General features: G+C 37.1%; 2 long non-coding RNA genes and 4 pseudogenes across 4 annotated transcripts; all 6 read left to right on the top strand.

Annotated features, from left to right (window-relative positions):
* The first annotated feature begins 22,489 nt into the window (after positions 1-22,489).
* On the top strand, positions 22,490-29,553 carry LOC110769315 (rust resistance kinase Lr10 pseudogene; annotated as a pseudogene). The gene is made up of 3 exons (XR_015833710.1): positions 22,490-22,697; positions 28,203-28,232; positions 28,392-29,553. The product of XR_015833710.1 is annotated as a rust resistance kinase Lr10 pseudogene (transcript).
* An 8,439-nt stretch (positions 29,554-37,992) lies between these two features.
* Positions 37,993-41,286, top strand: LOC148296721 (small ribosomal subunit protein uS14m pseudogene; annotated as a pseudogene). The gene is made up of 2 exons (XR_015833530.1): positions 37,993-38,559; positions 40,612-41,286. The product of XR_015833530.1 is annotated as a small ribosomal subunit protein uS14m pseudogene (transcript).
* Positions 41,287-44,258: 2,972 nt separating this feature from the next.
* Positions 44,259-45,944, top strand: LOC148296720 (uncharacterized). The gene is made up of 3 exons (XR_015833609.1): positions 44,259-44,506; positions 44,642-44,772; positions 45,593-45,944. It is a non-coding gene; the product is annotated as an uncharacterized LOC148296720 (long non-coding RNA).
* A 703-nt stretch (positions 45,945-46,647) lies between these two features.
* LOC110769314 (uncharacterized) lies at positions 46,648-47,462 on the top strand. The gene is made up of 2 exons (XR_002528552.2): positions 46,648-47,097; positions 47,222-47,462. It is a non-coding gene; the product is annotated as an uncharacterized LOC110769314 (long non-coding RNA).
* A 384-nt stretch (positions 47,463-47,846) lies between these two features.
* LOC110769316 (acyl-CoA--sterol O-acyltransferase 1-like) lies at positions 47,847-48,838 on the top strand (annotated as a pseudogene).
* A 15,178-nt stretch (positions 48,839-64,016) lies between these two features.
* LOC148296719 (uncharacterized) lies at positions 64,017-65,655 on the top strand (annotated as a pseudogene).
* The last annotated feature ends 6,434 nt before the right edge of the window (positions 65,656-72,089 follow it).

Raw genomic sequence — 72,089 nt, 5'->3', positions numbered from 1 at the left:
AAGTAACTCAAGCAAATAAGTTCCCAAGTTCAATTAGATTAATGGATTGATTCTAGCTAAAGTATGGTTAAGCCATGGTGTGTGGTCATAACCTTGTGTTCCTAATTCCCTAATTTGATCATTTGTTGTCTAACCTAAAATTAAGCATTAGGAACCCATTAAGCATAGAAGAACAATTTAAACAACCAAGCATGTATCTAATCCCTGTTGTCGAATGTCCATACATACTCTTCCTATTCATAGTTCAATTCGAATTAAAGCATGGTGTATACTCTTAATTCAAACCAAGATAGCTAACATGCAAGCCTTAATGGTGATCAATCATTCAAACTAGCATATTAACTTATAAGCATAATGAATAAGAACATGAACCATAATTGAAACTTGGAAACTAATTAAACTTGAAAACTTAAGAAAAGAATTTACATTACAAAGAAAAATAAATTACAACTAAGAAGCAAAAGGAAAGCTAGAATTGAGAACTAGAAAGCAAAATTAAGAGAATTTGAGGGAGATAAGGGAAGGGAGCTCTAGAGAAGTGTTTGAGAGCTCCCCCCCTTGGGGTGTGTTTACAAGCTTAGGAAACCTCACTATTTATAGGCCTAAGGAAGTTGAAAATATGAATTATACAATTGAATTATCTAAACACACTAACTTCACCTAACACACTACACTTAATTCACCAACTTAACCTAACACACAATTGCATTTGAAAATAATTCCTCTTGTCTTTAGGCTTAGTGTTGCACCCCCAATTCAACTTCAATTAATTCATTTGGCTGCTGCAAAATTCCACTCAAAAATAGGTATTGAATATGCTTCACCAAACATTCCCACAATCAACAACACTTCATCATGCATATGTCATGCATGACAATGCATTGCAGCCAGCTTGTGGGCTCGTTTTGGGCTTGTGGCTCCAATCTGAAAAATCTGGAAAAATATGGATCTTGAAGCTCTTTGTCTTATCTTTCCAAGCATATGCAGCCCAGCTCAAGGAAAAATCGGAAAGCCCTTCAAATGTGATTTTTGGCCCAGTAACGCAGATGCTGCCGAATTTGACCTTAAGTTGCCTAAACATGTATAACTTTCTCTAGAAGACTCGGAATCATGAACCGTAAAATTATACAGAAACTAGACTTCCGTATCTTTCCAATAATGTATGGCTCATCATCTGGTTCTTCTTGAGGAAGTACAGTCCAATCCGTGAAGTTGACTGATCTGCAGACACCGTTTTGAACTAACTTGTCTCCAAAATGCAATTAGTGATTCTCAAGCTTATCACACTGAAATAAACACAAAACTTATTAAAAGCACGAGTTTAACTCAAAAACATAACCAAATCATAAATTAGAAGGGTACAAAATGATATGTAAATATGCACCGATCAGGGAGCACCAAAGTCCAAGCCCATTACTCAGAGTTCTCCAATGTGGGTAAGCAAATGAGATATTTTCCAAGTATTTCCTTTTATCCATAGGAAATATTCATTTTCCAAATACCTAGTTTTACCCATTGGAAACAAGCCTTTTCCAGCATTCCCTATTACGCGTTGGAAACAAGCCTTTTCCAGCACTCCCTATTACCAGCTGGAAACAAGCCTTTTTTAACGCTTCCTTTTACCCGTAGGAAATAATCAGTTTATGGTACCTAGCTTCGCATGCTGGAAAATAGCATGCCCCAGCGCTCCCTTTTACCCATTGGAAATAGGCTAGTTCCAGCGCCTCTCTTTGCCTATTGGAAATAAAGGAAAACCCCCACCTTCTATAAATTAAGAGGCATTTGCTGGGCAAAATCAGTTTTCTCTTGGTGGCTGCAAGCTTCTCAGCAACCATGAGAACTTATCTTCCTTCCTCATTTCAGTTGCTGCAAGCATTCCAGCGGCAATCCCAGCCATCAACCTTCATCCTTTGGCTGCTGCAAGTATCCCAGCAGCCATCGACCAACACCTCTTGGTTGCTCAAGCACCCCAGCAACCATCAAACCATGTTCCTTCCTTCCAAGCTATAAACACCATAGCCTTCAAACTTCAAGCTTTTCCTCCCATTATCCTTCTCTTGAAACTCTTAAATCCATAAAGCCTCACCAAGCATAACTCCAAGCTTTCCCTTCCTTCCAAGCTATAAACACCATAGCCACAAACAACAAATTATCAACGCCCAAACTCAAGCATATCCAACACCAAGCCAAGCACATGCATTCTCATTTGCTAAACTCGTGGATCTTTAGCTCCCACACTCCAAGCTCTCATGCCAAGCTCACATAATCTCAGTTCAACATGTTCAACTCTTCGTCAAGCTGCCGGAAACGTCAGCACAAAACACACAGCCACTGGAAGAAAAACAAAGTACTCCCCTGGGACTTGCTTCTCCCTCGGGATACTTTGAGCCTAGTCCTCGCTAACTCAGAAAAAGGGGCAACGAAGGCTTGATCCACCATGACGGTTCGAGAATCAACAAGCTTATACGAGCCTTTCGATGAAAAAGACCCCAACATAAATGGCGACTCTGCTGGGGACTAGGCCATTAGTGTTGTAGTGGCTCCTGAAAAATCACAAGCTGTAAAGTCAGTATTTATGCAACTGCACTACAAGAAAATTTGAAGATAAGAGCATTCTCTTTGATTTTGCTTTGTTAAGTTGTTCTGGAAAAATAAAAAAGGATGCAAAAGCATTTCTAATGTTTTCTCTTATGTTGTAGACATACCTTTTCAGACAAAGCATCTTGCGAAAGGCCTATGAGGGCTTAGGCAAATCCATCATAGCAAACTACACATGCAAACTCCAAATGACTTGGGGGCTTCATGCCAAGCAAAAGAGCGAGACAAGAATCCAGAAGTTGCTGTAAATTTCAATTTTCCTCTTGGAGGAAAGCAAACTATTTGTTACTTATCTGGAGGAAAACAGGCTGTGTGTATCTCTTCCAGCAACTCGCTTCGCCTAATCCTTCTTATCTTTAGTTTGCTTCTTCCAAAGATCTTCTTTGAAGCAAGTTGCAGGAGGAAAAAAAAAATACAAGCAGGCCTCTACTCTGTTTCTCGACCCTGAGTAAGCCAAAGAGAACATAACCCAACTCTGCAACCAATTGCTGACCCCAACAAGCTGACTTGGGGGCTTTATGCCAAGCAAATTCAAAGAAGGACACCATGCCATCCAAACAAGCAAACCCATCCACCCTTTTGCCATACAATATAAATCATCTCTTTGATTACAACAAGCCTAGACAATCATGCATTATGATGACAAACAGTTTTCTATTTCCCCTTTTTGAAATAAGCCAAGTACTGCCAACTCAACAAGCCATCTACCTCTGAGTTTCCACTAGAAATCAGCACACCTAGCCTTTGTCAAAAATCAATTTTGCAATTCACTGCCAAACACTATGCCTTTTTGAGACCACAACCTCTTGGGGGGCTTACCCATGTTAAAACATGGTGCCATTCAGACTCATGCAACATGCCGAGAAGGAAATTACAACATGCGAAGCAAATCAATCAAGCCAAATTTACATGAAGAGAATCAAAAACTTGAATAGAAGAAGGTTGAGCTCAACATTCACATACTGGGGGCTTCAGCCAACATGCAAGCCGCTGACCACCGTTGTCACCTCCCCACCATGAAACATCATCAGCAAATCTGGCCATCGCCGTAAATCACCTTCGTGGCAGGTCTCACCTCTCTAGAGCTGTGCAAGCACGATGAGAAAGGGAGGAGGAACACTTGCTCAATACTCTAAGCCTCATCTCTGCGAATTGCTTTAGCAAGATAAGATTTTTTATCTTGCCTCATTGATCTCAATATAGCATATATATTGGTTTACTGTTATAATATATTCATAAAATTTATGTTTCATTGAGTTGTCTTAAGCATAGACAAAAGCACATCCGTTTGGTCTGCCGAAGTAAAAAAGGATTGATTGATTAATTACTATTATTGTACTGTGATGCAGTATGTGGTGCACAGCTTGCATCATTTTTGTATTATATATTGATTCACTTACCACTTGTATTATTATATTGTATCATTTTAGTGCTTGAGTCAAATAGTCACATCACCTTTTGACTAACACATGCTATTCTATCAGCCTACTTATGGCTATGCAGTATATTATTTATATGGAGCATGCTATTATCTGCTCCATAAAGTTACTTTTGTGGATCATGCCGTGTAGAAGTTACACACTGCTAAAAACACATTATCGCTTGTTTTGGTTATTATTTTAATCAAGTCTTAATTATATATATCTTTTTCAGAAAAAAACTTCACCTTTGCAATCCAAGCTTAATTCATTTGCACTGTTAATCTGAATTAATATATCATTCAAGCATATTGATCTATCCTTCAAGTGGAGTGATCCATATTTAATATGTATTTCAGTTTTACATCTCCAGCAAACTTTCTCAGGGCCTTATTCCATGCACTATTCACTTATCTTATACTCCTTATCATTTTGTATTGATCCACCTTTGTGTTGATCATGGGTGCCAACTATGCATGCTCAGTACTAAAACAATACCTGCTTGGCATGCTTATGTCAATTATGTTAGTCATTTGCAAGCTACAATGCTTATATTATTTTTGTAATCATCGTATGCTTTGGTCATGCAGCATTATATCAGTCAAGTGCAAAGGACCCAAGCCTCCAAACAGCAAACAACTTGTGCTCTTTACAAGGCTAGGTCTCACATCCACATGAAACAAGACTCGTGCCTCAGTTCTATATCTACACAAGCAAGCTGCGACCGATAGAAACAGAAAAAAAAAAAAAAAATTAAATTCTCCAAGGAGGCAATGCACCCAGCTCCTAATATCTCCTAGAGCAGCTTTTCCATGTTCCCGCAAGATTCCTTCAATACACTCTATATCAATATAATTGTCTGTGGGTCAACCCACATATGCAAGCACAACATGCCATGCAAAATTGTCAAACCAACATGCCGTTACAATAGCAAGGGGCCTCCTGTTTCAGTTGTCTCCTACTTGGATAACATATCTATGTGTGAAGACATAGAGGCTATTTCTTTTATGCTCTCATGTATCGGATGTAGAGGAGGTGGTCTCAGGATAAATCGTGCCAAGAAGAAACAATCAATCTCTAAGACCATGCAACTCAAGCATTTCACTTGATACAATCATTTTAGGCAAACCAAACCAGATATCACAATATCAAGCTTTCCAAGAAATACAACCATCATATAAAAAAAAATGGCAATGTCAGAACTTGGCAGTTCTAGCAGCTGGAGGCACAGAGAAGAAGCCATGCTATTACCATATCATGCCAAATTGTCACCATTGCAACAAAGGGATATCCTAAGTTCATCACGCCATGCAATGACCCAAACAAATACTAAGAACACCACGCTACAAGAGTTTTTGCAGCTCATGCCAATCAAATCTTCTTCTTATGATTATGATGCACTTTAGGAGCTGGGAAGGGAATGCATTGCAATCACCACAAGCAACAATTCCAAAACCCCAAATGAGCTTAAAAATCAGTTATTACGAAAGCCACTGTTCCAAGACCAAAATCTGCCCTCTATAAATTAAGAGGCATTTGTTGGGCAAAATCAGTTTTCTCTTGGTGGCTGCAAGCTTCTCAGCAACCATGAGAACTCATCTTCCTTCCTCATTTCAGCCGCTGCAAGCATTCCAGCGGCAATCCCAGCCATCAACCTTCATCCTTTGGCTGCTGCAAGCATCCCAGCAGCCATCAACCAACACCTCTTGGTTGCTCAAGCACCCCAGCAACCATCAAACCATGTTCCTTCCTTCCAAGCTATAAACACCACAGCCTTCAAACCTCAAGCTTTTCCTCCCATTATCCTTCTCTTGAAACTCTTAAATCCATAAAGCCTCACCAAGCATAACTCCAAGCTTTCCCTTCCTTCCAAGCTATAAACACCATAGCCACAAACAACAAATTATCAACGCCCAAACTCAAGCATATCCAACACCAAGCCAAGCACATACATTCTCATTTGCTAAACTCGTGGATCTTTAGCTCCCACACTCCAAGCTCTCATGCCAAGCTCACATAATCTCAGTTCAACATCATGTTCAACTCTTCGTCAAGCTGCCGGAAACGTCAGCGCAAAACACACAGCCACTGGAAGAAAAACAAAGTACTCCCCTGGGACTTGCTTCTCCATCGGGATACTTTTAGCCTAGTCCTTGCTAACTCAGAAAAAAGGGCAACGAAGGCTTGATCCACCACTCTATGACGGTCCGAGAATCAACAAGCTTATACGAGCCTTCCGACGAAAAAGACCCCAACACATGTTTAGTTCGGTTGGTCTTGTTTGCTCTTTTTAGAAAATGCAAAAGTAGATGTTTTGGGATTTTTTTCAATGAGCTGTTAATTTTCTTTCATAAATAAGTTTTCCACTTTTGATTTTTTATTCTAATAACGCAAGATTTTTTTCACTTTTGGTTTTTTTGCAAATTTGAGATGATGCGAATCTTGTAGCTGACATTCATGCAGATGCTAATCTAGGTATCACTCAGGGTAATGCTTTAATATTTTATATGCCTTAAGACAGGAAAATCTTGAAGAGTGAGTATATGAGATGGAGAAATTGAATAATCCCTTTCTTTTCACTTCAGCAGTATCTAATTGCTTCCAAATCACCAACAAGCTCAAGTGTAAAAACTCTGTTAAGTTTCAATGACTATTGTGTTGTTGAGGCTTGAGAGTTTATTGTTTCTAAGTAGATTAAATGATATTATGTGTTGGTTTTATGATTTCTCAATAGGGTCATTTCTTGTAACTTGGCATTCTCTTCTACTAAGAAACATTCATGCGCATTTGCATAAATGAATGCTTTAATGTAGAGGTTATTGTTGTTATAATACTCTATGTGCCAATATTTAAATTGGCTTTTAATTTTCCAGTCCTTGCTGGTACTCAACTTTTGCATGAAGAAGAAAGCTCAGGGAATTGGATTTATGCTTTTTTTGCTAATTGTGTTGATAATTTTTCTCGCTGGTAAGAATTTTGAGTTTCCTCTCATTATAGAATTCCAAATAACTTTCTAAACAACACAAATCCTCTTAAGTTCTTCTCTGCATTTGAATCACGCATTTATATTTGGTAATGAATATGTGCATGATATGAGACTCTATTGGTGTTGGATAGGGTTGATGTGTTCATTGGTTGTATCTCTTAATTCTTTAAATTTATGTCTTGACTATACTGGCAGATTGATGTGTACATGGAGGCTTAAACTACAAAGACAAGTGCTATAGAAAGTCAAGCTTCTAAGTTAGAAGTTCTACGTTTTACCATACTAGATAGTTTGGTTTATTTCAGCATGTATTGTTTTCAATGTAATTTTTTTTTTATGTTTTTTAAATATCATTTCTCAAAATAGTTAACATGTTATTACGAGTTTTTGAATCTTTGTATCTAAATATTCTATTTTAGTGGATATTAAATTTCAGCTTGTAATTTTTTTAATATATTCATTTACCTACTAAATTCTTTGAAACTTTAGTCGTCTAGGAAGCTTTTTTTTTTAATTTTAAAATTTTAGTTATACAGCTCTTGACGGCTAAGAACCGTCAAGAAAGATTTATTAAATGTCAGGAAATATATTTGTTGATACTTATTAAGCGACAAGAAAAGCTTTCGTTGACGGTTTTTCACTAATTTGTGACAGTTTTTACCCGTCAGGAAACACTATTTCTTGACGGGTAATAAGCGTCAAGTATGGTGGTACCCTTTCCTGATAGTGGCGTCCCTGACGCTTTTGGAACTGTCATCTAATGGCTATATTGACGCTTTTTAGCCATCAATAAAGGTTGTTTTTCTTGTAGTGATTACACTGAAACAAACATAAAAGAAATTAAAAGCCCAAGTTTAACTCAAAAACATAACCAAATCATAAGTTAGAAGGGTACAAAATGATATTTAATTATGAACCGATCAAGCAGGTAAAGCTAAGCATTGGATAATGACTATTTCCTATGGGTAAAAGGAAGTGCTTAAAAAATTTCTCATTTGCTCACCCACATTGGAGAACTCCAAGTCATGGGCTTGGACTTTGGTGCTCCCAAGTAGCTACTCCAAAGTCTCCATTATCCAAGAGCTTCCTTGGACCTTGTGGACCTTGATGAGCACAAAATTAATACAAGTTTTATCCTTAAATTTATATTTGTTAGTACTTTCTTTTGTATTATGTAAATCTATTAGAGTATTTGTATTGGTTATTTCCAATCTTTGTTTTTGTATTTAATGAGTGGTTGTTTGTAGATATTAAGTGTCTTCCACCAATGGCATGAGGAGGAGGAGGAATAAGCAATGTGTTGCAAAAAGAGAGGAAGAACTCAAGTTGGATTTGATGACTTTGCCTTTTACAGCTCATGCTGTACAGTCCATTTGCAGGCCTGAAAAACGAATTCTCCCATGCTCAAATGAATAAATATCCTTCATGACACTTGTTCAATAAGATGTCGACTACTACATATCCAAAAATTGGAGCAATTGGATAAAAACTCAATCCACAGGCTGTCACACACCAAGACAGGTTCTAGAAGACAGCTTGCATATGCAGCTGGAATGAAAGGGACTTCATGCTTCTATAAATAGGCAGCAACTCAAGAGAGAGATTAGAAATTCAGGAGAAACACACAGCAAGAGAAAGAGAGAAAGAGTGAGGAAGAAAGAGAACAATGATGGAAAGGAAAGAACCAAGAGCTAATAACTCTTTTAAACTTGTTCTTCCTTTCCTAGTTCTCATGTAAATTATGTATTTTAGTTTCTTTGTTTTGTTTTAAATATTAATTATGTCTATTTAAATTACTTAACTAAGGTTGGATGAAACACCATTATTAAATAGAATTCTAGTTTTTATTTTCAATTCTCAAATATTGTGGTGTTCAATGATTATAATTTTCACTTCACATGATTAATAGATTAATCTTCTTTTCACCACTTCTATCATGTATTGTGACATATAACATGTATTTGTGGTAGTTAAGAGTTTGGATTAATCTATTAATTCATCCTTGGTTTATATTTTTAGTTTACAAATTTCTTTGATATTTTGTTATTCAAATAAACTTTTTCACATAGGATGCTTAGGAAACTTTGATCCTTTGTAGTTAAATAATTTTGTTTACATTTTATGCTTAGAATTTGTACTTATGAAGGGAATGAAAATTTACTTATGATATAAATTACAAGCTTAATTGATAAATCTTGAGAAAGCAGTAGATTGATTTCTAGATTGCTACTCCATGGGAATTGAAAGATAAATAATTAGAATCTTATGGAATAATGTTGTGGATTCCAATACCTTAGTTATTTTTCTTATAAATTTAAATCTTAATTTCAGTTTATTGTCATTTCTATATTTGTTTTATGCTTTATTTAATTTTCTTTATCAACAAACAAATCACCATTTGAATCAACTAGGTTGGCAATGAAATTAACTTGGGTATAATTGGTTTTCTATCTTTACACGCAATCCCTTGGGTACGATCTCGCTCTTACACGCTTATGCTATATTCGATTCATGCGCTTGCGAGTTTATAACTTTTTAAAAGAAACCTCTTTTGAGGCACAACAGACCTCCATAACCTTCCACACCACAATCCCTCGTGCAAGCCCCGTAAACCACATGAGTTGGGTTCATGTGAGCTTGGTAGGTGATTGGCATAGGAAAAATGTATTATTGGTTTGGCGTGGCATGTACACTATTTCTATATTTTTTTAAATTAATTAATCCCAAAATACAGCTTGGATTAACGCCTGACTAACAATATATGTTTTATTGGGCTTTCCGTGACTTTTTTGGGCCTCAACATTAGCCCCCTTGATTATTGGGGCCATGAAGTGGCAGCAAGATGGGCCAAATGATCAATTTCAGTCCAAAAATTGGCAGTGGCATGGCATGGCTGGTACTTCAATATGCATGAAATATCCATACTTGCTTGCTTGGTTGTAGTCGTATTATTGGTTTGGCATGACATGCACACTATTTCTATATTTATTTAATAAATTAATTCCCAAAATACAGCTTGGATTAATGCATGACTAACATTATATGTTTTATTGAGCTTTAAATGTCTTTGGGCTTTCCGTGACTTTTTTGGGCCTCAACAACTGGTCATGGGCCCAATTCTGAGTTCGGAGCCCAAATCTGCGACTTACCCAATTTGCCTTTGCGCTCGCGTCGCTCCAGCTCTTCTTCAATTGCTTCCGCCATCTGTTCTACATCAGTCCCTTCCACTTCCGAAGAACTTGACCCTGAGTTATCGTTAGGATAAATTGACTCTTCGTCATGGAACTCATGTAGATCCGCAAAATTGAAAGTTCTCGATATGCCCATAGAAGAAGGAAGGTCCACAACATAGGCATTGTCCTTTATTTTTTTTAGAACTTTGTAGGGGGCATACTTCCGAGGTTTTAGTTTGCTGTAGGTACCAAATGGGAAATGTTCTCTCCTCAAGTAAACCATCACAGAGTCATTCCTGGAACAACTTCACATAGTGGTGACCTTTAATTTAGCATTGGTACTTTCTAGCTTGTCCTTCACTTCTTCCCTCGTTCAGGCATATTTTCAGTAGCTACACTAGTTGTCTAGGCTCTTGGAAGCTTGACCAGGTCAACCACATGCCTAGGATTGAAGTGTAAAAAATGGAAAAGGGTGATTTTCCTGTGGAAGAATGAACAACATTGTTGTAAGCAAACTCCACCTGAGGCAATCCAACATCCCATTACTTCAGCCTGTCTCCGCAAATGCTCCTAACCATGTTTCCAAGGGTTCTGTTGGTAACCTTAGTCTGACCATCTGTCTGCGGATAAGCTGTGCTACTATGATTCAAGTCCATACCAAACATCATCTGCAAGGTTATCCAAAAGTGGCTAAGGAATTTGGTGTCACGAGTTGATGTAATAAATTTAGGAACACCATGCGATCACACAACCTCCCTGAAAAACTATTTGACTATGTTGGAAGCGTATGCAATCTTCTTGCAAGCAATAAATGCGCCATCTTGGAAGAATTGTCAACCACAACAAAAATAGAATTGACTCCTCGTGTATGAGGGAGTCCCATAACACTCACAATGGTGCTGACATCTCACTTCAAGTGTGGCAAAAAATAACGCTCCTCCATACTGGCAATGGTTTTATCACAACCCAGATGGCTACTCAGTTTCTCCCTTAAAGAAGAAATAGGAATGCACAATCGGCTGCCCTTAAATGAATACCCATCGTTAACATGATAATCTATCATCAGCTAATTGCGCACAAGCTTAACTATTTGACTATGTTGGAAGCGTATGGAATCTTCTTGCAAGCAATAAATGCGCCATCTTGGAAGAATTGTCAACCACAACAAAAATAGAATTGACTCCTCGTGTATGAGGGAGTCCCATAACACTCACAATGGTGCTGACATCTCACTTCAAGTGTGGCAAAAAATAACGCTCCTCCATACTGGCAATGGTTTTATCACAACCCAGATGGCTACTCAGTTTCTCCCTTAAAGAAGAAATAGGAATGCACAATCGGCTGCCCTTAAATGAATACCCATCGTTAACATGATAATCTATCATCAGCTAATTGCGCACAAGCTTAGCTTAAATTTCCTGAAAATCCTTATCAGTCTTATACAAGTTGCTCGATGACTTAGTGCATCTGCTACACAGTTAAGAACACCAAATTTATGTTTAATAACAAATGGAAATTTCTATAGAAAAGTAGCCTACATGACATACATCTTGTTCATACTCTTCTGGCTGTTGATAAATTTTAGGGCTTGGTGGTCAGTGTAAAGCACAAACTCCCTCTGCACCAAATAATGTTCCCGCTGTTTCAAGGCTCGAACCACTGCATAAAGCTCCTAGTCATAAGTGCTCCATTTTGACATGCTTCACTGAGTTTTTCAAAGAAAAATGCAACCGGTCTCTTCTCTTGAGGCAAAATAGCTCCTACACCCACTCTACTCACATCACATTCGACTTCGAATATCTTCTCAAAGTTAGGAAGGGCTAGAACTGATGCTGTGCTCAACTTGTCTTTAATAAGAGCAAAGCTTTGGTCTTACTGCTCACCACAATTAAATTTTCCACGCTTCAGACACTCAGTAATTGCTGCGATCAGGGTATTGAAGTGGTAAACAAAGTGCCTGTAAAAGGTTGCAAGGCCATGGAAACTTCTCACATCACTAGCTGTTTTCAGGGTAGGACACTTCTCGAATGGCTCACACCTTATCTTCATCCACGCGGATACCATATGCATTAATAGCATAACCTAGAAAAAGTAACTTGTTGGTGACAAAATAATACTTTTTCAGGTTAATAAACAACTTGTTCTCTTGCAAAACCTTCAAATTAGATGCTTATCCTTGGTTTTGCTGTAAATCAGAATGTCATCAAAATAAACTATAACAAATGAACCAATAAAGAGATGCAAAACCTGATTCATAGGTCTCATAAATGTGCTTGGTGCATTTGAAAACCCAAATGACATCACCAACCATTCATACAATCCATCCTTGCTCTTCAAAGTTGTCTTCCACTCATCTCCAGGTTTAATCCGAATCCGGTGATACCCACTCCTCAAATCAATATTGGAATACACTTTAGAGCCCCCTAAAACATCCAACATGTCCTCCATGCGTGGAATTGGAAATCTGTACTTGATGGTGATTTTGTTGATTGCACGGCTATCAACACAAATGCATCATGTACTGTCCTTCTTCGGTACCAACAATACTAGAACTGCACACGGACTCATACTCTCTCAAATAAACCCATTTTGCAGCAAATCTTCTATCTTTTCTTTGAGAATTTCATTCTCCTTAGGGCTCATACGATAGTGGAGTAGATTGGGAAGGCTAGCTCCAGGCAACAAATCAATTTGATGCTGTATATCTCTCATGGGTGGTAGCTCATTTGGTAAATCATTTGAAATCAACTCCTAAAAATCAATTAAAATTTTCTTTACCTCTCTAGGGAAAGACAAACCCTCTAGCAAGGCAGCCAATAACCCCTTCATATACACAAGGTACACGACATCAACTTCTTTAATATCTTCCTCAAACTCTTGCTCACTGTTCAACATCACTAGAAAACTCTAGTTCTTTGGCTTCTCTAATTTTTCAGATTCACTGACAGGAGCCATAGCAATTTTGTGGGAACCCCACTTGAACAAATACACATTATCACATCCTTTATGTGTAACATCTGTATCATACTACCAAGGACGCGTAATACATGACTAGCATCCATATTGATCAAGCCATATGAAACTTTCTGTTTATAATGCTTGCCAATGGAGATGGGAACTTTGCATACTTTTGTCACTTGAACCACATGTCCTTTCTTTACCCACCTCAATGCGTGCGGAGGATCATGCTTCTATGTTGGGAGCTGTAAACAATCGACCAATTTTCTCCGACACAAGATTCTCACAATTGCCACTATCCAAAATTACACCGCACACTCTATTGTCAATAGTGCAAAGTGAATAGAAAATCCTGTTGCGTTGCCCCGCCTCATGTTTTGGGGATAGAAGGACTCTCTACAACACTAATTTCACCATCTCATCACCATCTTCATCTTCAAATTCTGCTCCTTCATAATCTGCATCAAAATTACCTTCCTCGCCTTCATCTTTAGTGGCCTAAGCTAGATTGACCTGTTTGTTACGGGTTGGGCACTCATTGGAGTGATGCCTTGTTTGGAACACCTGTAACAAATATCATTCGTTGGCCTAGCATACAGATTGCTCCTCTAGTTGTGATCTCTTCCCCAATTGCTGTTACTACTTTCATCAAATGGGGTAAAATTCTTTTGTTTATCATTCTTCTCACTCTTCCCAGGAACCTACTGGACGCCCTTAGTTTTCTCCATGGATGGAGCAGAGGATTCATAACTGCTTTTCTTGATACCACTAGTACTCGACCTAATACGCTTATCTTTCTCTAGTAATTTAGCCTTCAATGCCATATTATGTGCCTCATGAACTGTCCACAAAGTCTGAAGCTCAATTTTCTCCTACAAATAAGAACTTTTCAACCCAGTCATAAAACCTAGCGACCATTTCACCATCTCTTTCCTCCAAATTATTGCACTCTGCCAAACACAAAAATTCATCCGTATACTCAGAAATGGTCCGATTTCCTTGGTGGGAATTATGGTAGAGCTGATACAGGTATTACTCATAATCAGCAGGTAGGAATCTTCCCATCATCAGTTGCTTCATACGGCGCCAAGTCTTCATGGATTGCTTACCCTGCCGCTGCCATGATTTTTGAAGCTGGTCCCACCATACAGCCGCACTACCATTTAGATGAAAGGCATCTTCACCCTCTTCGTCTCCAGAACCTCTATAATTTCGAAGAAACGCTCCATCTCTACCAACTAGTCAAGAAAGTCTTTAATCTGTAGGTGGCCATTAAAGTATGGAATATTAGCCTAAATTCGAAAATTGTCTATGTATTGGTTATGATTATTCTGATTAGGTGCGATCAGGGGCTGTTCCTATAGTCCTTTTTTAGACTCATCATCACTCTCAACAATAGGGCATTGTACGTGGGCACCTCCATTAGGGTCAGCGGAGGGTTTGGTTTTCCCATGCCCAACAATAAACTCCCGAACCTCCTCCAGAGAGGGTCTCAAAACTTCCCTTGTGCCACGGGTCCTATCACCCCCATCTTGGTTGTTCACTAGGCCGGCCATATATGCTCTAATGCCAATTGACGCAGTGTGACAATTGATCAGCTAAAACCTTAGCCTAAAACGTGTAACTTTGTAATCCACCAGGAAATATGAGAGAACCTCAGGTTTATTTGATAAACTTGAAATAAAAACATAACCCTAACCAAAGGGTAAAGTATGTTTAAATACTCCTACAAATCCTAGGGATAATAAAGGAATTAAAATAGGAAAATAACAAAGTTTCCAAAAACTATAAAATCTTTAAAACTGAATTTCGGGATAATAAACCATCTCGGATGCTCGAAAAATCCCATACACAATGGTGAAGCAAGGTTTTTTAACTCGTGACGTCGTTCTCTTCGAATCAACAGGTCATGGGCCCAATTCTGAGCTTGGAGCCCAAATTTGCAGCGTACTTTATTTGCCTTTGCGGGCGCATCACACTAGCTTCTCTTCAAGTGCTTCCGCCAGTTGTTCTACATCAGCTAACATTTCTTCTATTTTGTTAAGGGGATTTTTTTATTTTAGGAAACTATATGTGGTAATAATATAAGGGCCCGTTTGGTTCAAGGGTAAGCTTTCTACATAAGTATCCCTAGCAAATTAAAAAGTGACACCTGTCACCCCTTTAAGACTTTGAAAATAAAAATAAAAATTTCACCTCTACCCCCTCCTCCGTGTCCTCCTCCCTTGCAACTCAAATCCTTCCCATTCTCTCTCTTCTCACCTGCTCTCTCTCTCCCCTTGCTACTCAAATAATCTTTCTTTCTCTCTCATCGCTCCCTATTTTCCTTTGTTATCTCACCGACTCTCTACCTTTCGTAACTCCTTCCTTTTTTCTCTCTCTTGTTACCGGTAACAATGGAGGCAAGGATGTGTGAATACGAAAAAATACATTAAAAGAGGTGATTTGAGTAGCAAGGGGAGAGAAAGAGCGAGTGAGAAGAGAGAGAATGTGAGGGGTTTGAGTTGCAAGGGAGGAGGACATGGAGGAGGGGCGGCAGAGGTGAAATATATATTTTTATTCAAAAGTATTAAAGGAGTAACAGGTATCACTTTTTAATTTTCTAGGGATACCGATGTGGAAAGCTTACCTTGACATCACCGTGCGAGAGAAGTTTTTCTCGAGTGGGAGGTGGGTTGCGAAGGTTGATTTTGGTTTGGGGGGTAAAGAACTATATTAGGAAACTGTTACAATTAACGTATCATACAATAACCATTTATTCGGAGGAAATCAAGTGATTGATACGCCCAGAATCATATTGGTGTTATTCATGGAAAATGCTAGAGAGAGAGAGAGAGAGGAGGCGAAGGTGGAAGGAGAGAGAGGGGTTTTTTTTTTGTTTTTTTTTATTTTAATATTTTTTTTAAAGGTTTAAATTTAGTTTTCTATTTTTTATGAATTTTATTTTCTTAAGAAATTTTCAAATCCACGTGGCATGTTATTATAGAATATGTGGGCCCCACACACATGTCATGTCATCAATCTAACATAAGTTTTGACGGAATCTCACAACATTATAACTTTGATATGTAAGGTGTAACATAACAAATCAATAATGTCACAAAAAAATATAACGTACCAAATGTGATAATTTCTCAAACTTCAAGGATCATTATCTTGAATTAAAAATAAAAATAAAAGGCTTGGATACCAGGACTACGCGCTTGAGCTTTTTTATATATGCACATTTTCTTGCCTTTTTTTCCCCGTATGTGTGGGAGCGATTTTCGTACCACAAGAGTATTTGTCTAATATTCCTTCTTCTTCTTCGCTTCTCTTTCTCCCTACAAAACAAATCGGAGTAAAAGACCACACCCGAGGGGGTGTTGGCGAAAGACCCTCCGATGCCTAAGTTAGGTCGAGTGTTTGTTGGAAAACAATAGCTAACAATAGGATGGAGATTTCTCTAGGGTGAGAACTAGGTGGCTGGAGCCGTGTGTGGTGGTTGGAGCCTTGTGTGAGAGAGAGAAAAAATATGGCGGCTAGGGTTTGTCAGAGAGAATTTCTGCAGAGTTTCAAAGAGAAATTTAGATGTACCTCAACCCTTGTGCATAGCCATCTATTTATAGGGGCCTCGGAGGCTAGGGTTTCAGAAGAATAATTCCACAGTATGTTTATTTCATTCAGCAAGAGAAATTTGGGAGATGATTTCCTAGCCATGTTAGATTGGAAGATGATTTCATAACCTAATGGAGATGAAAATTAGAGTTGGAGCAGTTTGGAGGCCAAGAAAAATTTAAAAACAAGAAGGAAAAAAAGGTTGGGATCTAGGTAGATCATGTTGAATTGAAATTGTCTATTTGATATGGATTGTTATCATTTTTAAACCCTTTTTGGTTATTGTTTGGGCTTAAAATTGGCGCGCCCAAGCCGAAAGAAGAAAGCCCACGTCATTTCCTAGGCCGTTTGTTTCAATGCTCTTAGCCCATCAGCACGACCCAGCCCGTTAACAATTAGACAGATCAAAACGAATGAACGCGGCCCAAAACATTAAGAGGCCTGGGAACAGTGGGAATCAGGAAAGACTTTGGCCTCGAAGAAATTCAAAATTGGGCTCAAAAGCAAACTAGACTCAAGCTGGTCTTCAAAGCGGAACAGTCCCACGTGACCCCTGACTTGGAAAAGTCAATAAAATCGGCTGGAGTTAAAGTTTGAACAGGGGCAGGTATAAAGAAGAACGTTGTTGAAAGAGAACTCTGCTGCCAGGAGATCAAATTCCGTTTAGTTTATCTAAAAATATTCTGATATTTTTAGAAAAACACCACTTTCAAGGGATAAACAGGCTCTGGCTCTGTGAAAGGAAGATAAGCGGGAAACAGGGAGCTGTTCAAAAACTGAGAACTTACCATCTCAAAATTCAGACTCTTACAAAAGATGGGGACTTGCAAAAGCAGTAAGAGTATGGCATCCCATCAAAACACAGGGAAATAATCACTTCAGGAACTGATGATTGAGTGCTTGCTTGCTAGAAAAAGGATAGAACTCCTTTACTTTTTCTTTTTTAAATGAAAAAGATCTTTGAGATTATTTGCCGCCCATTATTAAAAGATCTAAAACCCACAGGAAAACATTTCCTATAAATACAAGAGAGGGTGAACAGACAAAAAGACAATCAACCAACACAACCAAAAACTCAGTCAAAAGACAAACACTTAAAATGATCACTTGATCTCAAGAAGATTTTTAAACAGACCTAGAGTCTGAGCATTCCAATCTCAAAAGCTTTTCAACAAGCTTGTAGAATCATCCTGTTGTCCTTCCCAGCAAGAACAAGTTAAAATCACTATTTTCAGTTCAACAAGTCAACAATAACGAGATTTCTCTCGTTACAAATTTGGTTCAGCAAAGCCAAGACAAGCAGAGTTTGAGTTTTCTCAAATACGAAAACCTCAACAAATTTATGGAGAGCACTGACCAAGTAGTACAGGTACCACAGTACAGTCCGAGCTTAAGTCCAGCCACTTCTGCCCCTTTCAGACCGGAGAAGTCCCAGTTCTGTCTATCCAAAAGCCTTCCAGGGCTTGAAATGAATTAAAGCTCTGCCAAATTCAAACTTGGTATCGATTTGCAACTGAAGCTTAACAGTTGAAGCTGTTAAAAGTCCAGTCCAGCACAGGCACATCCAGTCCAGCACAGGCACATCCAGTCCAGTCCAGAACAGAGGCAACTACCTGGACAGAAATGAAAGCACAGCTCTTTCTTTGTCTTTGTATAGTCAGTTTTCCCTTTTTGAGCCTTGTAATGGGGAGTTCTGCCTGAAATTAGTTCAATCTGTTATCATTTATTCTGGCCAGAACTACCGATTTTATGTTGAGAAAAATTATGAAGTCCTTACCTGTCTAAGGCATAGAAAAGAACTTACTTGGGAGATATTCCTCACCCAAATTCACGATCGTTTTGTTCAGAGTCAATAGCTTGGGGCGCAAGTTATTCTCAAGTCTGTTAGAATCAAAAGGTTGCTAACAGTGGCACGCTCAGCACATAAAGAAAGTTAATTTATTGACCAAACAATGGTCTTTGAATTAATGGGGAACTTTACCCTACCATCATAGGAAACAAACAGAAACGGGTAAACAGTTATCATCTTTCCATCCTCTACAACACCCTTTTTGCTCTTATTTTGTGGCATATTTGACTTCTAATTTCCGGTCACAGGCTGAACAAACTTCCATATCCAATAAACGAAGAAAAAGTAAAAGACGGTGGTGTCTCCAACATCTTTGAACAAGATAAGATGTGGGTTTGCTACACCACACCGCGAAATTCTTTCACATATTTAGAGAGAGAGAGAGAGAGAGAGAGAGAGAGAGAGAGAGAAGTGAAGGGGTGTCGGATGGAGTTTTGGTTCAACTGCTCGGGAGAATATTATTTAGAGATTTTCTATTTAAACCCCACACTTCTCTTTGTTCACCCCAATACTTAAATCATTAAGCTGTAAGTTTTATTATTGTGTAAAAAGACAAAAAAAGTCATCAAACTTAATAATTAACCCTAGTACATCTATACACACCCCACCACTCTTCATATTAAGTTTTAGAAAAATACAAACTCCTTTACATCCTATTGCCAAATTACTCCTCTTTCAAAGACGTAGAACATTTACGAGCCTAGCTCTTTAAATCTACGTGGGAGTTGATGGAAGGGCTTGTTGATTGTTTGGCTATAATGATCTTATTCTGTACCCTTTGTTGATTGCTTGGCTGTTGATTTTTGCACTCTTATTCTCTACCATTTGTCTGTGTTTGTTTTGCTGGGAACAAAGAAAATTGTGGGGTTTAAATAGAAAATCTCTTTTATATCTTATTTTTTCAGTTTGGGCTGTATTTAAGGATAGTTTGGGAAGATAGTGGGGTTTTCTTAGAAATTGTGAAAATTTAAATTAAAAGATGGGGTGAACTTAGAACATGGCATGAACTAAGAGAAGTGTGGAGTTTAAATAGAAAATCTCTATTATTTATTATTGTTATTTTAAGATGAGTTAACAGTTTTAGACTCTGTTATGTTGGAAGACACATGCCGAAAATTTGGAATAGGAATAGGGAGGGGACACCAATTTGGGGACAGTGAATCACTGCTCCCTCTAACCAAACATGGGAATGAGAGATAATTGCATTTCCTATTCCTAGTCCACATTATTCCCATCACTTAAGATTAGATATGAAAATTTATTCCCAAAAAGTTCAATCCTCGAACCAAACAGAACACGACAATCCTCCAAAAAACAGTTCACGATAAGCCGTGACTTGTCAGTTTCTGAGGAAAAAATGCCAACATCCGAGACCACCATCGCCGGTTGCTGGCGGCGAAATACAAGCTGAGACGAAATCTGTACAAGGCCCTCTGCAAGGACCCAAGCCTTCTCAGCGACCTGCGCGAGGAGAGTCGCTTCAAGCTCTCCAAGCTGCCCCGAAACAGCTCCTTCACGCTCGTCAGGAACCGCTGCATCTTCTCCGGCCGCGCACGCGCCGTCTACGAGACCTTCCGTATGTCCCGTATCGTCTTTCGTACTCTGGCCTCTAAAGGCATGCTCAATGGCATTAAGAAAGCGTCTTGGTAGCCACCGAACCGGTGCGTTTCTAAGTTCTTCTCCATTGCTTTTATCTCTGTTTGTTTGCAATTTTTGTGTTTCCTGAAATGGGATTTTTGAGAAATGGAAATGGTGTTTATTCGGATCTTCATGTCCGTTAAATTTCTTGTTTGTTTTGTTGCTATTTTTTCGATTTATTTATCTGCCATTTTTTGGTTTCCTGAAATGCCTTTCATATGAAATGGGGACGCAAGTGCTGAGGACATGACGAAAGTGTTTAATTGGGAAATGAAAATCTTCATAGCTACTAAAATGCTGAGTTTTAGAGTAGATGAAGTTGTGTTGTTAGAGCTGGAGAGTTTCAATGTGTAACAGGAGTTTGGGTTTCTTGGCTAGTATGACAGTGATGCATCTATATTGAAAGTTTAGTTTTCTTTGCAAAAATGTGTCTTTAAGTTGATTTTTCTACATGAATTGGCTGGCCAATTTTATGTGGTTTTGCTCAAATAAAGGTTAAATGCCTTTGCCTGTGAAGTCTAATTCTTGTAAGAGGAAATTGCCAATCACGGTGTCAGTTATCCTGGATTCTAAGGATTTGCACACTTACCCTGTTGGAAAAACGTCTAAAGGTTGTTCACCCAGGCTCAGAAATCGGTCATCTTGGATTTCAATAATCACCATTTGTAGAAACGTTTCGTAGTATCTGAGAAGGAATGAATCGGAGCAGAGAATGAACTGATGGTCAATTAACTTTTCAACAACTAAGGAAGAAACTGGATGTGATAGATACAATTTTGCAGATGGAACTTTTGAAACAATGAAAGGCCCTTCTAGTTCCAAGGGCACTATAATTGGCAGTTCTTATGACATTCTCCAAGAGTAGAACTAGAAAGGTAAGGAAGAGCAGGGTTTTTGGTACGAGGTCACTGACTCATAGTTTCAGTGCAAGGTCCAGTGTTGACAGGGAAGAATAGCAAACCGGTTGCAAAAAGAAATACAAGGTTGTAGGCCTTGACGACAGCAGGGACGGTAACCCAGTCTTTTCTAGATAAATTTGTTTGAATTATTAGGGGTCTGACTGACCCACAAAACAAACTAAGGTTTGTATTTGGTGTTAAATTCAAGAGATATGCCTTGTGCTCAGAGAAAACAAAGTTTGGACGTGTTAGTTTGTCAATTCAATGGCACGAGGGTGGATATTTGCAAAATGAATTCCTGGTTTACTAGCAAGAAATCGGTTTTCTTGAATCCTTGTAGGGTTGAGACCACTCAGAGTGCATTTGGCAATAAAGGAGTTCTTGTACCCACTCCTTATTTTGTTACTTTTTTTCTCTGCCGCCAACAATTACTTACAAAGAAGTCTCTCGAATCAGATATAATGGCTTATAATGCATGATGTGTCTGAGACTTACTTCTATCGTAGATGATTTTTTTCAAAGTACAAATCATTTGTTCTTTGGTTGCTCTTCCGCAGGTAAAGTTTAAGTTAGATAAATTTCATTTCTGTAAATTAGGCAGGCAGCAAAGAGATTGAGTCCTAAGTAGTGAACCACAGGAGCAAGCCCATTCTTTTGACCTGCCATTGGAAGCTTTCCAGATTGAGTTAACTCAATAATAATAAAGACAGAACCCTCCGTTCTGTCTGTGTTGGTTGCAAGATATTTGCCGAATGGATTTTGCTGTAAATAAGTTTTTCGCAGTTCACGGTTGGAATTAAAACCATTATTGTGTTAGAGATTTTCTATTTAAACCCCGCACTTCGTAAACTGGACTAAAGAACACTTGTTGAGGGGTTACAATTCCAAGCATCCAAAGACTTGGCATGAAAGTCTCCCTTACTTACAGTTTGCTTTTAACCGAGAAATTCATGGCTCCACACTCAAATCTCCATTTGAGGTTTGTTTGGGTTATTTACCCTAGACTCCTTTTTTTTTTTGGACAAAAGATTAACGAACTTTGATAGAAAAGTGGATTCAAAAGCCACCATAATTGCATAATCTACTACATTTTAGATTGTCATAAAGTCTTTTGATTTAGAATTCACTATGAGTGACCAACCATTAAGTGGAAAAGAAGAAGAAGAACATATTCGAGCACAAAAATTTCTAGAACGAGTCAGAAAGATTCATACTGAAGTGAAGGCACAACTGCAACGTTCTCAACAATGATATGAAGCTCACCATGACAAGCATCATGTGCCCATGTAAATTCAAAGAAGGTGACCTAGTATGGTTACACCTTGGAAAGGAGCGGCTAACCAATGAAGGCAAGAAATTGAAGCCTATTCGTTATGGATCGTTCAAGATCATCAAACAAATTGGTGAATAATGCCTTTCAACTTGAATTACCACTATACATGCATATGTACTCGGTCATCAATGCCGAGAATCTTAAGCTTTTTGAGCCATCTCTACGTGATGATGATCCTGACGAAGACACTCACCTTCCATCAGTTGGTGACTTAAAGATTGAACAAGAAGACCATTTGCCAGAGGATTGTATCTTAGAGCAGAAGGTTCGTGAAACCTGTCATGGAAAATATGAATATTTCCACATTGGCATACAAAGGTCAACTTCCTAGGAAGTTGAAGTGGTATATTCGAGACAAGGCAATAACAAAGTTTCCTCATCTCACACTACTACAAAAAAAGGCAAAAGACGACGGGAATTCACCGTCGTGTATTCGGTTTTCAAACCGTCATGAAATCGACCGACATCTATTTGGGTGTCAAACTACGACGGCTTTTCACCGTCGTTGTTTATCTGTAACGACGACGGTTTTTAAAGAAAATCGTCGTTGTTTAGAGGTAAAAATCGTTAATTATAGGAGAAAAGACGACTGTTTTTAATAAAACCGTCGTGTATTGTATGTAAAGAGGACGATTTTTTATGAAAACCGTCATGGATTGTTTATAAAGACGACGGTTGTTTTATAAAAAGGTCATCTTTACTTAACAATAGACGACCCTTTTTAAAAAAAATGTCATCTTTACATATAATAGACAACCATTTTAAAAAAAAAAACCATCATCTTTACATATAATAAACGACGGTTTTTATAAAAAGCGTCATCTTTACATATAATAGATGACGGTTTTTATAAAAAGCGTCATCTTTACATATAATAGACGACGGTTTGTATAAAAATCGTCATCTTTACATATAATAGACGATAGTTTTTTTATAAAAAGCGTCATCTTTACATATAATAGACGACGGTTTTTTTAAAAAGCGTCATCTTTACATATAATAGACGACGGTTTGTATAAAAATCATCATCTTTACATATAATAGACGACGGTTTTTTTATATAAAAAGCGTCATCTTTACATATAATAGACGACGGTTTTATAAAAAGCGTCGTTAATTATCTGTAAAGACCATGATTTATTATAAAATCTGTCGTCTAATAAGTTTCCAAACTACTACATTTTAGTTCTTTTTGATTTCCTATGATGCTATACAACGATTTTAACTTGAAAACCAACCATAATGCTTTATTAATGAATATATACGCTCAAAAATAGTTTCTTTCATAAAACTTGAAGATTCAATAGTTATTACATAGTTAACCAATCTTTATTCTACAACAAACATAATTCCTAACAAGACCTATGTACTCCTAATCCAAGCATTTCTCATCCAAACATACAAATGATGCACAACTGAAGTCTCCTCCATCATCCCTGTAAATAAATCAAAATGATAAAGAGAGAGAAAAAAAAAAGCTAAGATTAGAAACATAAAAAATTAGGTGGAAGAGAAATTTTACCATTGGTCCATATTTCCATAGAAAACTTGTAAAATGAGCATAAAAAAGACCATCGAGAACCTGCAAATTTTCAACAACAAAAACATACTACTCACATAGAATACCTGCAAAAGAAAAAGTTATAAATCTGCAAGCTTCCTCCTCATCTCCTGATAACCAAATCAGAAAATCTAAAAAGAAACCAGAAATATAAAAAAATATGTAAACAAACCAGACAAATCAAGAGAGACAAAATCTGAAATTAGGGAGACAAATAACATACCAGAAACGCAAAGAGACTAATCCAGAATTCACTAGCAAGATATAGAAGGGTATTAAGAGATTAGGTGACTTTCAAATCAAACCTTTCAACCAGCTTTGATTCTCAAATACAGAACATCCCTCTACATCTTATGGATCTGCGAAGACCTCAATCTCTCAACTCCTTCATTGATATTGATTTTTTGATGATTTTGTAGAGAGTTTCATGAGGGTGTTTTAGAGAGTGCAGGAGGGTTTCAAGGAGGGAGAGATAAGGTTTTCAGAGACAGGGGAAAATCTGAAAATTTGTCGAGCGCGAATTCACTTAAGTAGCCTTTTTTGGCATGTTTTAAAAGACGACGCTTGTTAATGAGAGATAAGGTTTTCAAAAACGGGTGAAATTTTAAAAATTTGTCGAGCGCGAATTCACTTAAGCGGCCATTTTTTAGCGTGTTTTAAAAGACGACGCTTTTTAAAAAAAAAATTGTCATCTTTACATATAATAGACGACCTTTTTTTATAAACAGCGTCATCTTTACATATAATAGACGACGGTTGTTTTATAAAAAACCATCATCTTTACATATAATAGACGACCCTTTTTATAAAAAGCGTCATCTTTACATATAATAGACGACACTTTTCATAAAAAAACCGTCGTCTTTACTTCATAATAGACGACCCTTTTTATATAGACGACCCTTTTTATAAAAAAGCGTCGTCTTTACATATCATAGACGACCCTTTTTATAAAAAAAACAGTCGTCTTTTCTTCATAATAGATGACCCTTTTCATGAAAAAACTGTCATCTTTACTTATAATAGACGGCAGTTCTTTAAAAAAAACCGTCATCTTTATGTATAATAGACGACAGTTCTTTCAAAACAACCATGTCTTTACCAAAAAAAGGACCCTTGATTTTTAAAAGACGACGCTTGTCATACCTGCTGTCGTTGTTTTTTGGTCAGATTTTAACTCTGAAGAAAACCTTTTTAATAAGACGACGCTTTTTTATTTGTGTGCGTCGTTGTAAAAAAAAATTCAACAGTACCTCAGTTTTTTAGTTGTTTAAGTCACTTATCCACGACGGTTTTTTGTTACCGTCGTCTTTTTAAAAACAACGACGGTTTTTTGTTCTACCGTCGTCTTTTTCTGGTCGTCTTTTTCACTTTTTGTAGTAGTGTCACAATTTAGCTTGACCAGGAGCTTAAGCATCTTAAATGGGGGAGCCATGATCCAGGAGGATCTTGGAAATGAAATATTTAAATAATCATATACTATTATATCATTATTTAATTATTTTAAAACCGTAAATAATTTGTGGTTTTAAACCAACTTTGTATGGCTTATGTACGTAGGTGTTTTAAAACCATTCAACTCTTAGGGCTCGTTTGGTACACCGTATTAGACTTTGGATAGGAGTAAATAGTCTATGTCAGGTGTTTGGTGTCAACTTGTATTATTTAATTACCCGACTATTTTATACGGGTTGGGCTTTTAATACTCTCCTTACCTGACTAACTAATACAACCCACACACCCCGGATTAGATAATACACGCTTAATTATACGGCTAGGGAATAAGAACACGCGTTCTACGAAAAAAGACAGACGCTCTTTTCATCTTCTTCTCCCTATGGTTCTCTGCTATCTTCTCCACATGTTATTTTCTTCACTATTCTCCAGGTATCCATCTCTCACTCTCTCTCTCTCTCTCTCTTTTTCATACTCTCTCCAATATGCTTCTTCTTTCTTCTTCTCTATTCTTTATATATTTCAATTTTTTATTAAATTTTTGTGGAAATTAGGTTATTAATTTTTCTTTTTTGACATTTTTTTAATCAAATGTTTTCTTTGTATGTGATATATTGATTCAACGTTGTATGAATATTTAGATTGTTGGTATTAAACAGAGTAGTGGTAGTTTTCATCCAAAAGCAAACAACTGTGCTAGTGTTGGTAGTTTAGTTGAATACATACATACCTGACGATTAGGTAGCAAAATTACAAAATTAAAATTGTATGAACTTGAATTCTAGGTACCTTTTTTTTTTTCTGGGCGACCATGGGCCCTTTATGATGTTTTCCTCTTGAACCATTTTCTTGATTGATAAATTTTCTCTCTTCCTTTTCTTTTTACAATTCCCAAGCTTGTGGCCTTGGCTCTTTTGATTGCATTGCTTCTGTTTTGCTGCTACTTTCTCCTTCTTCTTGTTGGACATGGAAACTTTGATGTCCAATACAGACATATGCAGATCAATATTCATAATACAATTCTAATAGTTAAACCACATATATTTATGTATATGCAATCGGGATGGTATTTTGTAGCCTTTTGTCATGTGTAGAATTCTACTTATTGTTGTATTATTCTAATTTCCAAAAAAAAAATATGAATCTTATGGTATCTTGTCATATTCTTAACAAAAAAAAATTCATATCATTTGAATCTCAATTTCCATTAAAATTATCAAAGATTTTTTATTTATTTTTTAAATAATTTGATATGATGTTATCCGGAACATCACCAAACACAGTATAACTTAGTCAGACTATTTATCCGGAACAACACCAAACGCCTTATAATATTATGGATAAATAGTCAGTACTCTCCGGAACAGATTAGTACTATCCGACAGATTAGTACTAGAAGCATTAATCCCTTTCATTCCATTCCTTATATATCAAAGTGCAGTTATCCAAGTACGCAAGTTGTGCAAATCATTTGGAGCAGAAGAAGAGCCCCATATGTTTGGGTCCACCCCAACCCCCGTCAGACTTTGGCCCGGTCAAAGTCCTTAGTTGTCCACCTGATTAAGACCGGTCCTCAACACAATCAATCTATCACGTAGAAACGATGTCCTTGGTATCTCCACCAGTCTAACCCTCAAGTTGAAGTCTACTTTCTTTTTGGGTATAGCACTGGTCAGAGGGCTTATGTTTTGCTTAAATAGAGACAACATATGAAAATTGTGTTTAGAGAAAATGACCGACATTGCATCAATCTAGCATCCACGTAACTTGTAAGTAACAGATAGGCCCACCAGATGCCATGTCCAAAAAAAGTAGCTAGCTTCACAGTTAGACAGACGAATGGGCAAATGGTGTACCAATTGATAACTTTTAAGGTTCTTTTTGTTAGTTTTTAAACGACATGGGTCAAACTGTTACAAATCTCAAACCACGAGAGTGAAAAATGTAATTGACTTTAAACTTTAATTACTTGGTGTGCTAATGTTATCTTCTTCTTTGTCACTGTAGGTTTAATTCGATTTCGATGGGAGGTTACTAAAGGTAAGCTAGCAAGCTCTCTCTCTCTCTGATTACAAATTTTTGAGTACACGATAAGAGATTTATAAATTCATCTTCATCTTCTGTATATATGTAAAGCGAAAATTAGAGAATGGTAAAACATTTAAAACATAAACATATTAGTAAATCCATATTTATAGACGATAACTACCTATTTTATTTTTTGTAATTCTAAAATAAATTAAAATTAAAAAGAAAACCAATGTGCCAAGGGGCTAGTTTGTGGCTAGAATAGAGGCATGTATCAAAACTTGATTTCAAATTGTAATGACTCCATATGCTAATGTTGTTTTTTTTTCCCCTTCCTTTTGTCACTGTAGTTTTCTTTTCTCGTGGAGACGTATACTTTGGTAAGGACTTTATCTTAATTCCCCCCCCCCCCCCCCCCCCCCCCCCCCCTCTATTTTTTTTGTCGTTGTTGTCAATTACACGACAATTATGGTGAGTGGAGAGAAATGAACTTGTGACGGATATGTCAACTCAAACTTAGTCCAAGTCTTCGTTTTTGCTTACATTTGTTGTTGTATTTCTTGCAGCTAGACATCCATGCTTTGCTTTCCAATCCATCCGTAAGATCTTGAAATTCATGCAATATAATCAGTTCTTCGATTTTGTTCCCTTTCAAAAAAAATTCAGTCAAGTCTTTGATTTGTTCGCACTTTTTCTATGTTTCTTGTAGGGCGTAGATGGGGGCCACTCATTTGCTTGGGTAAGGGATAGTGTAATCCCTTGAATGACATCAAAATCAAAGAATACATATATAGATTCCAAACAAAAGGAAGATAATGTCGCAAACAAGAAGAAAAAGCATTAGTTGATCTAAATGTTCTTTTCTCATTGTTCTTTTGGTGATACATCTCTTGTACAGGTTCATTTTTTGCAGCAAGACTCATTTTTGGGGTTCCATGTATGATTACGTTCGTGATCTATAAATGGCGAGCACAACATTTGTCCATGTATAGCGCCATAGAAGATTTTCTACAAAGTGATAGCAACTTCTTGCCAATAAGGTACTCTTACTTAGAAATTAAAAAGATGACTAGTAAATTTAAGGACAAGTTAGGTGAAGGCGGCTATGGCTCTATATTCAAAGGAAAGTTGCGCAATGGCCATTTTGTAGCAATTAAACTCTTGGGCAAGCCCAAAGGTAATGGGCAAGACTTCACAAGTGAGGTAGCTACCATTGGAAGGATTCACCATGTTAATGTGGTGCAACTTGTTGGTCATTGTGTTGAGGGATTAAATCGTGCTCTAGTATATGACTTCATGCCAAATAGCTCTCTTGATAAATATATTTATTCCAAAGAGGAAAGCATGCCCTTAAGTTGCAAGAAAATGTACAAGATTTCTGTCGGAGTGGCTCGAGGGATTGAATATCTGCATCAAGGTTGTGACATGCAAATTCTACATTTTGATATCAAGCCTCATAACATTCTTCTTGATAAGAACTTTAACCCAAAGATTTCTGACTTCGGGCTTGCAAAATTATATTCCGTAGATAATAGCATTGTCTCTTTGACAGCAGCAAGGGGAACATTGGGCTATATTGCTCCTGAGTTGTTCTACAAAAATATTGGAGGTGTTTCGTACAAAGCTGATGTCTATAGTTTCGGAATGTTGCTCATGGAAATGGCAAGCCGAAGGAAGAATTTCAGTTCAACGGTAGAGCGTTCAAGCCAAACTTACTTCCCGTTATGGGCGTACGACCAATATAACAAGGGAAATGACTTGGAGATGGCAGATTTTAATGAGGAGGAAAAGAAAATCATTAAAAGGATGGTTATAACTGCATTGTGGTGTATTCAAATGAAGCCAAGTGATCGGCCTTCCATGAACAAAGTCATAGAAATGCTCGGAGAAGATGTTGAATGCCTAAAAATGCCTATCAGACCTTTTATGTATCCACAGGAGATGCATGTAGGTGATGTTCAAGAAAATTTGAACTCAATAGGTTCAAACGGGGAGTTAACATGGACTTTGTCAGCTAGGTGATCATCAAATTGTTAGAAAATGCAATCATTTATTATTATTTTTTTAGGACCTTTCCTATTGAGAGGGGCGATAATATACTAAACTCACACACACACGCACACACACACTACACTGATGCTAGAACTCGAAACCAGGACCTTGCCTGGGGGAGCAGTTGTTCCAAACCACTACACTAGTGGGTCCTTTGCATGGAATCATTTATTGTTAAACTTTGGCTTCCTACAATTACGGGGAAAATATTAAACAAAATACATCTTTCTTCTTTTTTCTTTGAGGAAAAACTAACTCACTATAAAAGTTAATGATGCAGCGTGGCAATTGATTGGTTGAAACCTTAGCCTAAAACATGTAACTCTAGAATCCACAGGAAATTTGAGAGAACCTTAGGCTTATTTGATAAATTGGAAATAAAAACATAACTCTAACCATGGGTAAAGTATGTTTAAATACTCCTCGAAACCTTAGGAATAACAAAGGAATTAAAATAGGAAAATAACAAAGTTTCCAAAAACTGTAAAACTGAATTTTGGGCTAGTAAACGATCCTGGATGCTCGAAAAATCCCATACATCATGGCAAAGTGATGAGTTTTACTCGTGCGCCGTTCTCTTCGAATCAATGGGTCATGGGTCTAATTCTCAGCTTGGAGCCCAAATCTGTAGCTTACTTGATTTGCCTTTGCTTGGGCGTTGCTCCAGCTCCTCTTCAATTGCTTCCGTCATCTGTTCTACATCAATATTGATGCAGCGTGACAATTGATCGGCTAAAACCTTAGCCTAAAACATGTAACTTTGGAATCCACCAGGAAATATGAGAGAACCTCAGGTTAATTTGATAAACTGGAAGTAAAAACATAACCCTAATCACGGTTAAATTATGTTTAAATACCCCTAGAAACCCTAGGAATAACAAAGGAATTAAAATAGGAAAATAACTAAGTTTCCAAAAACTGTAAACACTTTAAAACTGAATTTTGGGCTAGTAAATGATCTCGGATGCCCAAAAAAGCCCATACATCATGGCTAAGTAATAAGTTTTACTCGTGACGCCATTCTCTTCGAAATGACAGGTCATGGGCCCAATTCTGAGCTTGGAGCCCAAATCTGCAGCTTACTCCATTTGCCTTTGCATGCGCGTCGCTCTAACTCCTCTTCAATTGATTTCTCCATCTATTCTACATTAGTACCTTCCACTTCCAAAGAACTCGACCCCAAGTTATCATCAGGAAAAATTGACTCATCATCATGGAACTCATGTAGATCTGCAACATTGAAAGTGCTCAATATGCCCATATAAGAAGAAAGGTCCACGACATAGGCATTTTCGTTTATTTTTTTCAGAACTTTGTAGGGACCATACTTTTGAGGTTTCAGTCTGCTATAGGTACCAATTGGGAAACATTCTCTCCTCAAGTAAACCATCACAGAGTCTCCTTCCTTAAACAACTTCACATTGCGGGGCTTGTCAGCGGCGACCTTAAATTTAGGATTGGTCCTCTCTAGCTTGTCCTTCACTTCTTCCCTCATAGTCTGAACCTGTTCTGCCATATTTTCAGCAGCTACACTAGTCTTCTGGGCTCTTGGAAGCTTGACCAGGTCAACCACATGCCTCGACACCGAAGTGTAAAAAATGGCAAAGGGTAATTTTCATGTGGAAGAATGAATATCACTATTGTAAGTGAACTCCACTTGTGGCAATGCAACATCCCATTACTTCGGCCTGTCTCCGTAAATGCTCCTAACCATGTTTTCGAGGGTTCTGTTGGTAACCTCAGTCTGACCATCTGTCTGCGGATGAGTAGTGCTACTACGAGTCAAGTCCGTACTAAACATCCTCTGCAAGGTTATCCAAAAGTGGCTAAGGAATTTGGTGTCACAGTTTGATATAATAGATTTAGGAACACCATGCAACCACACAATCTCCTTGAAAACCATTTTGGCTATGTTGGCAGTGTTTCCAGTCTTCTTGCAAGCAACAAAATGCTCCATCTTGGAAAACCTGTCAATCACAACAAAAACAGAATCGACTCCTCACTGCGTATGAAGGAGTCCCATAACAAAATCCATGGACAAGTCTTACCAAATATCATCAGGAACAGGGAGAGGCATATAAAGACTAGTATTTTGGGCCTGGCCTTTAGATACCTGACAATTGTAGCACTTACGCACAATGGTGCTGACATCTCACTTCAAGTGTGGCAAAAAATAACGCTCCTCCATATTGGCAATGGTTTTATCGCGGCCCAGATGGCCACTTAGTCCACCCCCATGCAAATCCCGAATCAATGTCTCCGTTAAAGAAGAAATAGGAATGCACAATCAGTTGCCCTTAAATAAATTGTGACACACTGACCCAAATTTTTATTTACATAAAAAAAAATGTTTAATTTAATTAATTACAAAATTACAATTTTGCGTTGGGGATAGGGTCATTTTGGTCACTTTTTAATCCGGTAGGATTTTGGGGAATTGAATGGTAACATTGCGTAGAGCACATCAATACGAGTCTGTAGACATGTATTGAGCTCAAATCTGAGTTGTAATGGAGAAGTTACAATCAACAGAAATGGAGTGGCATAACCATAAATAGCTCAAAGTTGGATTTTTAAAAACCTAATTCCTCTCTCTCTCTCTCTCTCTCTCTCTCTCTCAATAACTCTCTCTCTCTCGCGACAAAAACCCCCCCACATCCCACATCCCACATCCGGCCACCCCAAGTGTTGGGGATGGTACCAAAATAACCAGCGCCACGTCCTCTTCCCACCTCACCTCTCCCCCACCACAACCAGCAACCCAGGTCTCCGGAAAAAGCAGAAAAAGGGCTGGTTTTCATTCGAAACTTCCGACGTCGTTTCAGACGATTTCAGCTACCAAATTTGTCGATCCAGGTATATTTTCTCATCCTTTCAATGTGATCTAGCTGATGGTTGGGTTGGTTATGATTGATTTTGAAGTTTTGAAACTTGTTTTACAAGTCAAAGTTTCAGCCGGTTTTCGGCTCGAATTTCCGGCAAGTTCTGCCACTTTTTGGCTGTGGCCCAAGAACAAAAATTGCTCCACTAGTTGTCCTGATCACTTAGGTATAGGTATTGTTGGGTGTTTCAAGAATTTTCCGATTGCTGGAATTTTCTCTAGACACTCACTCATTGCGGGCGCTTGTGGCGGTGCGTGGGCCATGTGTGGGTGACCCATTTGGTTCTAAAATATTCTCCATGTCGTCCCGAGCACGAAGGTATGCTCGGATTTGAATTTTGGTTATCATTTGACAGTCGATCGGATTTACCTAAAATTAGGCGTTATTCGGGTTTGATATGTTCAGACAGTTGGATCGATTCTATTTTCAAATATGTTGATATAAGCACCTTTAGGATCGTGTAGGAATTCGAGGATCGAAAATCGGAGTCGTTTGCTTCAATTCAATGACTTAAAGTTTACATAAAACGGTGATTGTCCGATCGTGCGATCACAAGCGATCCGACCGGTCGATCTGGACCAAACTTGCAGGACGTGGTTAGTAAGCCTTGTTGAACCCATAGGAACTTTTAGATTGGAAATCAGAGGACATGGGCCCCGCAGGCCCGGTTGACCAAATTTGGGAAGTTTGACCACTCGGTTGACCGAGCATCTTCCGAGGTTATTCCACCTTTCGAAACGCGTAATTGGACCTTAGGAACTCCTCGATCGTCATGCACACACTTGAATCTCGGAAAAACTAGGAATTTAAATTAAAGTTCTCGTTCGAATTATTTTATTTTAATCTAGCCCTCGTATTCTTAAATAGGTACTTAGGCCCAGCGTATGCAACATGCGGGATCCTCTCAGGGTCAAGCAGCGTGAGATTATCTGTGAGTGGACTTTGTTTTTAAATAATATTCATTATTTTCAAGGATGGAAAAATATGCATAATGAGTTCTTTGATTCTTGAGTTATTGTATATATTTAGATATTGAAATATAATATTGTTATGAAAGTATTGGAATTATATGCGAATATTTGCGGATTGTGATTATCTTGAATGGATATAAGCTATTTTTGAAAATTATTATCTATACTTAGATATGTGTTAAGTACATGGGGTTGTTGGTAATGAGATTATGGAATGAGAATGGGTTGTGGTTTATGTCAGTTTTGATTGCTATTAGCACTACCCTATGTACCTCCACGATTTTGGAACACTTGGATTGGATACTTTTATGGAATACGTGGATATGTCGGAACCGGGGCACCCTTGATGAGGTGTCTTGTAGACCTTTAGCGGAGTTAGTCTACGCGCGTAGGACTTTGCACAGGCGCACGAGTATTGAGGAATCTGTTGTGCTTGCTGGTGAGCCCAATCACCCAGTTGGATGGCTCGTTCCTTAGCCACATAGTTAATTGCAGATTCTTCCATGTGATCTAGTCAAACAATCCCCCGATTAGATTGTTTCCCCAGTACAAGTTTGGTAGTGGTCATACCTATATTTATTTAAATATTATATATAAATACATATACCTTCATTCCTGTTTATCGGTGAGGATACTTCCTCGCTCGCGGTGTCAATGGGCACGCGTTTGGATGAGAGTGGTTTAAGAAAAAAGGGAAGAGGGTTGAGTGATTTTGAGTATTAGTAAACTATTACGGGATACTGATTTCAACTTAGTTTTAATTGATTATATACGAGTATATCGAGTTTCAATTGCATGCTTTCTGCATTGTTTTCCACACGGTGAGGTTATTATATGTTGTTTTCAAATATAACAAAACTTTATTTTTGTCCACTCAATATTTTCTGTTTTGCGTCCCCCAGACAGTAGTTGACCTGAGGTGGGTGTTGCATTCCTAAAAGGACACAAATTAATGTGCAAACAACCAATTAAAAATACCCGCAAGTGCACGAATCTATTGAAGTATAGATTATGTAAGTACGGGGTCGATCCCACGAAGAACTTGTCGGCTCCCTATAAGTTCTAATTTGAGTACGTAAAGAACACTTAATTGACACACCACAAATACGCAAATGCAAAATGGAAACTAAAAATAAGTAAAGAAGTGCAAAAGAAATGAAACAACACAAGAAAACTAAAGAAAAACACAAACAGCATTTTCTATCGCCATTTTATCACATGTTTATCACCTGTGAACAGTTCCGTGAACAGTGACATGAACAGTGCCGTGAACAGTGACGACCGGTCGTTTTTGGGCAGATTCGTTTATCTGTTTTTCAGTTTCGACCTCTGTCCAGTGTTTTGCCTATAACTTTCCAACCGTATGTCAAAAATTCACGTTCTTTATACGGTTGGATTCAGAACAGAAAATGCAAGAACACAGCGCGGACCAAAACTCCAAAAAAATTACGAAAACAAATAAAATTCAGTAACAAAGACACACCACGTGTCGAACTCACAACTCACACACACATTGGGGGGGGGGGGGGTTTGATTTGTTTCAAGTGACCTATTTCTTTTGCATGAAAGTAAATGGACTTTGAATTTAAATGAGAAAGGCAGAGATGAATTATCAAATTGTGAAATTAAAATGTAACAAACACTAGGGTTTCGGAATTCACCCTAAACAATTCTACCAATGTTCATGGATACTCAAGTGATGAACTCTAAACGTGTTGATGAAAATGTTCGCAATCAAGACCATGGGTCGTGGCTCAAGACGCAATGATTCTCTTTAATATACGTAAAGTGCATGGTTCGTGCTACAATACTTGTGCTCTCTTCATAACCGAACCTAGGTATGGTTCGTACTTCGATTCGATTACAAGGAAAACCCATTAAGTTCAAAGAGAATATGAACATCACAAGAATCCTAATAGCATGGTGTTTACATTAGGTATTCAAGAAACCAATTCACATGGATGGTTCTTACTCCATCCATCTATTGCTTAGGAAAACAAGAAGATACACATAATCCCAACAATCTCAAGAGGCATGCTTTCAAAGATGGCCAACCAAGGAAAAACACACATCAAGGATAGATTAATTTGGTGAATTGGAATTCATCAACAATATTTAGAAATTCATACACTCAAGCATCAAAACAATAAGGTAATCATGTTTAGGGCTTCAACCTAAGCCCTAGCTATGGAGTTTAGTTGCTCATACTTATTCCAAATACAAACTCAAAATAAAATTAGAAAGAGTTTACAGATTTTCCAAAAATGATGAAAGCTTCAAGATCATCAATGGTGGAAGTCTTCTTCTCCACTTTTCTTGGCTGCACCTTGGCTTTCTCTTAGCTCCAACTCTCCAAAATCTGCTCTCAATGTGTAGACTGATGGAATAGCCTCTCTCTCCCGTTGCAAAACTCCCCCAAATCAGATTGCCCTTTGACTTCTCCTCCCTCTCTCCTCCTTTCCAGTTTTAACTTTTAATATAAAACTACCACCTTTGATAAAACCTTAGCCCATTGTCCCCTTGCCATCATGAAGCTTTGTCCTCACAAAGATGCCAATTGCTTCAGAAATTATCTCAAAGCTAAGGTAACTTCTTGTTACCAAGAGTTATGGTAACAAGAAAATCAAAATAACACAAAGGAGGTAAAAGCTGGCCAAGTTCGGATTTCCAGACCTGTGGTAACATGCTGGATTGGTTGGATAGGCAATACTTGTCCAATGGAGCTCAAATTTGGATATGTTGTAGTTAACATCCATTGGAACAAGTCTCATGAAGATCTTCACCTCATCCGAGCACCGGAGCATGCTGATCCGAGGCCAAGAAGTTGACCTACGAAAATGAACAAAAACAGAATTTATCACTAATAATGCACTTTTAGCTCATTTTCATTATAACCAAGGTAAAACCTATTAAAACACAAAAAAGAAGTAAAAAGCTATAAAATGTCAAGAACTAACTCAAAATAAGAGGTGAATAACATGAAAAATCATGTGTAAAAATGAACCGAACAGTGGGCAGTAGAGCCAAGCCCTGAACTTCCACGCCACGATCTTATGTAGGACAAACTGTTGTTCGTTTCTTTTCTGTTGAACTTTATTTCCGCTTGTAAACTGAATTTCATTAGATATGCTCTGTTATTGCCCATGTTAGGGTTGAATGTAAGGTCGAAGGCCTATCATGTAAATTGTGTGCTATTACATTGTGCTTGTTGCTGTTGGGATGATTTTAATTGTGTTTTGACAGGTTGAAAAATTTGGGAAAGCTTGTTTTTCAGCGGAGACTCTGCCGAAATTTCAATAGAAAGTCTCATCCCCCTTTTCCTTCGATTTGGAAATGAGACTATATGGTTAGTAAGTGGGCTCGGCATCAGTTTGGTGTTGGATAATCTACAGGATTCGTCGCGAATTCAGAGGAATTCAGGGCGGGTCCTATCATAAATACCCATCATTAACATGATAATCCGTCATCGGCTCATTGCGCACAAGCTTAGCCTAAATTTCCTGAAAATCCTCATCAGTCTCATACAATTCCTTTAGAAATTCGAAACCCACAACTTCTTGAACCAAAGTAACAATCAAAGTTCCTCGATGATTCAGTGCATTTGCTACACGGTTAAGAACTCCAAATTTATGTTTAATAACCAATGGAAATTTCTGCAGAAAAGTAGCCCACCTGACATGCATCTTGTTCAGACTCTTCTGGCTGTTGATAAATTTCAGGACTTGGTAGTCAGTGTAAAGCACAAACTCCCGCTGCACCAGATAATGTTCCCACTGTTTCAAGGCTCGAACCATCTCATAAAACTCCTGGTCATAAGTGCTCCATTTTTTTTGTGCTTTACTGAGTTTTTCTCAGAAAAATGTAACCGCTCTCTTCTATTGAGGTAAAACAGCTCCTACACCCACTTCACTCGCATCAAATTCGACCCCGAATATCTTCTCAAAGTTAGGAAGGGCTAGAACCGGTGATGTGCTCAACTTTTCTTTAATAAGGGCAAAGCTTTGGTCTTGCTCTTCACCCCAATTAAATTTTCCATGCTTCAGGCACTCAGTAATTGGTGCGGGATGGGTTCTGAAGTGGCGAACAAAGCGCCTGTAAAAGGTTCGAAGGTCATGGAAACTCCTTACATCACTAGCTGTTTTCAGGGTAGGCCACTCCTGAATGGCTCGCATCTTATCTTCATCCACGTGGATACCATATGCACTAACAACATAACCCAGAAAAAGTAACTTGTGTGTGACAAAAGTACACTTTTTTAGGTTAATAAACAGCTTGTTCTCTGGCAGAACCTTCAAAACTTCCTTCAAATGTATCATCTTTGAGCAAGATAAGATGTGGGTTTGCTACACCACACCGTGAAATTCTTTCACATATTTGGTGAGAGAGAGAGAGAGAGAGGTGGTGGATTGGGTTTTCATTTGGCTGCTCGGGAGAATATTATTTATTATTTTAATTATTTTAAGATGAGTTAACAGTTTTAGACTCTGTTATGTGGGACAGGGAGGGGACACCAATTTGGGACAGTGAATCCACTCCCCCTAACCAAACATGTGAAATGGAGATAATTGCATTTCCTATTCCTAGTCCTCATTTCTCAGAGTTCCCAAACATGGGAATTAATATCCTCTATTCCCATCTTGTGGGATTAGATATGGAAATTCATTCCCAAGAAATTTAATCCTTGAACCAGGACCCACACGAGCACACCATTGCTCCTAAAAAGCCCTTTTTAAAATTAATTTTTGCCGAAAAACAGTTCACAATAAGCCGTGACTTGTTCCCAAGCTTAAAACCCTACCAAAATCCGAGTTTGCTTGCATTCGACACAAAAGGAAGAAATGTCAGTTTCTGAGGAAAATGCCAATATCCGAGACCACCATCGCCGGTTGCTGGCGGCGAAATACGAGCTGAGACGAAATCTGTACAAGGCCCTCTGAAAGGACCCAAGCCTTCCCAGCGACCTGCGCGAGGAGAACCGCTTCAAGCTCTCCAAGCTGCCCCGAAACAGCTCCTTCACGCGCGTCAGGAACCGCTGCATCTTCTCCGGCCGGGCACGCGCCGTCTACAAGACCTTCCGTATGTCCCGTATCGTCTTTCGTACTCTGGCCTCTAAAGGCATGCTCAATGGCATTAAGAAAGCGTCTTGGTAGCCACCGAACCGGTGCGTTTCTAAGTTCTTCGTCTCCATTGCTTTTATCTTTGTTTGTTTGCAATTTTTGTGTCTCCGGAATTGGGTTTTTTAAGAAATTGAAATGGTGTTTATTCGGAGCTTCATTTCCGTTAAATTTCATGTTTGTTTTGTTGCTATTTTTTCGATTTATTTATCTGCCATTTTTTGGTTTCCTTAAATGCCTTTCATATGAAATCGAGACGCAAGTGCTGAGGACATGACGAAAGTGTTTAATTGGGAAATGAAAATCTTCGTAGCTACTAAAATGCTAAGTTTTAGAGTAGATGAAGTTGTGTTGTTAGAGCTGGAGAGTTTCAATGTGTAACAGGAGTTTGGGTTTCTTGGCTGGTATGACAGTGATGCATCTATATTGAAATTTAGTTTTCTTTGCGAAAATGTGTCTTTAAGTTGATATTTTTACATGAATTGGCTGCCCAATTTTATGTGGTTTTGCTCAAATAAAGGTTAAATGCCTTTGCCTGTGAAGTCTAATTCTTGTAAGAGGAAATTGCCAATCACGGTGTCAGTTATCCTGGATTCTAAGGATTTGGACACTTACTCTGTTGGAAAAACGTTGAAAGGTTGTTGACCCAAGCTCAGAAATCGGTCATCTTGGATTTCAATAATCACCATTTCTAGAAACGTTTTGTAGTATCTGAGAAGGAATGAATCGGAACGGAGAATGAACTGATGGTCAATTAACTTTTCAACAACTAAGGAAGAAATTGGATGTGATAGATACAATTTTGCAGATGGAACTTTTGAAACAAGGAAAGGCCCTTCTAGTTCGAAGGGCACTATAATTGGCAGTTCTTATGACATTCTCCAAGAGTAGAAAGGTAAGGAAGAGCAGGGTTTTTAGTACAAGGACACTGACTCATAGTTCAGTGCAAGGTCCAGTGTTGACAGGGAAGAATAGCAAACTGGTTGCAAAAAGAAATACGAGGTTGTAGGCCTTGACGACAGCAGGGACGGTAACCCAGTCTTTTCTAGATAAATTTGTTTGGATTATTAGGGATCTGACTGACCCACAAAACAAACTAAGGTTTGTATTTGGTGTTAAATTCAAGTGATATGCCTTGTGCTCAGAGGAAACAAAGTTTGGAAGAGTTAGTTTGTCAATTCAATGGCACGAGGGTGGATATTTGCAAAATGAAGTCCTGGTTTACTAGCAAGAAATCGGTTTTCTTGAATCCTTGTAGGGTTGAGACCACTCAGATCAGAGTGCATTTGGCAATAAAGGAGTTCTTGTACCTACCCCTTATTTTGTTACTTTTTTTCTCTGCCGCCAACAATTGCTTACAAAGATGTCTCTGGAATCAGATATAATGGCTTATAATGCTAGATGTGCCTGAGACTTACTTCTATCGTAGATTTTTTTTTTTTTTCAAAGTACAAATCATTTGTTCTTCGGTTGCTCTTCCACAGGTAAAGTTGAAGTTAGAAAATTTTCATTTCTGTAAATTAGGCAGGCAGCAAAGAGATTGAGTCCTAAGTAGTGACTTCACCTTCTCTGTGGGTTGCATCAGTCGCTCATGTTTATCATGTGGAAAGAGAGGCATGCATGGATGCATCTGAGTCTGACTATGTACCAAGATGGGCACGCTGTTGTTCAAGAAATAGTGGTAGTTATCAAGTATAAGGTTAGCAATATTGATAAAGTTAGAAGTACAAGCTTATAACGGGCTTCTAATCCCATGGGGTATTATTTTTGTCTTTTTCCTGTTTTTGTTTGTCCTGTTTGATCTGAATTACAGTTCAGTCAGTCAGTCTACTTTGATCTATTATTTTGCTGCTTTAGCAATTTGGTTTATGTATCTGATCTACTCTCGGCTCTTTTGTTAAATAATTTATCAGTTATCCAGACTAAAAGGATCTTGCTGTAAATAAGTTTTTCACAGTTCACTGTTGGAATTAAAACCATACCTTGTTTTTTCGTTAGTGCTAGTTTGTGCTTTATGTAAGAGTTGATGATTTTACTTACCATGTAGGTTTTCCTACGAGCTTAGTTTTTTTCTTCTTTTTTTCTTTTTTTTTTTGCAGGTGGCTGATGATACTACAAAAGTTAGTATAAGTTGTTCAATTACAATGCTATACCTTGGTTAATTACAAACCGGTCATTCTCTCCTACTTTGGTTATTGGAGAAAAAGTGTACACTTATTGGTGTTGAATAAAAGGTTTTAGCTAACAATTTTTGTATGACTGGATGATATATAATATTGTACTAGTTGTTTTCTGCGTTTTAGTATGGAAAACTAGAGTTGCCCGAACGATTCGTGTGTAAAGTAACCATGCTGGGCTGTTACGAGGTGCCTTGGGCCAAATGAGCAAACTATTTAAGGTATAATCTGAAGATAAAGTGTGCTCATCCTATGAATTTATCATTTATGCTATGAGAAGTTTTTTGTTTACAAAAACATCTAGGATTTTTTTTTTATCAAGGAGACATTATGGCTAATGGTAGACCTACCATGGTTCGGTATATTGAACTCGGCCTCTGTGATCTGATCATTTCCCGCCATCGATTCTCTATCTTTGCGTGCACTGTTTCGAGTTACCTAGTAGACTGAATCGGGAATGTTTGGCATAGGGGAGAGAATGAATGAGCATAGGATTAACTATTCCCCATAATAATTCTCGGTTTTTCAGGTATTGGATTACAAAATTTAATGTCGAATCAACAGATTCTTTGATTCCTTATGTGCTAGTAAACTTAGGGGAAGTCGGGAATTGAGATTATTTAGATACTCATATATTTATAAATGTAGATAAAGTCAACAATTCAAATAATTCAAATACCTATTCCATGTAAATAAACATGCCATCAAATTGTTTCATTTTGAAAATTTCACTCGTCTACATGATGACTGACGGGTTGCCTAGCTGGAGCTTATATGTGGATCTTTAGGCTCTCCTCCTCCCAACATTTTCTGGGATGGTAGTTGAGAGGATTAGAAGAGTTTATTAAGCCTATGCTTGTTTTATCTCCCCATTCTTCCAAACAAACAACATATGTTTAGCTCGCATTATACCCAACAAGAAAAGAAATAAAATAAAATCACTTCATCTTTACCGTCTAAACTCGGATATTAAAACTTATGAGAATGATCTTTATTGATTCGATTAGTTGTATGTTGTTGTCATAACTTGCAAAGACATATACGAAATCCATTGTTTAGAGACAAATGTAGCTGGTTATAATTGAATAGGTTTACTAAAATGAATTTGCTTGAAATGAACAATAATATTATTCACTAGCAACAAATGTAGTGGCAATTGCTCCCTCATGCAAAGTCCTAGGTTCGAGTCCTACCATCAATGTAGTGTGTGTGAGTTTAGTATATTACCGCTCTTCTCAATAAAAAAAGGTCCTAACAAATGAATAATTAAGATAGATAATTAAGGATCCCATTTCATCACACAAAGTAATTCAATGCGCTTCACTATTTTATTGAAATCATAAAACAACACACACTTAATTAAACAGTGCATGTTGTTGTACAAAAACATTGTCTAGGACAACAAAGTTTTAACCAAGCGTATAAAACGTTGGACAATAGTAATGTCGTACAATTAGTAAAGTTGAATTATAAGCAGTTATTAGTTGGAAATGTATTGTAACTTAAGTAAGTTGAAGAAACTCTCGTCTTTAAAATCAAGAGGAATTAAAGTGTTTATGTATTTATGAGATATTAAGGCGTTTTCATATTCCAAATAACTCGGATCATAGCAAACTCTTATAAATAAAGAAACTCTTAAACTCAACTCCATCAAAGAATTCTTCGCCTTTCCGAAAAAAAACAAAAACTAGCTCGATCGTACCAAAAAGCACTATGGCCGCACTAAATATGTACCCAATGTTGGTCATTTTGCTTTTGGCGAGCCCATCAATAATGATTTTCACAACTTTTGCAATTCCAACTTTCGAGACATCTAATTCGAAAATCTGGGATGAATGTAAAAAACATATCTCCATTAACTGCACTCGGGAAGTTGGTGGAAGTATTTTCAAAGGTGGCACCGTAACAGATGGTTGTTGCCATAAGCTTGTGTCTGTAGGCAAAAATTGCCATGCTTTATTCTTCAACTCTGCTCTTGCGTCTATACCCAATGTTGATAAATCTAAAGCTTTGGCAAAGAGTACACAAGTTTGGAATCGATGTGTTGGAATTGCACTCTCCCCCGCATCTTCTATCACAATTCCAAACACAAAGGCTTCAAAATCGAAAAAAGTGGATGAATGTAAAAAACATATCTCCACTAAGTGCGCTCGGGAGGTTGGTGCAATTATTTTCGAAAGTGGGAGTGTAACATATGGTTGTTGCTATGAGCTTGTGTCTGCAGGCAAAAGTTGCCATGATCTATTCTTTAACTCTGTTCTTGCCTCCAAACACATTGTCAACAAATCTAGAGCTTTAGTAAAGAGTACACAAGTTTGGGACCAATGTATTGAAATTACAATTTCTCCCACGCCTTCTATCGCAATTCCAACCCCAAAGGCATTAAATTCAGAGACCTTGGTTGAATGCAAACATATCTCCATTAATTGCGCTTGGGAAGTTGGCGGAAGTATTTTTGATGGTGGGATGATAACAGGTGATTGTTGCAATGATCTTTTGTTTGAAGGAAAAAACATGCCGTGATATATTCTTCAATGCGACTCTTTTGTTAAAACTCGATGTCGAGAATCCTAGAGCTTTAGCAAAGAGTACACAAGTTTGAAACTGATGTATTGAAATTACAACTTCTCCTACATTTTCAATTTTAGAACTGGAGAACTAAATTAATAAGAAATTATGTATGAGATATATGCTATGTTAAAGTATCATTTTTATTATGTTTATTACCCAAAAAAAAAATTGACTTCAACATGTTGTTTCGTTACGAACTCAATTTTGTTGTAATTAAGGTTCTTCAACAATTGAAAGACAAAATAGTACTATTTTCCACAGCAACCAATGACTCCATTCCGTTCTTTGTGAAGTTCAAAATATTACGAACCCTTTTTTCCGCAAAATAAGTTTACTCATGTATCTTTTTTTTATTGTATGGGATATACGTTTATGGTCGTCGTTTTGTTCGCATCATCAGCATTTCTTCGTCCTCATCTTACTTGTTTGCACATTGTACCTCAAAAACACTCAATCAGTCCAACCGACAACGAAAGAAGGCTTAAATATATTTGGAATATTTTATTCATGTACGCTAAATAAGCGTACTCATGTAATTAATTGTCACAATACTATCACAATTCGTTTTACCTAAAATTCTGAAGCTACTTTCTGCAAAGCTCCATGTAACCCAATCAGGCAGAAATCAAATATGTCAAGTGGGATTGACATGGTATGTACAGGAATTGTATTCTTTCTAATGCTTATTTACTGCAGTGCCCCCTGAAATGATGGTGAAATCTCACTTTACCCACTGAAAGTTAAAGTGACACTACTACAATTATGTTAAACTACGACACCCAAAAGACGACAGTTTTTGATGTTTTGAAAAACGACGTATGTTATAAAACCGTCATTGTAAAGTACCTAATACACCCATACATTGGGTTGATTTTAAAAAGACGACTGTACCTTATTAGAACTGTCGTGTTTTTAAGAGGCGCTAAACAAATATTCACTTAAGTTCACGGGCGCGGAGCTTTTGGGAAAACCCTCTCTCTCTCTCTCTCTCTCTCTCTCTCTCTCTCTCTCTCTCAACTCTCTCTTACGTTTAGGGTTTATGAAGCACCATCTCCGTCGCGCCGTCCAGGGCACAGAACTCGTCGAGATCACCATCTCTGTCACGCCGTTCAGGTCACGGAGGTCACCATCTCCCTCACGCTCTCCATGTCACCAAGCTCTTTGAGCTTGCATCTCCCTCGTGTTACTTCTGTTTCCAAATTCATGTCTTAGAGTTTTGTTGCGGGTTTCGTTGAACATCTTCAAGGTTAGTCTCCTCACCCCCCCCAACTCTCTCTCTCTCTCTCTCATTTTCTCTAATTCCCAATTCCATATAGAGAAAAAGGTATTCTAGAGTAAGGGTTTCGATTTATTTGGGCTGTGGAAATTTGTTGTGGTGAAGGATTTGAAAGGATTGGCGACGTAGTAGCCAGAGTTGGTCTGTACAGAGACGACATCGAATTAGTTGCTGCCCATGAGTTGGAAGGATTATGCAAAACTAATATTTTTGAAGGTCTCTGCGTTTGGTTTTTTGTAAGTTTTTAGTATTTCTTTATTGCTTCCAATCTAATATTTTTCACATACATTATCTTAGTTTCTCTCTTATTTATTTATCTATTATTTCTATATAGATGTTCATCCTACTCTGTTTTCCAGAAATTGGGGTTAAATTTGAATTATGGCTGCAATAGAAGAAAAAGACTAGGTCTAACTGTCAAATACGAGTGCCTTCAATATTATTCAGTTTCAGTTTCAACCTCCATACCATATTTGTATAACCAATCTATGGTTTAAAAGATTTGATTTCTCTGATATTTATTTCCTTGAAAAGTTGATTATATTTTGATATATTTATGAAAGGTTTGGGAATTTAATTTATCAAGTTAAGATGTTGATTGTCTCCAAACAAGAGGATAGAAATGGATGTCATGAAGTTGTAAGTTGTTGGTTACTGTATTCTCCAACCTTTGTAATCTGGGTCTTATGTTTCTTAAGACTAGATTCCTCCCTTTTGGTATACCAAAGTAGTCTTGTTGGTACAAGTACTTAAATAATGTTGCTGCCTTCCTCTCTTGTACAATATAAAGCTATGTTTAATATATTTTTCAATGTTTTTAAGGATGATGAGTGACTATAATGTGGAGACAATAAATGGAAAGTTTTTCATCTTTCTTTGTCTTTTGGTAGACATTAATTGAGTTTGCTCTTAGATGAATGCGTTTTGGAAACTAATGTTTCCTTTTTCTCCACTAGTCTTTTAGTGGCTGAGGCTCTAATGCCTATTAGCTTTCGTTTAGACATTGTTTAAAACACGTTTTGGTATAATATACTCTATGTGATGCGGTGGTTGCAGGTCTTTATGAAGGCGGGGTTTGGAAAATCCGAGTTGAGCTTCCCGTCCCGATGCATATCCATATAAATCTCCTTTTATTGGCTCCATGATCAAGATTTTCCACCCAAATGTGTTGATAAGCTGTGAGTATTCTGCAGTTTAAAAAGCAAATCACCTCTCATTACATCTGAGTAGAATTATCTTCTCTAGGATATTTTGAGTTCTAATTGTTACTAGTATCCGGCACATTGGGTCAAATAAAGGCACAAGTATTAAGTTTACTTAGAATGGTGTAACATACTGTTGATGATTATCAAATACTTTGAATAAGTTTGTGGAATTGATGACGTACTTTCTTTCCTATTTTTTTAGTAAGCAGCTGGAACTTGAGTAATTGGTTATTTGTTTGGGGAATGCTAGCAACCTTCTCTCTAACTTTCTCCATTTTTTGCTTGACATGTGTCATTCTCCTTACACTTAAAACAATGTTATTAATATATTATACAAGCTAACTTTTGCTTTCCAAGTTTACCCTTATTAAATGTATTCAATTTATCCACACAAAAATTCACAACTTTCTTACCATCTTATTAATTTTTTTTTCACGTCAATTATTATTATTTTTTTAAATGTCTACTTTTTAAAAAAAGAGGAAATTTCCCCTTCTCTTTTTTTTTTTTAAAAAAACACAAAGGGTTTAGATAGAAAAAAAAAAGTCTAAACTTGACGTGATAAAAAGGGGCATTTTCTCTTTTTGTAAAAAAAACAGACATTTTCTTTAAAATAATTGACGTTAAAAAAAATAATAATAAGATGGTAAGAAAGTTGTGAAATTTTTTTGGATAAATTGAATACATTTAATAAGGGCAAACTTGGAAAGCAAAAGTTAGCTTGTATAATATATTAATAACATTGTTTTAAGTGTAAGGAGAATGACACATGTCAAGCAAAAGATGGAGAAGGTCCAAAGGAGAAGGTTAGAGAGAAGGTTGCTAGCATTCCTCTATTTGTTTTTAATTTTCTATGACCTGACTGATTTGTCTTTCCCGAGTAATTGCAGATCTAGTTCTGTTCTGTCTACGTAGATGTAATTAACCAATCATGGAGTCCAATGTTCGGTAATTACAAGTGTGTACTGCATGCTTTAACGCTGTAGTGTTGGTTATAAATGTTTATAAATCATAATGTGGAATTGGAGATGAGACTAGTGCTTAATTGAGGTTTAATTTCTTATTTCTACCTACAAGTCATTGACTTGAGATCTCTCCTCCTTTTATTATCGAATTTCTATCTACTTTGCAAGATGAATACTTTACTGAAGCTACAATTGCTAAATATTTTGTAGAAAGAGAACATCATCACTCTCTAGTTCCCAACATTCGATTTGATGAATTCTCTTTAAACTTTAATTATATATATCAATCTCATTACTGAAAATTAATTGTATCAGTGGTACACTTGAGATCAAATGTTCAAAGGATAATCAAAATTCAGGGGCTCATTGGACCATCACATCTTTGGAGAAGGTTAGACAATTTGGTCATTTATAACTTGTTTTTATCTACATTGATAGCATAGTGATTAGAATGAAATATATTTGGATCAGATTTGTATTTGTGGAGTTTGATGTTAATTTTGCAAGTCTCGTAGGACCTGCTGTTGCTGATATTGTTACAAGGGAGGGGAATACAACTTGGAAAATGTGCAAGAAGGCAGAGCTAAGTCAACCCAAGAACAAATTGATGAATTTCAGATCACATTAGTAGAATTTGTTAGCTCCTTTATTTCTAATTATAGGTAGGAAGTATGAATGTAATAGAATAAAGATTGGTTGACTATGTAATAACTATTGAATCTTCAAGTTTTATGAAAGAAATAATTTTTAAGTGTATATATTCGTTAATAAAGCATTATAATTGGTTTTCTAGTTAAAAGTGTTGTATAGAATTATAAGAGACAAAAAACTATAATGTAACAGCTTGGAAACTTATTGAAAAATCGCCGTTTGTACATATAATCAATGACCTTTTTAACACTATGTCGTCTTCTTTATATACAATTAACGACTATTTTTAACAAAATACCGACTAGTACTTAGAAAATTAAGGATATCAACTTTTTTTTTCCCTCCAATTTCCCCCATATCGTCTAAATCCTCAACATTTCATCCAATTTTCAGTTAAATTATTTTTAAAAATTGAAGAAAAATAAGAAAATTGACCACAAACCCACCAAAAAAAAGAAGAAGAAGAAGAAGAAGAAGACACTAAACTAGCAACCCTATCGCCCCCCTCCCCTAGCTCTATCTCCTCTAGCACATCAACCCCATCACAACACAGCCAACTTCTTCAAGGTATGGCTCTCAATCTATCTTTGTCTATGTTACTGCTTTGCCACTGCCAAGTTAGTCCCCAAAGGTTGCACAAGACTCCTTTGTTTGCTTCCAATTGTGTGTCTCTTTCTCTATCCTCCTCTCTTTCTCTCCTCCATGATCTTGTGGGCGTTACATCGTTTTTCATTTCTTGGCTTGCCAACTTCAAGCTCTTCCTCTTGGCTTTTGGTAAAGGACCTTTGTCTTTTGACCCATCAATCTCTCTTGGTCGCTTTGTTGTTGTTGCTTGCCTTCCCATCAAGATCCAACAAAACAACCCACCCCAAAATTCATTAGGAAAACACAAAAACACCCAAAATGATTCAATCCCATCTTTACCACCAAATCAAAATAACCAATTCAAAGAAAACTCCTCTCCAACAAAATCACACTAAAATACCCAAAATGAAAATAGCCAACAACAACACAAAGAAAACCCACCTGCAAATCACCAAAATGGTCCCCAAAAACCACATATTGATGGCCAATTGAAACTAAACCAACATCCATCTCCACCAAAATCACATATTAATGACCAAAACAAAGAAAACCCAGTTACCCCAAAAGCCAAAACAGGGCCATAAAGTCCCTCTAAATTATGTAACAAAGGGTCTGCTTTTTGGAATTTTGTTGCGTGCCTATGATTACAGTGACCAAATCCATCCAAAGGCCCTATTGCTTCTCTATTCTTTGCACATATACTTGCTCCTCGTACTCATCCTAGCCGTCACTGCAACCCTGGCTCGAGCCCTCCTAGCCATCGAGCTGGAGCCACAATTCAACAAGCCCTATGACCCACTGTTTACTAGCCCACCCTCGACATCCCCTGATGCGTCATTAATCGCAACTAGGCACCACTGCCCGTAGTGCTCGCAACTAGTATACCTTTAATTTAATTTTTAATTTTTAATTTATTTTTAATGTACAAAATGACCATTTTTCCCTCATTTTTAACAGCAAATTGGATGAAATGTTGTGGATTTAGACGGAGGGGTGAAATTGGCGAAAAAAAGAAGTTCATATCCTTAATTTTCTATATAAAAAAAAAGGATAGGGGGTTAATTGAAAGGTAGGTACAAGTTCAAGAGGAAAATCACTAGTATACCCTTAAAGAATTTAGGGATTTATGTTCTCTATTATTTTCAGGTTGGAAAACTGTTGTTTTCTAGAAAATTTCTAGTTTTTGTGTTTGATTACTTTTTAGTTTGTCAAAGTCTGAGTCATGTTTTCATTGGAGGTGGGTGCAAGAAGGAGAGAGACGGAGAGGAAGGGGTTGTGATGGTGGGCGGTGAGGTAAGCCCGCTCAGGATAGGGGAGTATAACAACGGGTCCCACTCGTGCCACGTCAATGTTTTTAATAGAATTTTTTGACGGACTTGACAACGGGAGTAAAGGGAGACCTAAAACATCGATTAAGGGGGTACTTTGGGCCACTTAAACTTTTAGAGGATAAAGTGAGATTTGATCATAGTTTTAGGGGGCACTTCAGTAAATAAGCCTTCTTTTAACCATTAAGGTACATACATCAACTGGGAAACCACAGATGCTTCCCGTTCGGTAACATTTTTAGAGAATGTTTTCTTAAAATATTTTCAGAGAATGAAAACAAGAAAATGAATTTGCATTTTCAAGAAATGAAAATGCGTCTAGTAGATTAATAGAAAACATCTTCAGAAAACAAAAACAATGAAAACGTGTCTGGTAGTACAATTTGAAATAATAATATGTGAGTTATTTTTATGAAAACGTTTCCCATGAGAATGAAAATAACTTTTTTCTGTTTTCTACAAGTACACATGAACTTGTTTTCATTTTATGAAAGCATTCTCAGTGTTTTCTGTTTTTGGGCCACCGAACGTGTTTTTGCCTCATTTTTGTTCTCTGAAAATGAAAACAACCCCTTAAAACATTACCGAACGGGCCCTAAGTAATTTATTTTCAGTGGAAAAGCTCAACAAATTAACCTCTCTGGTGCGTTTCTATCATAACATTCTAAGTCTTCAATATAGTGATTGCCGGTGCCGATGAATGAATTTAAATTAGGGGACATCTTCCACTATTAAGAGGTAGCTCCAAGTGAATATTCCTTTCAAATTAGGACACTACTTCCCTCCTTACCTGGAAGCAACCAAGTTAAAAGCTACCATGGGCTCTAGCGAGCCTTTTTTGAAAATTAAAATATAGTAATTGTATTTTAGTGTGATTTTAGATTAATTTGCTTGCTCAATTAAGAAATAATCGCTTAGTAATACTCATGACTTTAACTCTCTACCTTTTCCTAGTTTTTTCCTATTGTTTTCTTAATTTGTTTTCACCAATATTCATTTTAACGACACCCTTTTCAATTAGGTAGTCCAAAGGGTGGGTGGTGCTGTTCATATGAAGAATGAGATTATAGCAATTTCTATTATTGTCTACATTGAAAAATAATTGCTGACAATATCGATTCATACACAATAACAAAATATTTTAATTCTCTCAAGGATCATAGGGCACAACTTGAATATGTACAATTTCAATTTTGTTGTTGAACATATTTTCATTTTGATACTATGTGTGTTTTTGGGTGCATTTCACATGTATTTATTTTATGTTAAAGCTTATTGGAAATTAGTCTATGAAGCTATGAACTAACGTAGTTTATATGCTTTAATATATATTTTATTTCTAGAAAAACTAGAAAGTACAAGAAAAATTATCATTAGATTTTAAGCCAATAACTTTAGCTAGCCCACCCGTTGAAAAATTCATAGTTCCACCATTGCCTAGAATGAGGCATTCCTACTTCAATTATAATAGTTAAATGCCAATAAAGATACAAGAAATTTATGTTCAGTGACAGTTAGTGGCGGAGCCATAGTGGGGTCGTCAGGGTTGCACGACCTCTTGGAAGCCATGGAAATAGGCTTGGATGTCCCTTGGAGCTGCTGGAGCGACCTCTTGGAGCTGCACACCAGGTGCTCGACGAAATCGCTGAAAGAGAAGGCACTGTACATCTGTCTTTTTTATTTTTTAAAACAACTCGGGCAAAATGACACTGTTTTGGGCCAGATTATTAAAGTACCCACTAGCGTATTCCCCCGAACCCAACAAACATTGTGTATGCAAAGAGTCTACAAAGTTGGCAACCATAAGATGAAACAGCAGCATAACTATTACTAGTTTCGAGAGCATGCCAATCGATACGTTCCCCATAATGTTTTGATATGTTTTGTGTGCAGTCTTAGCTAAAGAATCATCTATGGAAGTTAAAGCTGGAGAGCTATCTATTTATGAACAGGCATGATCAAATCGAATGGTTGAGCGATAAACATATATGTGTTTGACTTCAAGTCAAGTAGCAATGCATTTTCATCAATAAAAAAGTGATGGGAAAAAAGTAAAGTAGCATGATCAAATGGCCACACTACTACAAAAAGAGAAAAAGACGACCAGAAAAAGACGATGGCATAACATAAAACCGTCGTTGTATTTAAACCGACGACGGTATAAAAAAAACTGTCGTGGATAAGTGCCTTACTGTTGAATATTTTTAAAAGAAGACGCATACAAATAAAAAAGCGTCGTTTTTAAAAAAAGGATTTCTTCAGAGTTAAAATCTGACCAAAAAACAACGACAGCATGTATGAATCCACCAACGTAGAAAGTAAAGACGACGGTTTAACAAAAAAGCTGTCGTGTTAACTCCTAACTAAACACGACCAACTGTTCTTAATTCGCGGCGTATAATATAATGGAATCCACGTCTGTATACTACGACGGTGCCTTCTTTGAAAACAGCCGTCTTAATTTTTATTTCTTTTTAAGCTTTAATTATTTTTTAATTTTGGTAGCCTACGAAAATTAAAATGAGATCCCAAGAGGTATGATATCTTACCTTTGAGATCTTTGGATCCTGATGATGTATGTGTGTATGTGAGAGAGGAAGACGAGCCTCCAGAGAGACCAGAAGAACTTGGAACCCTAAATGAAAACTGAAACTGAAAGAAAGAGTCAAATTTATACAATAAATCTTTTAAACTTACGGCGGTGCTTATAGACATACCGCCGTGTAATTTAAAAAACCACGTCGGTTATTCTTTAATGGAATCCACGTTGTATAATTTTATGGAATCCACGTTGTATAATGTAATGTAATACACGTCGGTATATTACAAAAAAACGACGTGTTAAATAATATACCATGACGCGAGAGATTAATTTATCGACTTATTATTTTGGAGTATACTACGACGGTACCTACAACACTACTGTCGTGTTTATTTACCATGTCCTAAGTTCAAATTACCATCGTATGTTTTCAATTTATACATCTGCCTTCTCTGTAAACCGCCGTCTTATTTTTATAACTTTTTAAAATTAATTAATTTTTCTTTTATTTTGGTAATATCTTTCTTAACACAAAACAAAATTTAATTATCAATCCTCAACAACATTTTCATCTTAAAAGGCAAATCTCTTTGTGTTAAATATTGATCAATATTTACACAATATATGTACACAAATTTGGCAAATACATCGTGGTTTCTTTTCTGCCTTCACCCTCAGCTTGTTCAACTGTTTCTTCCTCTCATATGCAAGCTGGGCCCTCTCCTTCCTCTTGTTCTCAAGCTCCTGCACAGCCACAAATGAATATCTACTAATTTCAGAACATCAAAATCAACAAAGTGTGAAAAGCTCACTCCTCGATTCCTGGTTACATTGTAGTCCCCTTTTCCACAGTGATCAACTTCAAAACTCCTGTGTAGCAAGGGTGGAACCAGCCTTAGAACCTGTTGTGGGTTGTGCCTTTGGGGTGGGGAGAGTGGGGGCTGGGAAGAAGTTGGGAAGAAGCTTGATGTGCAAGTTCTAAGGCTGGTTCCACCCTTGCTATACAGGAGGATGTATGTAGCAAACCCATGCTTGGTCTTGTGAGGAATCATTCTGCAAACCCATTTGCTTTCAGAAAGACAATTTCTTGTGAGGAATCATTCTGCAACCCTAATTGAAAACTGAGAGTTAAAAAACGCGTGAAAAAATCATATTTAAACAAATTATCGTAAATATCCACGTCGGTTCTAATATACATAGCGACGTCATATTTGAATAATCAACGTCAGTTTAGATAAACAAGTGCCGTCATAACTACATCGGAAATCCAAAAGTCATTTGGCGCGTGTTAAAAAGAGAACGACGTCGTTTTCAGAACCCCAAAGTAACCACGTCGGTTTATTAAAATTCACAGTCGTTGAATTTCGAAGTACAACGTTAGTTTAGATAAAAAAGCGCTGTCATAACCACATCGGAATTCCAAAAGTCGTTTGGCAGTTGTGATAACCACGTCAGTTATGAATTATTTACCGTCGTTATAACTTTATAATACGGCGTTTTTTAATAAAAACGTCGTTGTATTGAACTCTGGGAAAATATATAAACTTTTCGTCACCTGACCTAATATTTTACGGTTTTCTCTCACCGATAAAGTGTCGTAGTTTCCCTCTCATTTCCCAAAAGCAGCATCATCGTCTGAATCTTCGTCTTCATCTCCAAATCACCATCTTCGTCTTCGTCTTCGTCGGAAGGAAACTTTCTTTGCACGCCAAAGGTTTTTTCTCACTCTCTTCCCTTTTTTTACATTTCATTTGAATGTCATCGTTGTCTGGAAACAAGATTCTGTCAAATTGAGGAAATCTTTCACTGGTTTGTATTAAATACATAAGTCGATACTTTCACGACGCCAAAAGACGACAGTTCTGTCTTGTTTTTGACGATAGAATGGACACACGACGGTGGTTAAAAACCGTCATGGTGTGACAATTAATACGTCGGTAACAAGATAAAACCGTCGTCTTATGGGAGAAGAACAATCGTTTTGTCTTTGTCTTTGTAAATTTTAAACCACGTCGGTTATTATGAGTAACCGACGTAGTGTATACACATTTACGTCATGAAAGATATAAAACCGTCGTCTTATTTCCATACATGGTCTAAGAGACTGTTTAATAGGACGTCGCTGTTTTAGTGTTACCGTCGTTGTTTTGTTATTATTACGTCGTTTCTGTTTAATAACCGACGTTGTTTTCCTTGCAGATTAATTAAAAATGGTTTCGAAATCTCAAAACAAGGAAGCTCAAGCGTCAAAGGCCAAATCAGGTTCAAAGGCACAAGGGGATGAAGCCAAATCAGTTTCAAAGGCTCAAGTGGAAGAAGAAAAATCAACTCAAAGCAAACCCTCGAAGAGGATGAGATTTGCCTCAACCTCCGAGAAAGACTCGAGCACAGCCACATTTGTTGAGGAGCCAAAATCCGGCCGCGGTATCAGCACAATGAGCCGTGTTGTGAAGAGGAAAATTGAGAAGGTTAAGCCTGTGGTTGAGTTCAATAAAAAGGGCAAACCACATGGCAAGGCTGCTGTTGAGATGCAGTCTTACATTGGTGTTTTGGAACGCACCAGAGTCCCTCTTGTGGACAAGAAATGGACTCAAATACCCAAGGACGTGAGGGAACAGATTTGGGAAGCTGTTCAAATGTCCTATGTTATTGGGGATACGTACAAGAACATGGTCTTGTCATCTGCCGCCAAAAAATGGAAGGATTTCAAGTATAACGTAACTAAGCATTATATCCTTCCATTCGCACATGACAGGGAAAGGTTAAGAGAAACCCCTGCGCTTTATAAGTTCATAGAGAAATCGCAATGGGATGCCTTCGTAGCTTCAAGGTTAACCCCAGATTTTGAGGCTAAGCATGATGAGCAGAAAGAGAGGAGGGAGAAATTGGAGTACAACCATAGGTTGTCTAGAAAAGGGTATGTTGGTTTGGAGGACCAATTGGTAGAAACCATGCCCGATATTGAAGAAATTGATCGAGCTGTTCTATGGAAGAAGGCAAGAGAAGATAAAACAGGAAACATCCCTGATCCAAAGGTTGCAGAGAAGGCAAAAATAATCGTAAGTCTCACTAACTCTGTTCTAAATTTGAAAAACAGAGTGTTTTATTTTGGTATAGACGTCGTTTATCTTTAAATAAGCGACGTTATAAAATAAACACCACGACGGGCTTAATTTACCGACGTTTAAAAATGAATAGGACGTCGGTTTTTGAATAAAGTAGACGTCTAGATAGAATTAATACGACGGATTAAATTCCTCTATGAACTGTATTTTTGTTTTAAGTTTACTCACGCACACACTCTCCCTCTCTCTGTCTATTTCACTGAAATTTGTGGTGCACAATTTCTGGAAAAGAATGAATATTTCAATCGAGTTTTTTCACTTCTTCATTAACATTTACGACGGTTTTATCTTATCTAGACGTTAGAATGTATATACAACGACGGTAATTTTGTGCAGCCGTATGAAATTAAGTCCTACGTCTATTTGTTCAATAGTCCGTCGTCTTACTTTAAATACTACGACGGTTTTGATTTATGTTTAAATATGTTTTATTTAGAATATACGACGGATTTTTATAAACCGACGTTGTAAATTATACACAACGACGGTATTTAAATACAGATGTTTTAAATTAATACTACGTCAGTAATTTAAGAAAACCGTCGTTGTTTATAATTTACAACGTCGGTTTATTTATCTGTTTTACACCCTGCTCAGTTTCTAACAATCTCTCTTTCTCTCTTTTAGGATGATTTGCAAAAGTAAGTCTCCGAAGGCACTCTGACTGTCTCCGGGACCAATGATGTCTTGACTCTTGCTTTGGGAACCCCCGAGCATGGTGGGAGAGTCAGAGGAGTTGGTGCTGGCGTTACCCCAACTCAGTTCTTCAATTTGCCGAAACAGCAGAGAGTGAAACTTGGTGACAAATTGAAGGAAAGTGTGAGGGAGGCAGTCAGAGAAGAGACCTTGAGGATTGAGGCGAAGTCATGGGAAACTATAATGGAAGCAGTCAGAGCAGAGAGGGAGGCTATGTTGGCATATTTCCGTACAGTAGTTCCTAATTTTGATCCCAGCCAGATGCCCAAAACCCCAATTCCTCCAATTACTTTACCCCCTCAAGATCAAAGCCCAAAAAATCCAATGTCTGATAAGGCAAGCTGCTCTGGTATCAGACCCCTAGCTTTGGAATTAGAAGATCCGAAGCCTGAAACTGATACTACTGGAAAACAGACAGAGGACACGGTAAAATCTCTGCTATTTTCTATTTCTGACTTTTAAATTTTAAATAGACGTTGCTCCTTTTAATATCCGACGTTAAAATTTAAAATAACGACGGTTTATACGTCTTCTTCTGACAAGACGCGTCGTTTTTAGTTAAATACCACGACGCTTTTACTTGTTTTGCAAATTATTGGACATTAAAAATAACGACTGTGTTTTCTGCCATCGTCTAACTCTCTTATAAACCGTCGTCTATTTCATGATTTCATTAACTGCATTTTAATTAGACGACCTTTCTATAGTATAGCGACGTTATAAATTCCACACAACGACGGTTATGTATTTACCGATGTGTATAACCTTTCCTCCGTCAGTATTTACTAGAAACCATCGTTTATATTATATACCACGTCTGTTTTTTGGGTTAAGTTAGAGTCGTTTATTTTAGTTCACACACAAACTAACTTATATTTCTTTATGTATTTCTTGTAACAGGATCTCTTAAAGCTAGACATGCCACCTCCTCTGTTAGCCTTATGCCAACACGTCCAGACCAAGTTGTTGCCTACTAAGGAGGCTGTGACAGTTCACATGCCCAAGGAAGTGTTTGTCTTTGAGCATGATACCTTCCTCTTACCTGATGATATTTTGCAGTTTGGTTCCATGGTTGAGATTGCAACCACAGTGATATCAGTATACATGAGGTAAATTAAAATCCCATTTTGTTTTACATTTCCCTTTCTTTTAAATTAAAATCTCATTGAATTGACTTTCATATATTTAGGTTCCTATTTGACTATTTAAAAATGGCAAATATGGTAAACCTTGTTGGCCTCGTGGACCCTGGGCTAGTGAGCTCTCAATCTGGATCAATATCAGACAGAATCAAAAACCTGTCAAACCGCCTGAACACAGCAGATGGGAATCAATTTTTCTTGGTCCCTTATAATCCAGGGTTAGTACCGTTTAAAGTATTTTTCTAAGCTTGTAATATTTTTCTTTGTAGTACTACTATTTAACCTATATGAATCATTATGTGCAGGGGTCATTGGGTGATGGTAATTGTGAGACCAGCAACGGAGACTGCCTATTACATGAATTCACTGCCAAAACGCATGGTTGACGATGACATGAAAAATATAGTGAATACGTAAGTTGATTTCTTCTGATCTAAGATTTTTTTTCCTTTAAAGTATTTAAATATACGACAGTTTTTAATAATACCGACGTTATAATGAACATATAACGACGGTACGTTATTACCGACGTGTTAAATAATTTATTACGTCCGTATTTTCTTAAAAACGTCGTTTCAATCATACTACCACGTTGTTTGGGTTTTATTTAAGAACGTTTTAATTTTTTCTGCTCAATTTTTTGTTATACGACGTTTTACTCTTACCGACATTATAATGTTATACAACGACGGTAAGTTTTTACCGCCGTTTGAAACAAAATATCACGTCTTTTTTTAAAAAAACTCCGTCGTTTTGACTGATTTACCACGACGGTTACTATTTGTATTTAAATTTTTTGTTTTGTCATTAACACCCTTTGTTTTCTTGTATAACAGGTCAATTAAAATGTTTAACATTCATATAAACAAAAATTCACGTAAACAGCAGGCCATTTGGAAAAATCCACACGGCACTCCTGAACAACCAACAAGTGTAGAGTGTGGCTATTACGTGATGCGATTCATGAGAGACACAATTCATGATCCAGACCTAAATTTCGAGAATAAGGTAAAACGCAAAATTTTAGATATACTTTCTTTATTTTACTACGTCAGATTTTTGTTTAAAACTGTCGTTTGTATCTTTATAACACGTCGGTTTTTTGGTTTATTTTGCAGTTTGGGAAGAAAAAAGATAAAGTTCAGTATGAACAAGAGGATATTGACGAAATTAGGCATGAATGGGCAGAATACGTGAACAACTTATTACCGAAGGATAATTGATGTACATAAATATTTATGAACAATGTTTAGGTTTATTTTAGTTTATTTAAAATGTACATAAATATTTTGTTGTAATCAAGCGAACAAACATCAAAAAAATTAAATTTTGTTTTAAAACTTGTTTAGTTCCCAAACACCGACGTCTGATTCTAATTTACACGTCTCATACGTGTACACAATGGTCGTCTTGCTGTAACTGGAAATATAACATCGACGGCAATTCTTAAAAACGACATGTAATAGTCATAAAAACGACGGTTTATAATTAATTCATCTTGTATAAATGAATTTTGTACTTATATACTAAGTTGGTTAGTATAACCTTATCGACGTCTTAATAATATACAAAGGCGGATATTCTTAAACATACGCCTTTGTATATTTAAACAACGTCGGTTATATACACTAAAATGACGTGGTAATACGATAATCACCACTACAAAAAAAGAAATAGACGACGGGGATCCACCGTCGTTGTAATGCTTTGAAATCCGTCGTTAAATCGACCGCCGTCTATTTGGGGATCCACCATCGTTGTAATGCTTTTATACGTTTATTTATGATATTTAAAAAACAGTCATCTTTACTTCACAATAGATGACCCTTTTTTTAAAAAACCGTCATCTTTACATATAATAGATGACCATTTTTTTTAAAAACCGTCATCTTTACATATAATAGACGACCCTTTTTAAAAAAAAAAACGTCATCTTTACCTATAATAGACGACCTTTTTTTTTAATAAAAATTGTCGTTAATTATCTGTAAAGATCATGATTTATTATAAAAACCGTCGTCTAATAAGTTCCCAAATTGCTACATTTGAGTTCTTTTTGATTTCCTATGATGCTATACAACGATTTTAACTAGAAAACCAACCATAATGCTTTATTAATGAATATATACACTCAAAAATAGTTTCTTTCATGAAACTTGAAGATTCAATAGTTATTACATAGTTAACCAATCTTTATTCTACAACAAACATAATTCCTAACAAGACCTATGAACTCCTAATCCAAGCCTTCCTCATCCAAACATACAAATGATGCACAACTGAAGTCTCCTCCATCATCCCTATAAATAAATCAAAATGACAAAGAGAGAAAAAAAAGTTAAGATTATAAACATAAAAAATTAGGTGGAAGAGAAATTTTACCATTGGACCATATTTCCATAGAAAACTTGTAAAATGAGCATAAAAAAGACCATCGAGAACCCGCAAAAGAAAAAATATATAAATAAAATGATAGTGAAATGAGAAGGTAACAAATTTTCAACAACAAAAAAACATACGACTCACATAGAAAACCTGCAAAAGAAAAAGTTATAAATATGCGAGCTTCCTCCTCATCTCCTAATAATCAAATCAGAAAATCTAAAAAGAAACCAGAAATATAAAAAAAATATATGTAAACAAACCAGACAAATCAAGAGAGACAGAAAATTTGAAATCAGGGAGACAAAGAACATACTAGAAACGCAAAGAGACTAATCCAGAATTCACTAGCAAGATATAGAAGGGTATTGAGAGATTAGGTGACTTTCAAATCAAACCTTTCAACCAGCTTTGATTCTCAAATACAGAACCTCCCTCTACATCTTATGGATCTGCGAAAATCTCTCAACTCTTTCATTGATATCAATTTTTTGATGATTTTGTAGAGAGTTTCATGAGGGAGTGCAGGAGGGTTTCAAGGAGGGAGAGAGAAGGTTTTCAGAGATGGGGGAAAATCTAAAAATTTGTCGAGCGTGAATTCACTTAAGTAGCCTTTTTTTAGCGTGTTTTAAAAGACGACGCTTGTTAATGAGAGATGAGGTTTTCAAAGACGGGTGAAAATTTGAAAATTTGTCGAGCGCAAATTCACTTAAGCGGCCATTTTTTAGCTTGTTTTAAAAGACGACGTTTTTTTTTTAAAAAAAAGCGTCATCTTTACATATAATAGACGACCCATTTTTAAAAAACCGTCATCCTTACTTCACAATAGACGACCTTTTTTACAAAAAAAGCATCATCTTTACATATAATAGACGACCATTTTTAAAAAAAAACCGTCGTCTTTACATATAATAGACGACGGTTTTTTTTATAAAAAGCGTCATCTTTACATATAATAGACGACCCTTTTTAAAAAAAAACCGTCATCTTTACTTCACAATAGACGACCCTTTTTTACAAAAAAGCGTCATCTTTACATATAATAGACGATCCTTTTTAAAAAAAACCGTCATCTTTACATATAATAGACGACAGTTTTTTCAAAACAACCATGTCTTTACCAAAAAAAGGACACTTGATTTTTAAAAGACGACGCTTGTCATATCTGCTGTCGTCGTTTTTTGGTCAGATTTTAACTCTGAAGAAAACCTTTTTAATAAGACGACGCTTTTTTATTTGTGTGCGTCGTTATAAAAAAATATTCAATAGTACCTCCGTTTTTTAGTTGTTTAAGTCACTTATCCACGATGGTTTTTTTGTTACCGTCGTCTTTTTACACACAACGACGGTTTTTTCTTCTACCGTCGTCTTTTTCTGGTCGTCTTTTTCACTTTTTGTAGTAGTGAATCCACGTCGGTTATCCAAAAAAAGACGTCATTTTCTATTAGTTTCGACGTCTAATAATTTTATGACGTCAGTTTGTGATGTTTAACGTCGTTGTAAAAGCATACAACGTTGGATAGGTCATTTTTCATTTAATTTTTAATGACTTTTATATTTTATTTAATTCCATATTAAATTCAAAACTAAATCCAAAAATTAAACTGAAAACTACCAAGCATTGAAATATGGCCTGAAAAATGTAATTTTAGTTTTCAAAGTTCAAATGATAACAAAATTCAAACAAATTTAGAGACAAAGCATGGTACTCCTTATACTTTACATAACATAACCCTAAAGTTTATGTGATCCATTGGTGCCCATAAATTCAAAATTATGAAATCCATATTTTAGCCTACTATTGTAGAAGGCATTGTTGTAAGGAGTCCATAGCAATTTTCAGTTCATTTTTCTCATACTTGTGTATTTTTTTAAAATTATTGTAAAATTTAGGGTTTAGGGTTTTTTGAAACGACGCCGGTTTTCTCCCTCTGTTTTTGGTCAACTACATAAACGAAGACTAATTGAATTCGGTTTACTACGTCGGTTATTAAATAGCGACGTCCGTTATGTTTACAACGTCGGTCTTATATAGAAACCGCCGTTGTAAGTAAGCATTAGACGTCCATGTAAGTATTGACCGTCATCGTTGAGAAACGCGGTACTTTAAAATTTTTGACCGCGACCTAAAATTTTCAGAATTTTCCTTTAACCCTCAAATAGTTCATTCTCTCTCTTCAACATAAATTTGTCTGAAAGTTTTCGCTCTCTCTCAAGTAGTTGTTATGTTCTCCCAGCTCTCTCTCAATATCCATGTAAGTACAACTCTAGTCCCTTTAACCCTAATTCTCTCAGCTCTCTCTCAAGCTTTTGTTATATTCTCTCAGCTCTCTCTCAAAGCATTGGGTACGTAGATTCTCCAAGCTCTCTCTCAAAGCATTGGGTACGTAGATTCTCCAAGCTCTCTCTCAAGCAGTTGTTATATTCTCGCAGCTCTCTCTCAATATCCATGTAAGTACAACCCTAGTCCCTTTAACCCTAATCTCTTCTTAAATCCATAAATGTTTTCGTTGGTAGCTATAGGTTCTTAATTGGTAGCTATATTAGGGTTCTTTTATGTTTTGGTGTTTGCATTCTTGTAATAATTGCTCTTTGTTTGGGTTCTTTTATGTTTGTTTGGCCATGGGTTCTTGGAAAAGGAATGGGGATGGGAGATTTAAGCTGTTTTTTTTTAACTACGACGACGGTTGACGGATCAAACCGTCGTCCAAATGTTTATTATACGTCGGTTGTTCATTTACTCCCGTCGTCTGAGTTTTAAGCCGCAACTGGTAGCCTAAAGACGACTGTTTCTCCATTAAACGTCGTCTTTAGGTTACCAGAACCCCGTTCAAATTTCTGGATTTGGGTATCTTGATGACGACGGTGACTATAGATGCCGTCGTCTGAATTTATATTAAACGACGATTATTTTGTTCAAACCGTCGTCTTGTCCATGTTTTATATTTAATTTTCATTTTGTTCTCTGCTATTTGAATGAGGTAGTGTTTCATTGCTGGTCTTTCCCCTTTAATATATATTTATATGAATTTTATAGAGTGTGAGATGGATAAGTCATGGATGCATGCGGATAGAAGATCGAAGGCATATGAGTTAGGGGTGGAAGGATTTTTGAATTTTGCGTCAGAAAATCTTGGAAATACAACTGAGATTCGTTGTCCATGTGTTAAATGTGGGAATATTCGATTGTTTGGGGTTGGAATTATAAGGGAACACTTATACTTTAATGGAATTGACCAAAGCTATAAGATTTGGAGATGGCACGGAGAACCTTGGGCATGGACTACCAATGCTAGTAGAAATGTGGAAGAAGATGAGCAAAGTAGGTTCAGTTATGTTTCTGAAGAATTAGGGATGGATGATAATGATTTTGCCAATATTGGATCTGATCCTTATGAGTTTGCCAATGTGATTGGGGATGGCGATGAACCCTTGTACCCTGGTTGCAGTAAGTACACGAAGTTGTCGGCTTTGGTTAAGTTATATAATTTGAAAGCAAAACATGGGATGAGTGATGTTTGCTTTACAGAATTATTGATACTTCAAGGAGAATTTCTTCCAGAAGGAAATACACTACCTTCCTCTATGTACGAGGCAAAAACGACTTTGTCTGCTTTAGGGATGAGTTATGAGAAAATCCACGCATGTCCCAATGACTGCATTTTGTATCGGAAGGAGTATGAGAATGCAACTAATTGTCCTACTTGTGGTATCTCAAGGTGGAAGGAAACCAAAGACGGGTTCTTGAAAGAGGGTGTGGCAGCGAAGGTGGTGTGGTATTTTCCTCCAATTCTAAGGTTGAAAATGATGTTTCAATCACATAAGACAGCTAAGAGTTTGACTTGGCATGCTGCAAGAAAATCAGTTGACGGTTATATATCTCATCCAGCGGATTCCCCGTCTTGGAAACTTGTTGATGAAAAATGGCCCGACTTTGGTAATGAGCCAAGAAACTTGAGATTGGCTCTCTCATCTGATGGATTCAATCCCCACAATTCTTTAAGTAGCAGATACAGTTGTTGGCCAGTTATGTTAGTTACATATAATCTCCCACCATGGCTATGCATGAAGCGGAAGTTCATGATGTTGACCTTACTGATTTCCGGTCCTAAACAGCCCGGAAATGATATAGACGTCTACTTAGAGCCTTTGTTGATGATTTGAAATCTCTGTGGGATGGGATTAGAGGAGTGTATGATGCCCACATAGGAGAATACTTTACACTCAGAGGTGTATTACTGTGGACAATTAATGATTTTCCTGCCTATGGAAACTTATCTGGTTGTGTCGTTAAAGGATATAAAGCTTGTCCAATATGCGGCGATGATACACCTAGTCACAGGTTGAAAAATGGCCACAAAATTTGTTACATTGGGCATAGAAAGTGGTTACCAATCAATCATCCATATAGGAGGCAACGTGCAGCTTTTAATGGGAAACCTGAATATGGCATGCCTCCCGAGCCATTAATAGGAGAAGAAGTGCTGCATATGGTTGAAGATATTAATTACTTATGGGGCTCGAAAAATGGGGGAAGTGTTGGTGAGAATGATGGTGACAGAGTTTGTTGGAAGAAGAAATCAAAATTCTTTGATCTTGAGTATTGGAAATACCTCCCTGTGAGGCATGCCCTAGATGTTATGCACATTGAGAAGAATGTTTACGATAGTATCATTGGTACATTACTAGAGATCCCTGGAAAAAATAAAGATGGGATTGCTGCTCGGTTAGACTTATTGAACATGGGGGTAAAAATTGATTTGCAACCCGAGTATGGAGAAAGACGTACTCACTTGCCTCCAGGGCCTTGGAATTTGTCAAGAGCAAAGAAGAGAGCGGTTTGCAATTCTTTTTATGGTATGAAGGTTCCTGAAGGTTATTCTTCAAATATAAAAAATCTTGTATCTTTAAAAGATTCAAGACTTCTTGGCCTTAAATCTCATGATTGTCATACTTTGATGCAACAATTGCTCCCTGTGGCAACTCGTTCTGTTTTGGAGAAGCCTGCAAGGTATGCAATAACTCGATTGTGCTTCTTCTTCAATGCTATATGTGCAAAGATGGTAGATGTTTCCAAGCTAGATAAGTTGGAAGAAGATGTAGTAGTTACTTTGTGTTTACTTGAGAAGTACTTTCCCCCTTCATTCTTTGATATCATGGTTCATCTAGTAGTACATCTTGTCAGAGAAGTTCGTCTATGTGGGCCAGTACATTTTAGATGGATGTATCCGTTTGAAAGATATATGAAAGTGCTAAAGGGGTATGTTCAGAATCGTACTCGTCCCGAAGGTTGAATTGCTGAGCGGTATATAACTGAAGAAGCTGTAGAGTTTTGTACCGAGCATTTATCTGATGTTAGTACAGTTGGAGTGCCTTCAAGCCAGAATATGGGAGTTTCAAAGCCATTATCAGGTTGCACAGTGAGCTTAGTTGATATGGACTTGTTGAACCAGGCACATCTATATGTCTTGGAGAATACGGAGGAAGTCCTACCTTATATCGAGTATGTATGAGTTTAATTTTTCATATGTAGCCATTTTAAATATTATTACTCCTTATGTTTATCTTATATACAAGGGACCGTAATGCGTATTTTTTTCGTGTCAATTGTAGGGAACATATGATCCACATCAAGACCACTTATCCGAAATTTAGAAAGAGAACAAAGTGGCTACAAGATAAGCACAATAGCACTTTCATTCAATGGCTACGCTTTAAGGTATATATGTTATTGAATGACATATTGAACTTATTTGAATTTTCTTTCTTTCTATATATATGTTAGATTGAATTAAGATATATGTTTAATTTGCAGGTTCAAAGTGAATTTAATGGGGAAGACAATAATGGCATATCAGAAAATTTGAGGTGGTTAGCAGCTGGTCCAAGCATGGCAGTGCCATCATATAGGAGCTATCTTATTAATGGTGTCAAATTTAACACCAAGGCACTAGATGATGTCCGAACTATCCAAAATAGTGGAGTTTATTTACTTGCACATACTATGCAAGTTGCTAGTGCCAAGGATAAAAACCCTATTGTCTCCAATATGGGTTTTTATGGGGTTATTCAAGAAATTTGGGATCTTGACTACCAAAAGTTTAGAATCCCAGTCTTGAGGTGTGATTGGATAGATAACACTTCAGGCCTTATAGTCGATGAACTTGGATTTATCCTTGTAGATCTTAGTAAAATTGGACATAGGAATGACCAATTTGTTATGGCTTCTCAAGTCAAACAAGTATTTTTTGTTGACGACCCAATGCATCGTGGTTGGTCGGTAGTGTTATCAATGCCTAATAGAGAATATAATGATGTTATTGGTGATGATGTGCTAGGTGATATTAGAATTGAGTGTGAGCCATTTACTAGAGGGATACCAAATGTTGACACATTTGATGACCTAGTGGGTGAGTTTGGGAGTGAGAATATTAGAGATGGGTGTGAAGATATATGGATTGATTGATTGTTGTAATGTATGACATTAGTTATGCAGTTAATTGTATGACATTAATTCATTGCTCTGTATATCATTTTAATTCCGATAACATTTTCATTTTGCAGGCTCTGGGCACGACAAATCAAAAATTAAAAATAATCGGTTAAATCTGAAAATACGACGGTCACGTTACAAAAATCGCAAAAAGAGACGTCTACAAAACAACCAACGTCGGGTTTTCACAACCGACGTGGAATGACAACGCAAAAATGAAATAAAACCCGCCATTTGAAAAAGAAAACACGTCGGTTAATTAAAATTCATTTCAAAACGGTTAATAAATATTTAAAACAACGACGGTAAATAAAATAATCAACGACGAACAATAAAGTATAACACGACGACAGAGTTCAAACCGACGAATTTACGAATATAGTCAATTGATGATTAACGTCGTAAAAACATTGTTGCACGTCAGTTATAATTAAACAATTGACATCTCGGAGAATACACACGTCAAAAAAGGTTATAAAAGGGACTTAACAAAGACTAGCCACGTCATGGAATAAATAAATAACCGACGTTGTAAAATACTAACAACGTCCTAAAATGTGACTCCTAGGCCGTAGTAAATGGATTAAACATGACAGGTATATTAATTAACCGACATGTAATCATATAACAACGTCGAATAATTGAATTCTTGGGACATAGTAAATTATAACCATGACCTTCATTTTAAAATAACTGACGTCAAATCCATAACTCAAGGCATTTCATTACTTTTTAACGACGGTTAGTATAAAAGCAATGACGTCTCAGAGATTACACACGTCTAAGTGGCTCACAAAAGAGACTTTTAAAATGCCAACCACGTCAAAGTCTACAACCACCGACGTTGTAAACTACTAACAACGTCTTAAAATGTGACTCCTAGGCCGTAGTAAATGGATTAAACATGACAGGTATTTTAATTAACCGACGTGTAATGTTAAATTCACGTCGTTTGTTTCTATGTACAAGCCGTCAAAATAATTTTCAACGTCTGTGGTGACCTAAAGGGTCGTGGTTATGTTTTGTTTTACGTCAGTTCAAGTAAATATACGCCACGTTAAATATTTAAGACGTAACTTTTTTTGACAAAAGTGACGTCTAATTTACCATGTTATATGTTTAGACGTCAGTTTTTTAATTTAGTGAACATAGTATTTATTAACCACGACGGTTTCTACGTTTTACACGTCGGTTTTGTTTTATTTAGAGATGTTGATAAAAATATTTACGTCTGGTTTGTAGTTGTTTTTGACATTTAACATTATTTAAACGTCTGTGTTTTACTAAAACCGTCGTCTAATATAGTCGAAAGTTGTCTTTTTATGCTTTTATGTATGAAATCGACGTCGGTTTTAGTGTTTTTTATGACGTGTAATATATTAACCACGTCGGTTATTTGCCGTCGTTATTTCATGTGTTAAAAGACGGCGGTCGATTTCTCATCGGTTGTAAAACATGATACACGACGGTGGATTCCCGTCATCTATTTCGTTTTTTGTAGTAGTGCCATTGGACGTTTTCAGCTCGTTTTTGGGATTTCCTCAATTCTTCGATGTCTTGCTCTAACTTTTGAGTTCCTGTTATGTAGAAATTGTTTTGGCACCACATGTATATTTCCTTTGTCGTCTTGAGAATTCACATTTAATGTTGTGCTATGATATATTTTTAGAAAATTTGGCTGGGGAAGATTATTTAATTTTTAATAGCCATTTAGCTCATCCGTGGCTCAATAATTATAGTGTACTACATCATTGATTGTTTTGTTCCTTCGTAACAATGAAATAAGATTTTTTTTCTTTCCTTTCTCATGGTTTCATTAGTAAATTAAATTTTATCTTTGTATTGAATATGCAATTTAACAGTGATTGATTACATCTGGTTGATTGTTATATGTGGAAGTACTATCTTTTTAGTGTTTTTTTTTTCTCAAGATTTTTTGACATTTTTACACTACGACCCTGTAAGGTCACAATCCTGCACCCGCCACTGGTGACAGTGCTAGAAGTAATTACATCAACAATTGCTTTTCAGCACAAATTAGCATAATTCTCCCATTTGAAAGCACAAATTGCATTTACAGCAACACTCAACCCGGCTTCCAAACAACCCATTAATCTGACCACCTATAAATTGGAATTAAACCATACTTTGTTTTTTCTTTAGGGCTAGTTCGTGCTTTACGTAGGAGTTGATGATTTTACTTACCATATAGGTTTTCCGACGAGTTTCTTTCTTATTTTTCTTTTGTCTGTAGGTGACTGGTGATACTGCAAAAGTTAGTATAAGTTGTTCTATTACAATGCTATCCCTTGGTTAATTACATACCGGTCAATCCCTCCTACTTTTTTTTTCTTCAGATGAGATCCAAGGGTGTCCACCGCCGACAGCAGTGACTAATCCCTTTTGCCGCGGGAGCTCTCTCAAATGAGGTAAACGGCTGGCCACGAAATGCGCTCCATTCCCATGGGCGGGGATCGAACCCCCAACCACATGGTTAAGGAATGAGGTGAGCTACCACCACACCACATCTCATGGTTGTCAATCCATCCTACTTTGGTTATTGGAGAAAAGTGACAATTTTAAACTTGAGCTTATTTTTGAGTGACTAGTTGTTTACTGCGTTGAATTATGGAGAACTAGGGTTGCCCGAAAACGATTCGTGTGTAAAGTAACATGACAATGAGTCACCATACTGGGCTGTTACGAGATGCCTTGGGCCAAATGAATAATCTATTTAAGGTATAATCTTAAGATGAAGTGTACTCATCCCATGAATTTATCATTTATACTATGAGAAGTTTTTTGTTTACAAAAATATCTAGGATTTTTTTATCAAGGAGACATTATGGCTAATGGTAGACCTACCATGGTTCGGTTCGATATATTGAACTCAGACTCTGTAAATGGGCATGGGATTAACTATTCCCCATAACAATTCTCGGTTTTTCAGGTATTGGATTGTGAAATTTAATGGTGAATCAACATAAGATTTGATTCCTTATGTGCTAATAAAATTAGGGGAAGTGGAGAATTGGAATTATTTAGATACACATATATTTGTATATATAGATTGTCAAAAATGAAGATAATTCAAATACCCGTTCTGTGTAAATAAACATGCACTACTACAAAATAGTTAAACCACGACACAAAATAGACGACGGTACATCTTAAAACCGTCGTTATGTTTTAAAAGACGACGGTGTTTTTAAAACCGTCATGATATATCATCTTATACACTTCTAGAGTTAGATTGATTTTTAAAACACGACGCTTGTCACTAACAAGCGTCGTCTTTTAAACACGCTAAACCAAAAAAAGGCCACTTGATTTTTAAAAGATGACGCTTGTTAGTGACAAGCGTCGCCTTTTAAAAATCAAGTGGCCTTTTTTTAAATAACCGTCGTCTATACATATGTAAAAACGACCCTTGTTTTTAAAGAACCGTCGTCTATTATATGTAATAGACGACCCTTTTTTTAAATAACCGTTGTCTATACATATGTAAAGACGACCCTTGTTTTTAAAGAACCGTCGTCTATTATATGTAATAGACGACCCTTTTTTAAAGAACCGTCGTCTTTACATATGTAAGAACGACGTTTTTGTTAAAACCGTCATTAATTGTAGGAAAAATACGACAGTTTTTATTTACAAAAAAAAGGCCACTTGATTTTTATAAGACGACGCGTGTCACTAACAACCGTCGTCTTTTAAAACACGCTAAAAAAGGGCTGCTTAAGTGAATTCGCGCTCGACAAATTTTCATATTTTCCCCTTCTCTAAAAACCTTATCTCTCCCTCCTTGAAACCTTCCTCAGCTCTCTAAAACACCCTCATGAGAAACTCTCTACAAAATTAGAAAATCGATATCAATGAAGGAGTTGAGAGATTGATGTCTTCGCAGATCCATAAGATGGAGAGGGAGGTTCTGTATTTGAGAATCGAAGCTAGTTGGACGGTGAAGATCTCAATCTCCACGTGTTTGTGCCTAATAAATCACGGCCGTAAATCGGCCGAAAGGACCTCCCTCGGCCTTAGCGCCCATTCATGAACTAAAACTTGGCGTTTCTTCAGGTACTTTGCCTTCCTAAAGACAAAGGAAAAGTTGCAAGGCATAAACATCTCGGCCTTCCAACCGCGGTGCCATAGGCCGAGGCCGAAGAACGAAGAAATCACGGCTGAAGGAGTTAGAGTCAAATCATCACGTGACAGCAGGGTCCCACGCTTCATTTAATGAAGTAATGCCTCTGTTTATTGCAGCAAACCCACTGACCACGAAAGAGCATTTAATGCACGAGAGAAAGAGGGGAAGTGACTGAAGTCAGGATTTGGTGATGGAATCAGAATGATTAGACGCAGACATTCTCACAAGAATTCTTACAGCTTGAGAGATTAGGTCACCAGCTATCAGAACAATAAATGCGTCTCCACGGCCAGAAGCGCAGAAACCCACGATCAGGGCGGCGGCCGAGATTTACCAAGATTTATGGGGTCACACCACCATGCTTCACGATCCCAAATGTCGATTGGACTACCCACTTGCTCTGATCAGGCACCACCATGCAGGTTTTCAGCCTCGATTACTGTTAAGCTCATAATTTCATACATATACATGCCCAAATTTACTTACTTCTTTTGCTTAGTTTCCTAGATTTCTATGTTATTTGCCTCTCTTTGTGTGTTTTGTAGGCAAAAAGAGTAAGAGAGCATAATTCATGCAATTCAAGCATGTTAAGGCCTAATTTGGATGAATGGATGAAGAGCTTAAAGACAAACTCATTTTGGCTACAACCCCTTGCCAGTCCAGTTCCGTAGGTCATATTGCAAGCTTTGTTTCAGCAACCTACACAGCTCGGATGAGGCAGCATTCTTCATGAAAGTTGTTCCAATGGGTCTGTACTATAACATATCCAAAATTCAGCCCCATTGGATAAATATGGAGTCTGTTACCTAGCAAACACAGAGCCATGCTCAGGATGGATTTTATCAGCGCGCAAAATGAGTTAGCAATTTGTTTTGGCCTTAACTTCTTCCTCCGACCTTGGATTGGCCCAAATAACATATGGTTGGAAATAAAACATTCTGAACTTCAATTTCGAGTGCTTAAAGTCCTAATTTGATTAAGAGAAGCCCAAGTTGTAAGCCCTTGAAGTTGCTGGTCATGCTGACCTTAGCATGTGCTGGTTGGATGCTTGGTCATGGTGAGTTAGGTATGAGCTATCATTTCTGGTTGGAAGCTTGGTCATGGTGACATGAAGATGAACTAGGGCTGCTGGTGGGATCTATTGGTGAAGTGCATCAACCAATTCAAGATTTTCTAATACAAGTGCATCACCCAATTTAGATTTTCTAATACAAGTGCATCAACCATTTCAGATTTTATAAAACAAGTGTTGTATGCATTAGCCATATTGAATTCAGATTTTCACTTCCCCTAGGCCTATAAATAGGGAAGTTCTCTAAGCTTGTAAACACACCCCAAGGGGGGGAGCTCTCAAACACTTCTCTAGAGCTTCCCTCCCTTCTCTCCCTCAAATTCTCTTAGTTTTGCTTTCTAGTTCTCAATTCTAACTTTCTTTAATGTTTTCTTAGTTGTAATTTATTTTTCTTGTAATGTACATTCTTTCTTAAGTATTCAAGTTTAATTAGTTTCCAAGTTTCAATTATGGTTTTTGTTCTTATTCATTATGCTTATAAGTTAATATGCTAGTTTGAATTATTGATCACCATTTAGGCTTGCATGTTAGCTATCTTGGTTTGAATTAAGAGTATACACCATGCTTTAATTCGAATTGAACTATGAATAGGAAGAGTATGTATGGACATTCGACAACAGGGATTAGATACATGCTTGGTTGTTTAAATTGTTCTTCTATGCTTAATGGGTTCCTAATGCTTAATTTTAGGTTAGACAACAAATGATCAAATTAGGGAATTAGGAACACAAGGTTATGACCACACACCATGGCTTAATCATACTTTAGCTAGAATCAATCCATTAATCTAATTGAACTTGGGAACTTATTTGCTTGAGGTATTTCCTTTTTCTTGTTTTATTTATTTATTTTTTTTTATTTCTGTTTTGTGTAGGAGAAATGAATGGGATCATTCAATCACCAATCCTCGTGGGATCGACCTCGCACTTACATACGCTATACTACCGAACGGCTCGTGCACTTGCGAGTATCACAAGTTGAGGATGCAGCTTAATCCATTTTGGTGCAGCTGAATCTACACAACAATTACTCCTCCAGAGCTCTTCCTATAAATACCAAGCCCAAAACTACATTCAAAGGGTTCAAACACCAAACCAAAGCCTCCCACGGAGCAAATTATATTTTCCTGTAATGCACTTTCAATATTTTTACTTGCTTTCCTAGGAGTAGTGTTAGACTGTAAGGAAAATCCGTTCATCAATATATCATACGACCCTTGA

The sequence above is a fragment of the Prunus avium genome, chromosome 2, assembly GCF_965620075.1.
Source record: "Prunus avium chromosome 2, drPruAviu1.hap1.1, whole genome shotgun sequence".
Lineage (NCBI taxonomy): Eukaryota > Viridiplantae > Streptophyta > Magnoliopsida > Rosales > Rosaceae > Prunus > Prunus avium.
Note: the sequence above shows the minus strand (reverse complement) of the source record. Positions and strands in the feature narration are given on the sequence as shown.